We start from the raw sequence: 72089 nt of genomic DNA on the forward strand, positions 1-72089 counted from the left end.
ACTCCGACGCCGTCCATAGCTTCGCCGTCATCCGAACCAGCACCATCCACGTCGCGCCCGTGTTGGGCACCGGCCGGTGACCGTCCAGCGTCGACGACTTCCCGGACATCGACTACCTCTATTCCCCCTCAGGGCTGAGGGGATCGTAGAGAGAAACATCTACATTGGCACCGAAAGCCTCGGACCATTGACAAAGGCAATTCATTGACCTCGCCATCGTCCGAGCCACCATCGAAGAAACCCCGTCCAGAAAAGGCATCAACCCTTTCTGAGACTGGGTCACCGAGGCAACCCTCACCCGGACAGGTAATGGGAGCTGCGACTCCGCCTTTAACGGTGGTCCCTCCGGTTACGCCTCTGCCTCCTTCTCCCCTTCCGGAACCGGGGCTGATTGCTCCAGGTCTCTGTGAAGAGCTGGACCGGATGGTCCAGGAGGCCATCAACAAGGCGAGGCAAAGATTCCAGGTTCCTCCGATGACGAACCCGGTGCCGATTGCGGAACCGACCACCGATCCCATTCCGGCAGCACTGGCACTGCGCTCTCGAGAATTGAAATGCTTATAGCCGCTTTTCTGCCAATGGATCCGGGATCGCCAATGGTTCCGGCGCCCTCTCCACTTCCTTTGTCATCGGGAGGAGAAACACCGTTCTGTCTTCCTCCATCGGGAGTCTTACCGATGCCTCAACCATCGACGTCATCGATACCATTGCTGTCATCGGTGCCGCCAATCCGTCCATCGATGCCCTCGATGCCCTCATCGGTGCCTGTGGTAACTCCCTCGATGCCTTCGGAGCCTAGACTGGGACCTTCGGGAATACCTTCGTCCTGTCCCTCTCAGGTTCCTAGAAGGACCGGTGCTGATCCTTATGACACCTGGACTGACGATTCGTCCCCAGACACCGATGATTTACCATCACCAACCTCTCCTACTGAAAGCAGGAAGCATTCTCCTCCAGAGGACTTGTCCTTCATCAATTTTGTGAAGGAAATGTCTGAGTTTGTTCCCTTCCAACTACAGACTGAGCAAGACGATAGACATCAGATGATGGAGCTGTTAAAATTTCTGGATGCTCCCAAAGAAATCACCTCCATCCCTATCCATCAAGTTCTTTTGGATCTTCTCAAAAAGAATTGGGAACACCCTGGTTCGGTAGCACCAGTCAACCAGAAAGCAGATACCACATACTTGGTCCAGTCAGCTCCAGGGTTCCAAAAACCTCAATTGGATCACCAGTCCGAAGTTGTTGAATCTGCCCAAAAGAAAGCACGACGTTCAAAGCCCCATTCTTCCTTCCCTCCAGGCAAGGAGCAGAAATTTGTGGATGCCATTGGTCGGCGTGTCTTCCAGGGATCAGTGCTTATCTCTCGGACTGCCTCTTACCAACTTTATATGACCCAGTACAATAGGGTCCTATTCAAGCAAATACAGGACTTTGCAGAGTCCCTGCCTCAGCAATTCCAGGAACAGCTACAAACCCTGGTTCACAAAGGTTTTGAAGTGGGGAAACATGAAATAAGGTCTTCTTATGACATCTTTGACACCACTTCCAGGGTTTCAGCAGCCGCTACTTCTGCAAGAAGATGGGCCTGGCTTAAGTCTTCGGACATACGTCCTGAAGTCCAGGACAGATTGTCCGATCTGCCTTGCATTAGGGACAATCTGTTTGGCGAACAGATCCAGCAAACAGTGGCGCAGCTCAAGGATCATCATGAGACTCTTCGCCAACTCTCTCTGATGCCTTCTGAATATCCAGCCAAACAACCATTCAGGAAGGACTCCAAAAAGTCCTTCTACAGTCAAAGAAGTCCTATCCATCACCGTCTAGAGGTTGCTCCACGAAGCCATTCCAAAAGGCCCAGTCCCGACAACCTCGTAAGCAAAAACCACAAGCAGCTCCTCAACCGGGCCCTGCTTCCGGTTTTTGACTCCTGCATAGAGAGCAGCAGCCAGCTTCCACTGCCACATGTACCAGTGGGAGGTCGATTGTGTCATTTCAACAACATATGGCACACAATCACCTCGGACCAGTGGGTCCTTGCCATAATCTCTCAAGGTTATCACCTTAACTTTGTCTCCATCCCACCGGATTCCCCACCTCAGCTGAAGTGGGAAACATCAGACCATTCACTACTCCTGGACCAGGAAGTTTCCCTCCTTCTTCAATCCAGAGCAATCGAACCAGTGCCCTACTCCCAGCACGGCCTCGGATTCTATTCCCGGTACTTTCTAATCCCCCAAAAGTCAGGCGGCGTTCGTCCAATTCTAGACCTGCGTGCCCTCAACAAGTACCTCCAGCGAGAAAAGTTCAAGATGGTAACCTTGGGCTCCCTCCTTCCTCTTCTGCAAAGAGGAGACTGGCTTTGCTCTCTAGACCTCCAGGACACTTAACCCACATAGCTATCACTCTCTCATCGCAGATTTCTGAGATTCCTGGTAGGCCCAAAGCTCTATCAGTACCGAGTGCTCCCATTCGGCCTGGCGTCTGCAACACGAGTCTTTACCAAATGCCTTGTAGTAGTGGCAGCATACCTCAGGACCCAAGGTGTTCACGTCTACCCCTATCTCGACGATTGGTTGATCAGGGCTTCCACTCAGCAAGCTGCTCTGTCGTCCCTACATCTTACCTTACACACTCTGTTCTCACAGGACAAGCACTTACTATAGCTTTTAAACAAGACTGAAGGGGAACCCCTGCTGGTTGCAGGGTTAGTGCCATCCTGGGCATGCCCAGTAGGTGCCAGTCAAAGTTCTAGAAACTTTGACAAAAGTGTTCTGTGATTGGGCTCCATCTTGTGATGTCACCCATATGTGAGGACTAACATCCTGCTGTCCTGTGAGAACACCTGTTACAGGTAAGCAACATTTGCTTTCAAGTCCCTTAAATTTACTTGGTGTATTTTTGCCTATTGTGTTTGCCAGTGACCTGTAATTGACCGATTTCTTTAAATCATAGTCAGAATTAATTTGCACTTATTTGTCTGAAGCCACTAAATTGACTCCTATTGTGCACAATCATTCCCAACCCTCTAATTAGAGTTTACATATTTGCAGTTGAGGTGTGGGAGTAGGATAAACAAATGCAACCCTGCAAAGAAAGTTTGTACTTTAAAGCCTTAAATACTTATAACCCAGCAAATAAACCACCTTTGAATAAAGTGTTAATTTAGCATGACATAAAAATGATGCATTGGCTGAGCATTTTTCTAGAAAATTTTAGGATTTACACTTTTTGAGTCTGTATCTTTTTTCACTTTTTCTTAGGGAGCTAGTAAACTTTTAAGAGGAACAAGTAGTATTTTAGTACTTTGTTTACCAAAGCTTATAGTAGTTTTCAGTGACAGAGCAAAATCATTTTGTAATATAAATGTATCTGATCTTTATCCTGTTCTGAGAGACAACTGTTTGAACTGAACCCCAATTAAAGCAATCTTCTGTAAGACACCAATACAATTAAATGCCGTTTTAATAATCAGATTTTTCAGTTGTCACTATAGTCTAGGCATATCAACTGACTGATTTAAATTAGTAACTTTTAAGAATCAAGTTTAATATTTTTCAGTTCAAGAACTTTACCAAACTGGCATTTAATTTCAAAGACTTTTGCTTTTCAGGCACTAGTAAAGTATCTCGTTTGTGGTCACATGCTATTCTTATGTAAACTTGCATATTTTAACTCATTCATTACTTTTGTCCACATTTTCTATGGTTTTTCTTAGATTTTTAAAATTTGTTTCCATTTATTTTCTGCTATTTAGAGTATATTTCTTTAAAAAGAATAGCGTCTCTGAGTATTTTCATAGTAGCAGGTAAATCTTAAAGTAGCAAACTAACTTGGCATAGACTAAATACTTTTATATACAATATATACCACTTTAACAATATATTCTCATAAAATGTAAAAACACATTTTAATTCTGAAGGTATTTTTCTGACATACTTTATGAGAAAGGCCAAAATCTTGAAGTTTTCTCCCCAGTCCATTGTGGGATCCATACTGTGTGAAATTGTCTGGGGCCCATTAGGCAATTGTCCTTGATATAGAATTTATCCCTAATTTACAGATGAGCAGAAATAGTTCTGATCTTTAGAAAAAGTACCATATGGATTTCTGTGGCTATGTCTATGTAGGTGACGTTTGGGTCAGTTCTCTTGGAGTACTGCTTTAAAGGCAAATATAACTGAAAGTTAAAATATGAGTTGTAACTCATCTGTGAATCCTCTGCCAGTCCTAGATGATGCTGATGTTAGAGTGACTGTGCATGTTGAAAAGAGATAATACATCTCATATTGTAATGAAGCTGATAATATATTACATGCCAGAGAGTAGGAAAAGGCCTATATGCTGGAATTTAACCATGGGCATAGTTGCACTCGTATGATTTAAAATACACCTACCGTGTGAAAGTGTGCTCCTAATTTTAAACAGTTACTTGAGCAAACGTATTTCACATATCTTCCTTAGGACTTTGTCATCTTTAATGCGCTCAAGCAAGCGGATTTTTAAACATGCTTGCATGAAGGGCATTCCCCAGTTTTACCAATTCACCAGTTTGCCCAGTCTATCTTGTGGGCATCCTGACCCCTTTGGTTATTCAGCCTGCATTGCCCTCCAGTTGACCCACACCCCTCACCCAGTCATTTTAGATCTATACAGAGATTTATGCAGACTTTCACCTGATCAAGAGCAGAGATAAACATACATGGCTAATAGCCAGCCTCACGCTGTGGTCATCGGATTTAAAATTTGGACTTATGGATGTAAATGTTGGCCCCTGACACTGCCCTAATTCTGCCCCTTTTCTTTTTACTCGTGCATGCACATATACGCGTGAACAGCACTTTTAAAATTCACCTTTTAATGCAGAAGCTTTAACGAGACCTTTAGAAGTGTAGAAATGTCATCAACCCACAAACCTTTGCATTTATGCAAACCATGATATATATAGATTTAAAAAAAATCATTCTTTGTTTTTCTTTAAGAATATTTTGAGATTGTTACCTCCTCACATGTCTACTGAATATCAACTTTTATGAAAGTTACTATTCTGCAAAACCAGAATATCTGAAGAAATTTGCACTCTGGAGCCCAAAAAGGCTGGAAGAAAATTGTGTTTTCTGTTTTTCCTGCCCAGTATTAAAAATAGAAAATTTTTCATGGGAGCCAGAATTCATATTTGAAAAACAGTTTATAAAACTGATGATTCAGCTGACAAAACTACTGTGAAAAATAGTTGGAAACATTAATTTAGGTTTTGTTTTGTTTTTTGCCATGTTGAACAGTAAGAAATAAATAAGGTGGATCATTTTGTGGTAGACTAAGATGAACCTAATGTATGCATTTTTTGAGCTAGCGTACACTCTTGTTTGTTGTTTATACGTTACATCCTGTTTTACACATATATATTGAGATATTATGAACTAGTCAATGCTAGGTTGCCTTTTCCCCTCCCATCTTGAAGATGCAACTGGCGCCTACTCAGTGCATGCTTAGACATGAATAGCAATTTTAATTGAGCTATAAAATATTTTGACAGTTTCCAACTGCTATGTGACTTTTTAATTACTCATGTGTTAGCACTGTACGGCAATCTGATTGGTTTTGTATATGGACATGCTTATATATGAATTTTTCAAATCAACATGTCATATAAAACTTTAATGGGAAATACCTTACAGTAACTGGCATCTTTTCAATGAATTTACACAGAATCTGGCCTGTTAATTTTGTTGAGAAATATTTTTTTCAAAGATCCTTGTTCTGACTTTTCACTCACAAGTTTCTACGTGTCCAGTGTTAGTCCCAACATCCCCAAATTTAATTTGTAGCGTAGTGCTGGTGTTTTAATTGTCTGTCATCCAAAAAAAGTTAAAAGGAAGCAGATTTGTAATATATTTATTTTTATTTAAAAAATATTTTAAAGATTTTTTTCTACATTGGACTTATACAAGGAACAACAGAAATGCCCAGTGCCTGAAAACATTTTAGCAAACCTTTAAAACCAGTTTGTGCAGATGATAATTATGACTATAGTAATATTTTTGTATCAAATATGCGGTTTGTATTGTATATGAATGTTTAATATTAAGTTAGAATCCAATTAACAGCATCAGATAAGTAGTATTGTTTCAGCTGAAAGGTAAACTAAGGGCCTGATTTATCAAGCTTTTTCCCCCCATAGATACAGAATGGGGGAAAAGTCTTAGAAAATCCAGTCCTAAGTAGTTTAAAAACATGCTTCTTTTGACATTGTAGAAACAAAATGCTAAGCCACAAGAGCTCTCTTAAGCTCAAATCATGTGTGTAACCTTCCCTACTTTAAGGCAGGATTGATCTGAAATACAAGTTGTTCAGCCCAGTTCCAAATACAACAGATAGCTTATAGAGAAGAAGGAGGAAGGCAACTTTCATAGAGAAAAAATAGGTACTTTGTAATAGTAAAAGTAACTCTCTGCTTCTGAAATAATGTCTTTACTGCTTTTAAAAAGCAGAAAATCACTTTATTACTCAAGTTACATAATCACTGCTAATTGCACAATGGTATACACCCTGCACAGCCATGCAGGAAACCTCTGTTCAGCTCCCTGTACATGCTGGTGCTAGGAATATTGAGGGGAAGCCGAGATAAATCCAGTTCTTTGGGAAACACCTAGTAGTTGATTAAAAAAAAAATTGATGTTGGAAATACTGGTAAGTTATATACCACTAGGAGATTTGTTTGCTCACAAAATGTCTTAGTAATCCTTGAATTTTTTATATGAAGGAATCTGAAGAAAAAATGGGCAAATATTGGTATCTGGACAAGATAGCTGTCTGAGTGAAATGGGACACAATAAGGAGAAAGATGAAGAAGAGGTGGAGAAGCATTAAGCAGGAAAATGAGGCCTGTATCTATTTAAAAGTTTTATATACTGCACCCTTCAAGAAATATTGATTGGAGCGGTTTACAGAATCATATACACAGTATAACAGCATAAAATCAATTTAAATATTGATAACATGCAAAAAAAGAAAAAATAATAGAGTTCAACAATGATACTTCTGCCTAGTTAGGTGTAAGGAATGGTTCAGTTCTATTGATAGCATAAAAATAAAATGTACTAGCCTGTTTTGTCAAAAGCTTTTTTAAGGAGGTAAGTTTTTAAATTTTTCTTAAACTTTTTAGTTTTGGGTGTTAAGCGGAGTGAATCAGGTAGTGCATTCCAGCGTGCAGGACCAGCAATTGAAAAAGCACACTTTCTGGTGAGATCAAGTCTGGCTATTTTATCCAAGAGGTTTTTATTTGCGGAGCAGAGATCGATTCCAGGTTTATAAATACGGAGAATTGTACTTAACCAAATGGAGGATTTGTTATGGAGTAAATTAGGAATCATTGTGTAAATTTTATACTGAATATGAAAAGAAACAGGTAACCATCTTTGAGATGGAAGATGATAGGTTATGTATTGTGCGTAGGCTGGCAACACTAAATAATGGTTCCTTTACTTATCACTCCTCTCAAAACAAAATATATTGTTTTGTTGATGCAGCGCATAACCAGGAGAACAAGAGATGTTTGTTTTTGCAGAAACGTTGCAGTAATCTTGGTATTGCAGCAGAGAGAAGGCTGTGCACTCAGTCCTGTAATAACACAATTAACAATAAAAAAAAATTAAGCTTTGTAAAGTTTAATATTTTATATTTTATTTTGTTTTTGCCATTAAGTTCTCACTTTCTTCTCTACTAATACCAATATTGCTACCAATTTTGTAGCATACCTGCATGCAAGAAGGTGTTCATACTGAAGATGTTAGATTCATTAACATCCATGTTGTGAAAGGTTGTTTTCTACTGCAGCTGGTCTTTCACACTAATTTTTAAAAAGTTTAATTTGATATCAGTTAAACCCAGAAAATCACTCTACACAAAATTGGGGCATCTTTAAATATAAGCTTCATCCTCCTTTAAAATGTTTAGACATTAGATCTAAGATTAAAATCAGTAAAGAGGATGGGAGAACCTGTATAAAAATATGCATTAGTTTATATGCCATTTTGGTAGCATATTTAAATACTGAACCAAACCCAGAATCATAATGATTGTTTATTCTGAATGCTGACTTTCCTGCTAAAACATGCTTAGGGGTAGTACTATTGCCTTAAATTGTACTTAAGTGTAAACTTTCAGGGCAGCGCCATGATGCTTAGAAAGGTGCAGGCTTGGAAACCATCTCAGGTATTCCACACTTTGTGCCAGTGGGGTGTGTTCTCTGGTGATCTGGCTGAGTTCTTAAGGGACTGAGATGGTTGCATGCACATTTGAGTGCCCTTTGGTCAACTAGTAGAACACTAAGTCATTTTTAAAATGTGCGAAAAGCAATAAAGGAAGAAAAGGGGGGGGGGTGTAAAATAATTTTTTCTTAGTTGATTATTTATTTATTTATTTTTCTCACATAGGGGTAGATCTTTAAAAAATATGCGATCGTGTACTTTTGTTCACGCACCAGGTGCGGACAAAAGTACACTGGATTTTATAAGATACACGCGTAGCCGCGCGTATCTTATAAAATCCGGGGTCGGCGCGCACATTTGTGCAACCTGCGCGTGCCGAGCCCAGCGCGCGCTGCCTGTTCCCTCCGAGGCCGCTCCGATTTCGAAGCAGCCTCGGAGGGAACTTTCCTTCGCCCTCCCCCCACTTTCCCCTCCCTAACCCCCCCCCCAAGCCCTATCTAAACCCCCCCTACCTTTGTCGGCAAAGTTACCATAGGGATACAAATACCTGTCTAGGGAGGAGGCATTATAGCAAGTCTCTCTCTCAGACGCGCGTAAGTCCCGGGGCTTTCGAAAAGGGGAGGGAGGGGGCGTGTCCGGGGGCGTTCCTGAAACGACGTGGCGTTTCGGGAGCGGGCCCGGGGGCGTGGCGCCGGCCCGGGGGTGTGGTCGAGGCCTCCGGACCAGCCCCCGGGACCGGAGGATGGAGCGGGGCTGCCGGCCGACGCGCGCAAAGTTAGGGGGGGGGGTTTAGATAGGGCCAGGGGGTGGGTTTAGATAGGGCCGGGGGGTGGGTTAGGTAGGGGAAGGGAGGGGAAGGTGGAGGGAGGGCGAAGAAAAGTTCCCTCCGAGGCCGCTCCGAAATCGGAACGGCCTCGGAGGGAACAGGCAGGCCGCGCTGGGCTCGGCGCGCGCAGGTTGCACAAATGTGCACCCCCTTGCGCGCGCCAACCCCGGATTTTATAAGATACGCGCGGCTACGTGCGTATCTTATAAAATCCAGCGTACTTTTGTTCGCGCCTGGTGCGTGAACAAAAGTACGCGATCGTGTAGTTTTTAAAGATCTACCCCTAAATGTGAAAGGGTTTTCTTTATTAGTATATTATATTTGTATTTGTAACTTTTGAAGAATTTATATTGATTTATAAAGCAAATGCTGAATGCTGACGTCTGTAACAAAAAAATAAATAAATTCAAAATTATTCAGTCATTTAATACATGCTATCCATATTTGAGACACTAACAAATTAACATCTAGGATAATTTAATGCTTTATTTTCTGTAATGTGAAAAGGGACACTGTTAAGATTGACAGAATGGAAAAGATGGAATTTTGAGTGTTCATATTCTAATTTTTTTATATTCTTTATATATACTTTTCATGATAATTTAAATTGATTACATATGTTTTAAAGCATTAGAGCCTTAGCCTGTGTCACACATCAGTGGCTGACGTATAGTGGTATGGCTGACAAGAATTGACTAAATCTATTTCAGTTGTGTCTTTGCTTCTGTACCATGGAATAAAGTAACAAGGACAGAACAGGAAAACAGAGAGGAGAGAGGGGGGTTTTTTTTGTGTGGGGAGAGGAAGCATTAAGTTTTTTAAACCATGTATAATATTATAGTAAATATAAACTGATGTAGCTATACTCAGTGATGTTTTGTGTCACAATGGTAGGCCTGTGATGCCATTTACAGCTTTGTGTGTAGTTGTCTGATTATTGCAAGAAATCATGCTTCCCTCAGTTATTCCAGCATTAAAATGTGGGCTGTCGGTTGCTTAAATCAAAATATGCTGAGAGTTTGAGATGAGGTGTAAAACATGTATGCGTTACTGAATCTTAGCGAAGCAGAAATGAACTAAAATTTAGAATTCTTTTAGCCCTCGACTCTTTTAGCCCTCGATTCTTTTAGCCCTCGACGTCCTCTAGACACAGATCCATTATAGCATACTATGTAAATATTCACTGTAAATGCGTTTTACTATGTAAATATTCCTGTCCCTTTCTCTCTTTTCCTCCTATCCCAGTTGTCAACTTCCTTGTTCATTGTAACTATTATTTTCTGCACCAGTTCAATACCGCTAGTTCTATGTTCAATGCACGACTTGTTAAATGTAAACCGACTTGATGCAACCTCTGGTCGTGAAAGCCGGTATAGAAAATAATAAAATAAATAAATAAATAAATAAATTCTGTATTCTTCAATTTGTAAAATGTAACTGGTGTGATGCTGAATGATATATGACTTAGCATTCTGCCAGGTTCGTGGTTTTGTTTCTATAATAACTCATTAGTCTGACTGTCATTAAATGAAAAATTGCCTTCCTGGTATTTCTTAGTTACAACAAAGTTGCCTTCCCACAAGCAGTAAAAAGATAAATCAGAGTGTCTGACATTGACAGTGAAAACTAGCAGTGGCATGTGTCTGCCAAGTGGGGGCATCAGTAGCTTGTCATAAAAAGGAAGCACAGAATGATTTTCTTGTTGAATTCAAGTGGATTTGCTATACTAAATGACTTGCTCTCTCTTAACCTTAATCTGGAGAAACAGCTGACTGAATGTTAAGTATTGGTATTAATATGCTTTTCTGCTAGATATATTTAAAAACCCTTAAAACTAATATTAAGCATCTTTCTGAATAATTTACCTACATCAGTCTCAAAATAAATTTTGCACCACAGTGTTTTAAAGTCTTTGAAATCCTAAATTGTATAATCTTATTGACTGATTATTGTTTCATGGTATTATATGGCACCCAATGTTCTTTGCAATTTTCATTGAACTGAGTCACCAGTATATTAAATTACAGAAATAAGGTGACCCATTTAGTTATAGTCTAAAATAATCAAATAAAATTAATATTGTCTACTGCTATTTTTTTTATTTATTTACCAATTGAAAATTGGAATTACTATAGTTTGTAATATTAAAGGAAGTTTAATTACATCATTGTGTTAAAAGAAAGAACATAAGAGTTTGTTTAGAATATATACTGGCTAACCTTATTAATTGTTCAGTAATTTCAGATAACTTTGAAAATATTTAAAATGCATTCCCAAATATGTACAAATCAGCAACATTGTCCAGTAAGGGGTATGCATGCAAAACTTTTTGTTGTGGTTTTGTTTACTTTTTATGTCCTGTTTTGTTTTTAGTGTGTTTGTCAATAGCATATGTAAAAAATATTTCATTTTTTATCTGCTTCATTGTGAAACAGCATAGATAATGTTTCAAAAAACTGCGTACCCCTTCATTTTCAGTTTTTATTTTATTTTTCCTGGAAATTTCAATGTTGTAACCAAAACTATTAGTGGAAAAATATCTTTTCCCTTTGGAGTTTCTGCTGCATGTTATAACAAAAATCAGTTTTACACTGATTGCTTTTTGTTATAAATTGAAATTCCCAGGAAAAATAAAATCAAAACTGAAAACGAAGGTCCCTAGACATATAGTATGATAGTATATCCTAGCTTGGTTGGGGTCCTTGGTGTTATGCAATTCCCATCCTTGCAGATATATTAGACAGAATTCAAGGATTTAGAAGAGCCAATGATAAATTCTAAATATGCTTCTAGTGCAAATCATGACTACTTCCTTTGCCTATTTTTTCAAAGTCTGATTTTTCTTCACATTGAAAATGTGTCTGATATTCACCAAAGTAAGTATCTTTACCTTGAGTACAAAACAAGTTATCTAAATATATTTTTCATTCTAGTAGCATAACATGTAATAAGGATTCTAAGTAGACCAGCAGGTATGAATTTTATTTTATTTTATTTAAGAATTTTTATATACTGCTTATACAAACAAAGTATGAACTAAGCAGTTTACAAAAGTATCAAATAAAAGATACAAAGTTCAAATTTTAAAAATAGAATAATAAAAGTAAAGAAGGTAAAATAGGGGGAAGGGTAAGGAAGCTACAGAGGTTAGGACTTTTCAGCTTGGAGAAGAGATGGCTGAGGGGGAATATGATAGAGGTGTTTAAAATCATGAGAGGTCTAGACCAGGTAGATGTGAATCGGTAATTTACTCTTTCGGATAATAGAAAGACTAGGGGGCACTCCATGAAGTTAGCATGTGGCACATTTAAAACTAATTGGAGAAGGTGCTTTTTCACTCAACGCACAATTAAACTCTGGAATTTGTTGCCAGAGGATGTGGTTGGTGCAGTTAGTATAGCTGTGTTTAAAAAAGGATTGGATACGTTCTTGGAGGAGAAGTCCATTACCTGCTATTAATTGAGTTGACTTAGAAAATAGCCACTGCTAGCAACGGTAACATGGAATGGACTTAGTTTTTGGGTACTTGCCAGGTTCTTATGGCCTGGATTGGCCACTGTTGGAAACAGGATGCTGGGCTTGATGGACCCTTGGACTGACCCAGTATGGCATGTTCTTATGTTCTTAGGGGGTTACAAAGGTTTAGTGTTGTTAAAAGCGGTTGAACATAAATGTTTTAAGAGCTTTTTAAAATTCTTTTGTGGTAGGGATGAGTCTAATGTGTTCAGGTAATGCATTCCACAAAATAGGTCTGGCTACTGAGAAGGCTCGTCTATGGGTTAGGTCGACTCTTGCTGTTTTGATGGTAGGTATTTCTAATAGGCATTTGTCTTGTGATCATAACTAGCCATAGCACATGGGTAACATCATCCAAAAGCACAGACACAGGTATTACAGCTCTGTAAAACTTTACTGAGCATGCACAAGAGTTTCCGCACATGCAGGCTGCCAAATGAGTCTTTCTTCATCTGAGCTACCACACAGATGAGTCTCAGCCTCTCATATTATTTCAGCTTATGACCGTGTGTCTAGTTATTGCTTCATTGCTTCCTGTTTTCTTGCTACTGTTATAGCAGCCTCTCAAACAGAACTTTTTGGTTCTAAATTTAAAAAATGTTAAAATGAGTATGCAGGAGTTGAAAGCCAAGAAACTTGATTCAGCAGCTTCGAGGCCTATGTCTGTGGGTGTGAAATGTCCATTACAGATAAGCATGCCATCTGTTATCACTGTCTGGGCCTAGACCATGACTCTTCCAACTGCTACAGCTATAGCTGATGTTCCCCAGAGCAACAAAATCGCGAACTAACTTACCAATGGGTAAGACCCCCAAGCCTTGGTGGGGGGGCTGAACAAGGGATTAAATCCTCTTCTTGGAGCAAGTCATTGTCAAGTCTTCAGTGCATTTGGGGCAAAATTCTTCCCCTTCTCATGTGCAAAGGAAGGCTCCCCCACACCCCTTGTGGTGCAAGCTCCCAGATCTGCCTTAGATCAGGGGGGATGAGCATGACTCAGAAGTCTGTAGAAAAGGCATCTAGAAAAGTGCCCAGGCAATGTGAGGGACACCCTTCAGGACTGTCCCCCTCGGAGCTGAAGAGAAAGTTATTGTCCTTGCCAGGGGGTTATGCTAGAGATAGCGTCATTGGCACAGGTCCCTTAATTCTTCATGGTGCAGATGTTTCTCATGGTGCTGAGTCATTTATTTTACCTGGACATGGGCTGACCAGGGCATCACTGTGTCCTTGGAGTGGAGCTTACTGTCTAAGGCTCAGTCATCCCGCTCAGCACAGCATGCCAAAGTGTTGTAATTTGTATTTGGTCTAAGTACTTTGACACGTAAGTACAGGAGTCCAACGGCTGAGGTTAGGGTGTAGCAGGAGGTGCAGCCAGTACCATCCATGGACCAGGGTGCCATTCAAAGGGTTGATGTAACCAGTGCAGGTCACCTCAGAGCTGATGAATGCCATGGTGCAAATTTCTTCCATGGCTATAAAGACTGTCCTTTGTGATAATGAACCAATCTGGCTTCTACTAAGGATGTCTCCTCCAGCTCCAGCAGAGAGGGTCCCCCAGCCTATGGGGACTAGCTGTTGGAGGCATTGAAGAATTTGTCTCCTGAAGCCCTGGAGACTAGAGAGCAAAATTGGAACCTGTCCGAGGAATTTTTCCCACATAGTGAAGTCATCCAAGGTCCTACACCGATGCATAACTCTCCACAAGAACTACTGGAGTAAGTCCTCACTAGGAAGTTGTGGATCTTCCTCATCCAGGGGACTCCTGAGTAAGAAAAGGATGACGTGGACTATGTCCATTATGAATGTTTAAAAGATATTTCCCCCCTCAAAACAATGGAGTTTTCCTTTTTAGTCACTTTCATTCTCCTTGGCATCATGGCTTAGTGTTTCCTCATGGTTGGAAGAAGAAGAAGATTCTACAGGAATTCCTTCTGATCCCTTATCTGACTTTGCCTCAGGATACCTCTCTGGAGGATGTCTGCTACTTTGGTTTGTATTCTGCTTTTCAGGTACATCTAAGTTCTTGGATAAGTTAGCAAAGATGCTGCTCATCACTGTCTGGAAAGAAAAGAACCCGAGAACAGATGTTCTCAAGCTCCTTCAGTTCCTCCAACCTCTAGCAGATTTTATGGCTATCCTGCTTCATAAGCTTCTGCAGGACTTCCAAATGAGGATGTGGCAAACACCAATATAATGCCTGCCTGTGGCCCGTAAATTGGATTAAAAATACAGGGTCCAAGCTTTCCTAGGTTTTGGGGTCATCCAACTTCCCCACCACACTTTAGAGGTGGAACCAGTGCTTAAACATGCTAAGCATACTTGTAATAACTCAAGCAAGCCTCTTAGGAAGGATCCAAAAGTGTTGGACACGTTTGGGAAGAATGTTTTCCAAGCATATATGTTGAGCCCCTGAATTACAATTCACCAGCTCTACATGTTGCAATATCTACATGAATTTGTGCAAAACTTAGTGTCTGATGAATTTGATATACCCAGAGCAAGAGAATTTCTGCAAAGTAGTGGAGAAATGTGAAACTTTTGATACTGTGGCCAGGACTTCGGCTGCTTCTATAGGAGCCCGAAAGCTTACTTGCCTGTGAGTAATTGGCCTCCAAGAGGACATGCATGATCGTCTTGCAGATGGACCTTGTACAGGGAACAATTTATTTGCCAGTTTTTCCTCAACAAGTGTCCATTCTTCCAGAGATGCCTATTCTGCTTTTCAGTGTCTTCAGGCTCACCCACTCTTCAACAGCAGCAGCTGCCTGCCCGAGGTTGACAGAGGGAAAGGCTCAGTAGCAGAATCAGCCAAAACTTGGGACTAGGTTTTGATAAATTTGAGGCCTACCTCATTTGATGGGGTAAGGATCTCTGCATTTCCAAAAATGTTCACAAAATATCTTGCGATAGTAACAATGTAGCTTCATTGGCAAGGTGTCTGCCTGTTGCCATATTAGGACAGTTGTTGATGGTCCATCTTTGTCAAGCGTCCTGGAGTCTCTTGAGAAGACTATACTGCTTCTCCAGTCAATGTTGCGAAGCTAATCCTGGTTCTGTCTCAAATAATTTGTTTCATAGGAGCCTGGATAGACTCGCTTCAGGAGAAAGTCTTTCTCCCTGTCTCAAAAGCCACATTGTGATGTGATGAGTCTCATAAGATGTTTCTTTCAGCAGGACCAAGTATCATATGCAGTGCATGTCGTTCCTCTGTTTCATCTACACATGCAGGGCCTTCAGTGGGGTCTCCAGAGTCAGTGAGATCAATTCTCAGCCATTGTTTCATCATATATATGTGACCACTAGGATGAGAGCTTTCCTGCAGCATTGGATAAGTCAGAAGTGCTAAAATTGGGTCTCTTGCTGCCCATTCCATTGCATCAAGTGACTCTGAATATCGATGCTTTCACAAAGGGATGGGGGACACAAACTTGAAAGGTACATTCCCAAGGATCATGGTCCCCAGTGGAGAGTCATCTACAAATCAACCACCAAGAGCTGCAAGTCATCTGCTTTGTTCTGCTCTAAGGGCTTTTTCGCAACTTCTTTTAGGAAAGAGCAAGAGATTATTGATCTAGATAGACAACCAAATGGCCATGTTCTATATAGGCAAGCAGAGCATTTCAGGCACCTATGCACTTTGCCAGGAGGCCTTCTGAATCTGGTTGTGGGCAGGTTATTACAATGGCCATCTCCAGACAACCTACCTTCCGAGAATTCAGAACATATTGGCAGACTGCCTTAGAAGAGTGTTGCAATCATATGAGTGGTCACTGGATCAAGGGATTATGGATGACTTTTTCAGTTACTTGGGAAAGTTGCTTGCCTCAGAAGGCAACAGAAAGGTGCATGCATCCGAGCAGCTACAAGTCAACTCCTGATGTTTTTGGTCTAGACTGAAGTATATCTCCAATCTCCCGTCATGCCCAGGACCATCCAAAAGGCAAGGATAATCCTTGTAGCACCAGCTTGGCCATGGTAAGTATAATATGCATATCTCATATGGCTGTCAATTTAGTCTTCAGTTCCATTGGGAATGTCTCTGATTCTCATCACTCAGGAAGAAGGCAGACTCTTCCATCCAAACCTGTCAGCGCTGATGCTCACAGTGTGGATGTTGAATGCACAGCTGTCTCTTTTCCCTTCCCAAAGAGGTGAGGGTTGTTTTGATTTCCATCAGAAAACCTTCAACCAGAAGATATTATGGATTTAAATAGAAGAGGTTTTGAACTTGGCATAGGGCCAACCAGCTGCACCCCTTTTCATATGAAATGAGGAACTTGCTTGGGTATCTAATCTTCCTCTTGTCCTTAGGCCTTAGTACATTTTTAGTCAAAGTTCATCTCCGTGTCATTGCATCATATCAACAGGTAGAAGGGGCTGTAATCTCTCTCCAACCCTTGGTATCAGGGTTCATGAAAGGACTGTGGCATTCCAAGCCTTCAATCAGAAAACCTCCAGCAGTTCGAGACCTCAAAGTGGTCCTAGCTTAAATCTTGAAACCTTCTTTCTAACCTCTCAACTTGGAGGACTTGAAGTTGTTCACCTGGAAAGTATTGTGAACTACAGGCTCTGGTTTTCACATTTACCATACCTGCAATTTATTTTGTTATAGGGTGGTTCTACAAATTCAGTTTTATTTATTTAAAAACATGTATTTACCACCTATAGCAGACCAGTCTGAGCTAAGCAGTCTACAAAAGAGTTACTTCTAAAAAATGGTATCTGTGTTTCATATCAAGCCATTGTACTACCTATTTCCAAGACCACATGCACATAAAGAATAGGCTTTTAACTCCTTGGACTCTTAAGAGAGCCTTGGCATATTACCTAAAGAGGACTCAACCTCACTGTCAAGCTTCTCAACAGTTTGTTTCCTTTGATCCCAAGATTGGGAAAGGCAGTTGCCAAATAAATTTTGTCCAGTTGGCTAGCAGACTGTATAGCACAGGGTGGGCCCCTCTAGAGGGATCTTGAACAATCTTGAAGGGGGCCCCACTGGCTGTCCAAGGAAAGAAGAAAGAAATTGCTACGCTGTCGAGTCTCAGTGATGTAGAGGCACTGAAAACTCAGGAGGCAGGGAACTGCCAGATCATCATGATTTCATTGTAGGCATTCCATGAGCTGCTTCTGCCGTGGCGGGCAGGGAGGGGAGCTGCTTGCTTTGTTATATAATTGGACATAGGAGCAGCCATTGCAGTATTCCACAACCCAGGAAGCTCTGCCACAATAAAACCTCAGCCTGGGAGAAGATCCTGCTGCGGTTGGATCCCTAACCAGGGAGGGAGGTCACAGCTGTTTGCTCGCTGAGGGAAAAGAAGTGGTTGAGCTAGAGGAGGGAAATATGCAGAGAGATCAGAAAGAATGGGGAGATGGGAAGGGGAAAATAAAGGCAAAAAATGTTGAAAAAAAAGTTTTAAAAAAGCAAATTAAAACATGATATAATTAAAAAAGAATGAGTAAACAAAGAATAATTAGTGAAAACTAAAAAAAAAAAAAAAAGTTGGTCAGGGTAGGATGGATTTTTTTTTTTTCAGCTCTTAAGAAATTTTTGGTGGCACTTAAGTTTTTTTGAAGAATTTTCCAGCCCTTACCTTTGTATATGTGGCCTGTGTGTCTGGGTTGTAAGGTGGAACATGTGTTTTTCTGTTGTCTGGTTGACTTTGGTATGTGTGTGTATGATGTGATCTGCCTGCCTGTTCCCTCGCTATCTGGGTGGGGTGTGCCTGCCTGTGTTTGTCTGCCTGGATATGTTGTGACTATACCTCTCTCTGTGTTTGTGTATCTGTCTTCTCTCTGGGGGTGGTATGTTTGTGTCTGTATTCCTGTCCGGTATGGAGGGTTTTGTCCCTCTGTGGATGACTCTTTCTAGGTTTGGGGTATCTTTCATTGTTTCTGTCTGGGTGTGGGGTAACTGACTATGTTTGGATGTCTATTTCACTTTCTCAGGGCCGATGCAATATCGTCGAGCGGAAAACAGTTGCTCATGATTGAGCTCCCTCTCTCCTAACATGCACCAATCAACCTCTCCAAGGCGCCTAATTTAATTTTTAAATCGGCTGCCACGGGAAAGAGGAGGCACTAGGTTAAATTGTGTTCTCCTTGCACCGCCTAGGTAGAGTGGGTATCCAGGAGAGGTGGCTGTCAGCGGGGTAGGAAAACGAATGCTCAATTTTTATGAGCATCCATTTTTCCTAACTTGTGTTGGCACCTTTTTTTTTTTTAATGTATTTTTTTGGACATTTCTAATTTTTCAGTGACTCCAACTTAATATTGCCACAATATTAAGTTGGAGGAAATACAGAAAAGCAGAAAATACTACTTTTCTGTTCACTTTTTGGGCTCCTCAGAAATTAACGCCTGCTCCGGGACAGGCGTTAATTTTGGAGAGTAAACATGTTTGCATTGGGCGCACATTTTTTTTTTTTTTTGCATGGGGGGGTATAGTTAATTGCCTCATCAGCATGAATTTACATGTGCTGAGAGCTATTAGTCTCTCAAGAGGTAGAACACGTGTTTTGACGCACTAATCCCCTTATATCATAAGGGGTTGTGCACGCTCATCCAATCACAGGTTTAATCAGTGCACTCGGCTGAGCACACTGTATTGCATTGGCCCGTCTGTCTTCGTGGGTGTGAGGTGTCTGTGTCTATCTTTGCATGAGGTATTTTTTTCTCTCTTTGTCTATCTGCATATGTGGTATCTGCCTGTCTGTGCCCATGTGTGTGAGCTTACTCCTTTCAGAAACTTGAAAAGAAACAAAATAAGGGTTTTGAGCCTCAAGTTAATAGTGTGGCTGCCTGGTAAATACACTTCATGTCTGTGTTTGTATGTGTGTATATACAGCATATATATATATCTAGTAACCATCTTGAGATGCTTTAATCAATTGCATGAATGGAAGGGGACCGTGGCTGAAAAGGTTTGCTCACTCCTGTTATAGCGCATTGTTAAGTGCTGGCTGACTTATAGATTACAGAGTCTGTCAAGGCTCATCAAGTGAGACCCATGGCTGCTTCAATGGCTCATTTCAGGGCCATTTCCATTGAAGACATCAGCAAAACTGCTGCTTGGCTGTCTGTTCACAACTTCATGTCCCATTACTATCTGGACAGCATGTCCCAGGTGACAGTAACTTTGGACAAGCAGTTCTACACAGCCTGTTCTCCCTTATTGGGGGGGCTGGGTTGTCTTTAAGTAAGTGCTTCTACTTTGCAGCCCTTAGCTTGAGACTCCCCATGCGTTCTGGATAATTAATTTTACAGAGCTCTTGAGAGCTGGGTCCGTATTGGAACCATAGAATGATGTCATCCATACATTATGGCTAATTCATCCTGCTGTCTACAGAGAACCCTGCTTGCACATAAGCACACTTACTGACTGCTATCATAATCTGTATATGCATACATATCTCCTGTACATTTATTTTTGTAAGATTTTTTATAATCCTTCAAACTTTTGAGAGCCAACTTTTGAAGATTGTTTTAGAAAACATTAGAAAAGGCATTTCAAAAACACATCTAAAAGAGACAGAGTAGAAAAAAGTGAGAAGGAAGAATGCAAGTTTCTTCAGTGTTCCAGATGATAAAGGAGCCTAATGTAACAAGAAGCAGTAATGGAAAGATATTGTTAAGGAAATGGAGTTTAGGAAAATGTCCTTTCTCTGTGCATATTACTTAACATTTGGGGCCTGATCCTTCATAGTCTTTTCTTTTTCTATTTGTATTTAAATCTTCTATTTATATGCTGCCCATTCATAAGGACGCCTTGCTGGTTTACAAACAGGCCGATACAGTAAAGCGCGGCCGCGGTTACCCTGCTTCTAACCCGCTTCTAACTCACAATTTGGCCGCGTAAGTCCAACTCGCGATTCACTATCCCTTTTAACTCATCCTTGCCGCTTCTTTAAATCAATCCTTTCCGTCCGCAGCATGTATATGAGATGTAAACGCTCTGATTAGCTATTCCGTCCCATACAGTAATGTGCGCCCCGATTATCTCCTTTTTAACCTGTAGTTTTGCCGCGCATTTAACCTGCTAACTTACCGCCTACCCTTACCCCTGCGTTAGTGTGGAGCGTCAGGTCAGAGAGACGAAATTTAATGGGCAAACGACCCCCTCACCCCCCGGGACCCTTACCCTGGCGTTAGTGTGGTGTGACAGCAATAGGCAGGCTCCGGTCAAAATCCTCCCCCTCCCGAAGCAAGGCGAAAATCGGCTCGACATATCATTAAAACAAAAGTAAATAAAGTGTAATAAAAGTAAACTTACTGCATGTGAATTTTCTTTGAACAGTCCTCTCTCCCCTCCTCCCGAGGCGCGCACCATGGCTCCCCTGCCTCCCGGGGGCAGCTGGCGGCGAAAGCAGCTTCCAGCAGCCCCTGCCAGCGAAGGTGGATGAATGGATGCCCGTACGCCTGGATGAATGCACGCCCGCCAGCGAAGGTGAGTGAATGAATGCACACCCGTACGCGCCAGCGGGCGTGCATTGATCCAGGTGGGAGCCGGCGGGCGTGCATTCATTCACTCACCTTTGCCGGCGGGCGTGCATTCATCCAGGCGGAGGGAGCTGGCAGCGAAAGCGGCTTCCAGCAGCTCCCGCCGGCGGTGAATGAATGCACGCCTGTGTACGCCTGTGCAATTTGGGCGCTCAAGGCGTGACGTCATGACGTTTGACGTCACGGCGTGTGACGTCAGCTTCGCTAATGCACTGCCTTGAGCGCCCAAATTGCAAGCACAGGCGTACACAGGCGTGCATTCATTCACCTTCGCCGGCGGGGGCAGGGGAGCCAAAGCGGCTTCCAGCAGCCCCTGCCGGCGAAGGTGAATGAATGCAATTTGGGCGCTCAAGGAAGTGCATTAGTGAACGCTGACGTCACACGCCGTGACGTCAAACGTCATGACGTCACGCCTTGAGCGACCAAATTGCACGCACAGGCACACATTCATTCACCTTCGCCGGCGGGGGCTGCTGGAAGCCGCTTTCGCTGCCGGCTGCCCCCAGGAGGCAGGGGAGCCGCGGTGCGTGCCTCGGGAGGAGGAGAGAGAGAGAGGACTGTTCAAAGAAAATTCACATGCAGTAAGTTTACTTTTATTACACTTTATTCACTTTTGTTTTAATTTTTGCCCTGCGCCTTGCTTCGGGAGGGGGGGGAGAGAGGACTCGCAATCCTCCCTGGTACCTGTCATTTCAAACGACAGGTACCAGCGCACCCAGGATACTGTATAGGTGCTGTATAGTGCTCTATACAGTAAAATGGATTGCGCGGGCCTAACGCTTCACGGACGCTTCTTGGACGTGGCTTGCATTTGCATGCTATTTAAATACAGTATAGAGTGGTAGGTGATCCAAACTGTGCGTGTGGCAAACGCGGGTGCGGCCGGCACTAACGCACCTCTTCCTACCGCTCCTTACTGTACCGGCTTGTAAAAGAGTAAACATACAACATAAAATACAATAAACAAAACCATAAACCAAAAAAAATGTAAAAACAATAAAACATAAAATTCCTTATACAGGTTTAAGTTTATTTTAAGATTTATTTTTACAAGATTTTTTTCAATGGACATTTGCTGTTAAAGTATCTTTTTTTTAAATTAGTGTAGTTTTACAACCTTTTAGAAATTAGTACTGGGAAGATGGATACTGCCCAGTAACAATTTCAAATTTCAGCTAAAACTGGATTTATGTTAAAGGTGACAACCAGTAGCCAAAAGCTCCATGATGCCTGGATGTAGTTGGTCTCTGCTTCCTACAGAAATATCCAGCGCCAGAAAGAAAAGGAAACTGATGCATATCACCATCAGCTAGGACCAACTGTGACTCTGCTAGTCTCAAGGGAGCTTTTAATTGCCATGCATTAGCTTTCTTAGGGGGTCATTCACTAAAGCTTTATCGCATGCATTAGGGCCCTTTTTGCATACGATATAATGCTAATTAGGTGGAGAGGAGGAGTCGGGGCGGGGGGAGGGAGGAGTCGGCGGTGTCTTTGCTGCTGGCAATAACGTTACCAACGTTATTGTTGGCAGTAGCAAGCCGAATAGCACCACCTTTCACAGTGGCGCTATTCAGTGCGAAAGCTGGCAGTGAAGAAACCACGGTGGTGCGAAGGCTGTGGGCTTTTGCAGGCCCGCCCCCCCCTTTTCTCCCTCACCCCTGTTTTCGCTGGATTCATCATTCTGCGATGAATGATGTATCCAGGCCTTAGGGACCAGTTTCTTTGATTTTATATATATATATATATATATATATATATATATATATATATATATATATATATATATATATATATACTGCTAAGAAGAAAACATTTTGTCTGCCTGTTTTATTCAATTTCTATATATGTTCCCTTTTTTTTCACAGGAAGTAGACTTATATAAATCTGTAATTTTCTTAAACTTTTTGTCAACCAAATGGAGTTGTAATTTTATTTTTATTTATTCTCCCATATGTCTTATTCCTTTTATTATTAGAAAACATGCTACATTATAGCTGCTGTTTCTGTATGTTTGTATTATGTTTTTATATTTATTTTCTGTATTCTGCTTAGTGTGTGTTATTGTTTTAACAAATTAATCTGGTTATTTGTATTAACAAAAAAATGTTGAGCAATAAAATCAAATCTCTCTCAATTCTTTAGTTAAGGTGTAAAACCTATTTTTGGATCCTCACGCATAGTGTGCAACGTAACTTTAATCTATGTTGCTATGTTGTGTAATAGGAGAGTAAAACTTCTAGTAAACTTTGACCCTGATGTGGCTTCTTTTTGATCCAGTCAAAAGATCTTCTTCATGAAAAGTGAAAGGGATATTTTTACATGACTACATTTTGGAAAAGCTTTCTAAGGGTGTGCACAGACTGGGGGATAGAATATCTGAAGTATTTAAGTGCTTTAACCTAATGCTTCCTTCAGTACAGTTCTCAGCCTGTTCTTAGTTGCAAGTTTAGAATCCTGCATAGCCACATACTTCAGAGGCAGATGCCAAAGGCTAAAGCTGAAGATAATAACTTGAAATGTGTGTCTCTTGTAGGTTATAGTCATTGTAAATTGACAGCTTTGAAGGACCTTAAATGACATCAAAGGAGGCAGATCAGCTAGTTAGGTTAATTAATGTTAATTTTCATCATTGAAAAAAATGTTATTTTTTTTTTTCAGCCAAGCCCAATACCAAGTCCTATTTTGGGGAGAAAGCCAAATGCTAGCCAGTCACTACTTGTGTGGTGCAAAGAAGTTACAAAAAACTACAGAGGAGTAAAAATCACTAATTTCACCACATCATGGAGAAACGGTTTAGCCTTTTGTGCAATATTACATCATTTTAGACCCGACCTAATGTAAGTAGCAGTCTTTCAGACTTTCCATTCAGGCCTTATATACAAACCTGAAAAGTAATTAGTGTGTATGCTGAAATATTTCATGAGCTGTTGTGGGGGTCTCTTAAGGACATCACGCTCCTTCAGTAAAGAAATTTACAAATGCCAAAGTTCAATGATCAGTCTAGTTATTTTCTCTCAATCATTCTTCTTTCCCATTATCCTTAAACTGATTTGCTTTTTCTCTTAATCTTATAAAAAAAAACTTTGATTATGAAAATTGTATTGGTGTTAAAATAAGATGAATCAAATGTGCCCGTAGCTCTTTCTATGTTGACAAGAAGGGATTATCACACAATAAATTTGGTTGTCAGAGCTGGTCTCTGGTTTTTGCCTTAACTTTTTTTTTTTTTTTAAGATGAAAAGCTTCAGGCTACAAAATAAATAATCTCTGATATATATTCGTTTATTTATTCTTTAATTTTCCAGACTATTTGTCTTGCTGATTGAATTGCTATGAAATTACAAATTACTGTATTATATATGTCAATGTTTTAGATTTAGCTTGTTTTAAAACTACTGTTTTTATAAAATGTATGATGTACCATTTTCTCCATCAGCGACTACAAGTTCCTGAATCCGCAAGATATTAAGGAGAACAACAAAAAGGTAAGAACTGCCAGTGAGGGAAAAAAATCATAGTCTGAATTTTGGCCTTACTATAGGTTTTTATTCATTTTTTGAAAGTAAAGTCATAACTACTATTCAGCCTTCTGCTGTTTAAATTGAATACCTTATTGACTCCAATTTGTCATGGCCTTTAAAAATCATAAAATGTGCTGGTTTGGCATTAGTTTAATATTTTTATTTTCTGCATTCACAGTAATTCATTTATTCTGTAACTCATGTACATATATGTATATGTGAACAGTAAATACAGAATGCCATTAAAGCACAGAGTGAGAAAATATTTGTACCTAGTGAAGCAGTAGTGACCATAGAATATAGTATTTTCCAAAAAGCAAAAATTAGTATATCCACTGGAGGTCACTATTCCCTTAAGAGGGACCACACATTTTCTGTCTATAAAATGATAGTTATGACTTGTTTGCTTTACAAAATTATACTGAAGAAAATGGGAAAATAAAATATCATGTCATCACATTATCTTTTGCCTGCTGTATGAACTTTTTCCCCAGAGGGAATTTAACTTTGTTCACTGTCATTTTATTTTCTTTGAGCAAGAGTAGCCCTGCTGCCAATCAAGGGCTTCATAAGGTTGAAGTGCTGCTTTAAATAACTTCTAGGAAACATTATATGAAGTTACTTGTGTTTTTAGAATTCTGAGGCCTCCCCATGGAACCTAGGATGCAGTATTCCAATATTTGGCTAAGCCTTCCTTGATGATGTTACTTGGTTGATGACATTGCAAGTTTGTCAAATAGCAGCCTGAAACATTGAGATAATTAAAGTAAAAAGCCAAAAAAAATGGAAAGTTATGGCAGATAATGGCTTTGTACTGTATAATGAAATGTTAAAGCAAAGCTGAGACTTTTATTGACAAAGCAGGGGACCTTCCTGCCATGATCTGCTTTTCTATTTGTATTATTTCTTTTTTTAACTGAAGATTATAAGCACTTAGAAACCAGTAAGTGAGTCACTGCTATTCTGAAACTTTGATACGCTGAAATATGCTTCTGCATCACAATGGCAGTTCCTTCATTATGTTATTAAAAAAGCTACAGCTACCAACCTTTTACATAATCTCATATATTTTAGATTGAAAATTTTTTTTATAAGTATATGTTTATGTAAGAGGGAAGAGTATATTCTGATTGTCATTTATTTATTTATTTATTTAGAATTTTTATATAACCGACATTCCTGTAAAGAATACATATCACACCGGTTTACATTGAAACAGAACTTTCGCTGGGGGGCGATACATTAAACAATGAACATTAGCATATTATAACATTCAAACATTTGGAAACAAGGAACAATTACAACCGCAAGCAGCTTCAACGCAGAATTAATATAAAAATAACATGAAATAAGAATAAAATAAATATAAATGCATTATATTTAATAACATGTTTCATTATACAGTTGGAATTCAGCAGCTCTCAGGTTGACAAATAATGCCCATACTATATTGTTAATTGTTTCTTTTGATAAGTAGAGTTCAATCTCACAAATTGATCAACAACACATTTACAGGGTCATTCATCAAACCGCGATGTGGCCTTATCGCGTGCAATAGGGCCTTATCACGTGCGATACCGCCCTACTACACGTGATACCGGCCACATCATGTTGGTACAATTCAAATTAGGGGAAAGAGAGGAGTGTGGGCGGGGTTATGTCCTGGCAGGATTGCGGGTGATAATGTTTCACACATTATCGCTGGTAGAACCGCGGGAAATAACTATACCTTTTCCTGTGGCGCTATGGGGCGAAAGTGCAGCCCAGCCACTACAGCGGCAGGTGAAAACGCAGTGCCATTATGCGGCTGGCTGCACAATTTCACTCCCCCGCCCCTTTTTCTTTAGCATGGCTCATCATTCTGCTATAATGAATCTAGGCCTTAATTTGGTATTCAACATATTTTTAAACAAGATGCCATTCATATGTAGTTTTAAAATGATAGTTTAAAGAGTGCATGAGACAGTGAAAGATGGAAGAACTCTAACAGAAGACCTGGTCACAAGGAAAATGAAATTTGCTGATCATGTACTTGGATATTCTGGTGTCAAATTAGCTAATTTAGTCCTAGAAGAAATGATAGAGGCAAAACAGAGAGCAGTCTGGAATAATGACACTGAAAAATAATCAAGATTTGGAAACATGGATAAATTAAAGCAAAAAGATAATGTAAAGGGAAAAATAATGGTTACCTGTTAGTTGACAGTTTAGTCACATTACTTATTTGGTAGGGAAAGGAGAATGGTATTCAGAGAAGAGAGGGGGGCACAGGAGAATGGCAGTGAGGCATAAAGGTTTTAGCATGGTGTTTAAAACTAAGCAACTTTTTTTCATATTTATCTCATTTTTTTAAACAATTATTTCTACCTTCTAGGTTACCCAATCTTCCTGAGGCTAGAGTATCTATGGTGCAAATCATGGCCAAAAACAAGATTAATTGAATTCCCCCACCATGTTCTGTTCCCTGAATTCATTTCTGAATTCATTTCTGAATTTTGCTACTAGATGCCTCTATAAAAGTGGAATTCACAGTATGTTGACTTGCAAGCACCTTGATTGTTACACCAGGCCTACCACTCTATAGAAAAGAGCATGGTCTGAGGAGCAGCTATCTTACATGATGGCACACAGTATACTAAACTAGGCTTCCCTATTAGGAATTATATAAAATAAATTCCAACTATATGAATATAATGTGGAAACTGAATTTGTTTTCTTCAGAGTTTTACATCTACCCTGTTAATTTAAGCTATTAAGACTCATCATGCTAATTGTATTGGCACCACTATGAAAGTCAGTTTTCACTGAAGTTTCCAATGAAATGTTAATAAAATTTTGAAGAGCACAAAAAGTCTTTGCATTTAAGATGACATAAGCTAAAAGAAACCCACTTATTATAAGTTAGAATATTGATGAAATTGTTGTAATAGATATGTATATTTAATAAAAGCTGGTATGTGTGTGTGATGCTCTCATAAAAGGAGTCTGGTTTAAGAAATTCTCTTTGATCCCTATCAATTTTTGAACTAGTTGCCAAGCAAACAGATAACCATACTGCCAGATAGCAGCTCAAAGCCCCGGTTTCCTTTCTCTTCAAGTTGTTGAAAAGAGCTCTCCACAAGCAATCCTACCTGCACAGGGGAATTAAGGCTGGTGGGAAGGGGCTGGTGACCCATTCTGGTGATGTAAGGAAATGAGCTGCTGATGAGAGGACATTGAGACAGATTTGGGGGGGGGGGGGGGGAACAAAATTAATACTTAGGTGGGGAGGAGCTAGGACCAAATAACAGGTCGGGGAATTGGGGTGGGGGGAGGCAGTGAGGAGGATGATTGGGGCATGGTGGGGTGACACTAAGGGAGAGTGGATTGAGAAGGGGAGAAGTAACTGAGAATTGAGCCAGTGGAATGGGAAAGCAATGGAGATTGAGCAGAGATACACAAAATTTAAAGAATTGTATGTACAACATGGCACCACATGTTTCCAGTCTTTAGATGGATGGACTACATGTGTACTACATAGTAAAATTTTCAAAACTCTCAAATATTTTCTTTTATGATGGGCATTCCTCTAGTATGTGTTAATTTGTGTGTGCATCTACATACATTTTATAGGTAGATGTATACACATGTAGACATACTACCATTACTACTTATTTTTAAAGTGCTACTAGATATATGCTGTTGCTTCTCCAGTACATATAATTAACAGTCCCTACTGCATGAATCTTACAGTCTAGTCAAGACACATATGACAAAGAAGAGTCTGTGGGAAGTGTATTTATAGTTGAGAACTGGTTAGGATTTAAAAGCAGTCTCAAAAAGATAAGCAGATATTGACAGACATACACACACACATAGATAGATATAGATATATAGATATATATGAACTATGGAGCATTACAATTATGGGATTGTATAAAGACCAGTAAAGTTTAAGTAAATACACACACACTTATATAGACTGCATGTGTACAACTATGTGTGTGTATATATATTTAAACTTTACTGGTCTTTATACAGTACTATAGTGGCATTGTCCCATAGTTCAGATGATTATAGGAATGAATGGCATTTGCTCAGAGAGGTAACAGCAATACTTACCAGCTACTCAGTTGGTGCCATTGTAGTGAACTGTGGCAGGATCGTAGGTCCATCAGCATGATACTCAGGCAGATGCACACTGTACCAGGCAAACTGTGGAAAAAAGACCTGGGGGCCTGAGCTTTGCTTTCCTCTGTCACTAAGGCACTGAGCTCTGCTAGGACTGATTTGCAGTTGGAAATTAGAGTTGGCTAACTAGCCAAAACCTGTAGTCTTGAATCTGCACTACAGAATTTTCATCTTTCCTCTCCTCTCCTCTCCTCTGCTAAGTGCTCCAGAGAAAGGCAACCAAAATAGTGTGGAATCTGCACTAAAAGACAGACAAGATGAGATGTGAGGACTTAAATATGCCTACCCGAGAGGAGAGGAAAGACAGGAGTATATGATACAGACTTTTAAGTACCTGAAAATAATTCATAATGCAGAAGAATCAAACGTTTTCAAATGGAAAGAAAGCTGTAAGAACCAGGGGTCTTGATAGGAAGCTCCAAGGGAGCAGTCTAAGGAACAATTATCAGGAAATACTTTTTCATAGACAAGGCGGTGCATGCCTGGAATACCCTCCTGGAAAAGGTGGTGAGAGCAAGAATGGTAATGGAATTCAAAAGGTCCTGGGATAAACACAGGTGATACCAAGTGGCGAGAGGAAGAAAATAAAGAACTGAAGTAACCAATGATAATTTTAATGTAACATTTCTGCATGGGGTAACTTACAGGGAGTAGCAGTTCCAACCTACACCTTGTTGGGGAGACTGGATGGACCTTTTTGGTATCTATCCGCTATCATTTACTTTGTTACTATGCATACAGCTTTCTAGGGCAGTACTGTACTAATTTGATTACTCATTTAATGCAAATCATATTCCAGAAATTATTAATCACCTCGAACATTATGATTGATGGAAAATAATGTCAGTATTTCTGCTAAGGAATTATTTGTGTGCTGTTATGTTTGACAATTCCAGCAATTTTTGATGAAGCGTATTTTTCCTATTCAACATTTCTAATTAATAAAGCTATGCTGCTATCTTGAACAACTGTTGTGCAGTCAGTAACATTTTTGTTTGAATATATAAAAAATTCTAGAAATATGCCATGGTATCATCAGCAGTGCAACTGTTTGTTCCCTTATGATTGCATGATTTGAGATTACTTTCTCAATTGTACAGAGAAACTGTATGACATTTAATATCACATTACATAGTGCTTTTGTTGCACTGTTTTAGCTTCAAATTTAGCTTCAAAGGACAGCTCAAAAGCTTAAAAGAGTGCTACCACAGATTTTTAAAGAATAATAGAGTAAGTGAACACTAATCACCATAACAGGTTATAATTGTGGAGACTTATGTGATTTAAAAATCAGTCCCTTTTTAAAGTGTTTTATATATGATGCTGCAGTAGGTGAGAGCCTGGCATCTGGTATTACTGCATGAATCTAGTTCCTACATTTTTCTTCTCATATCCTTCCACCACACTGATGTAGCCTGATCTGTAGCCCTAGAGAGGAGCTGCATTTCTGGACTGTAATAAGCATTGGCAAGTAAAACTTATAAGAAAACAAGATAGATTTTTTATATAGATGTTTCCAAAATTATCACCTTTCAATTCAGCTGATTAGTGTTTGTTTACAGTAATTTCATCTAAAATATGTAATCAGTCTTCTTTCAGGCATAGCTGAAGGATATTAAAACTAATAAATTAGCAACTAGAGAGATAGGTGAATTGTAAAACCATTGCGATGGCTTAAGAGTTTAAAGATCCGGTGATGTAGTGATGACATTTTTTGGAAGGCTTGCTTTGTGTGTTTTTTGGGGTATTTATTTTTACTATAGTTTCTCTTGTTGATAGTAGTTAATTTAACTTGTCTCATTAATGCCTACTATTAAGAAAATGTATTATTTTGGTTGTGCTGTTTTTTCTTTCATCACTTTGCAACCTCTTGCCTGACAGCTACATTGAGTATCTCAGTTACTTCCTGCAGATTTATTTCATGGCTTCACACAATTCTGTCTGATAACCTCATGTGCCCTTGGTTGGAATGAATGCAGTCCTGGGAACAATGCTTGTTTACATATTCTATGCAGATGCATAACGCATTTGACAATTGCTCTTCCTAACCAATTAAAATAACATTCCTTATGAATACATAAACTAGTTTTATGTAAGTAGTTTTCTCTCTCTTTTTTTTTTTTTTAACTGACTCATATTTCTGTGTGACCACACTATAAGAATAAAGGCCAGTTTGTATAGATGCCATTTAAGTGCCTGACCCTCCTTGTTAAAAGTGAAAAAAAAATTAGTGCAATTATGAGCATAATTGCATCTTGAAATGACCTTTTATACATAGAAAAACATTACCTGACGCTATCACTCTTCTCCCCCAAACTAATCACTGTCCAGATCAGTGAGTGTTGCCGAATAAATAGGTATTTCCCAGTGACATCCGATCTTGACCAATATGTCAGTGTGTTGTATAATTGGGAAATGTTTAGAATACTGCCTGTGGTGCTTTTGTTGATAGACTGCAATTGATGTCCGTCAATCAACTTGTCAAATTATATGAGGGGAAAAAAAAGACTTTAATTTCTCTAAATTAAAACAAGCAAAACAACAAACAAGCTTAAACTAGCACAAACTATTCTACAACAGATTTTTTTTCTGCTTTGGACCTATGGCAGAAGTTCTTAGTGAACTGAACCCTAAATATTTGTTTGTTTTTTTAATTAATAACAAAAGATTAACCTTATATAATATAGAAAGAAAAAAAATGGTAAAAGCCACATACCTAACTATACCTGTAAAGCACACAGCTGGGCCTTTTAAGGGTTTGTTTCAACACAATACAGTTTTAAAAGGTCACTTCAGGATACTAATAATTAATTGTAAATTGAGAAACTGCTTTGGTTCATCAGAACCAGAAAAACTTGATGAACTGGAATTATTTAAATGGCCAATACAAATAAAAGAATAAAACCTTTGCACACTTTACTGTGCTGTGCATAATACTTTGCTTTTATATGTATGACTGAAGAAAAAGTATTAAAAAAATTTCTAACAAAATATCTACTTAAGAAGAAATAATGTGCTTATATAAGAAATATTTATATTTGCTGTAAGGTAATCTTAAGTGTGGCTTTTTGATTATCTTGGCTGTAAATTTTTCATTTGCACAAATCTCTGCAATTACATGGGTAGTGGAAAAGAGAAGATTCATTGAGAATGATGAAGCCCAGAATGGATTGGTGTAGTATTTCCTTATATCTTAGGTCCTTATCTTAAAACCCATCCTTTTTTTAAAATACTTTATGTACTTGCGTTGCTTTACTCATATCTTATTTTTTTAGGTAGAATCGTTTAATTTATAAATAGATTTGTTTAAAAAAAACTTGAAACTTCTTTTCAGGTCTTTCTTTATAGGTTTATCTTTATTCTTGCAGTTGATTGCATTGTAATTGTTTGCTTTGTTACAACATGTTTGCATTGCAAGGTTTCAAGATTTCTTAAGACTGGAGGAGAGTGTGTTTACATGTATTTGTGAGCTCTTGAGATACTTGATAAGAATAGGTAATACTTGTATTCATTACTATGTGTCTAAGGCACAGAGCTACTGCTGGTACATTCTTATAAAGTAAACTAAAACCCCTCACCCACTGGTGAAATGAAGCTTCAGAGCCTCATGGCCTTCTTATGAGTAACCACACAGACATGGTTCATTGGTTCTTCTTTTTTATTTCCTATACAGGTTCATTTTTTTGCAAACCAGCTTTCATGCATTGCTTTCTACCAACTTATTTTCAAAACTGTGTTATGAACTTAATGCAGGTTTATTTTCCATTTAAAGTGATAATCAGTATTTACAGCCAGCTATTTAAACTGCCATTATTTTGTACAACAGTGAGTACTTACAAATCCATGTCAGTGGTTACTGTCATGCAATTAAAATGAATAGAAATATGCTGATAAAAATCCATACCTTTTAATTTCTATACATTGTCAATAAAAATGTTCTTATAACACTTGGGATTTTAGTTGTGTGTATGTGTGTATGAACATATGGCATTAAAATGTTCTAGATCTGATTTATGACACACAACATTTCTGTGTACTAATACTTCCTTTTTTTTTTTTTTTTTTAAGGCTTATGATGGGTTTGCCAATATAGGAATTTCACGATTGCTGGAACCTTCTGATATGGTTTTGTTAGCAATTCCTGACAAATTGACAGTAATGACTTATCTTTATCAAATTAGGGCACATTTCAGTGGCCAGGAACTGAATGTGGTTCAGATTGAAGCAAATAGCAGTAAAAGCACATATAAAGTGGGAAACTTTGAGACTGACACAAATAGTTCCATTGATCAGGATAAGTTCTATGCAGAGCTTAATGAACTGAACCGGGAGCCAGAAATGCAGCAAGCTAATAGTGGTTTGGCAGACTTTGTTTCTCAGGATGACTCTTTATTTATAAATGACAGTGGTATGGGAGAATCAGAAAGTGAGCATCAGACTCCTGATGATCATCTAAGCCCAAGCACAGCTTCTCCCTCTCGCAGAACTAAAAGTGACATTCACCCACAAAAATCTCATCAAAGCTCCTGCAGAAATTTTGGATCTGAAGATGCTAGGAAGAGCAACATCACAGACAAGGCACAAGCATCACCATTGTTGGGGAAAAAGAAACTGTTGAAAGCAGACACTTTAGACTTAAGTGATTTGTCTCATGTCAGTGATGAAAGAGAAGATGCATCTCCAACAGTTCCACGTGAAGACACTGACAGTCAGAGTCACAAGAGTTTAAATAGTACTATTAATTACTTGGAGCAAGAAAAACGGGCGCATTCACAAGTCACAGAGAGCAGAAGTCCAGATACCAGTTCACCTGTCAAAAAGCCAAATATGTCTCCCACTTATAACCTTGGACCCTCTTATAGCAGGGATGCAGATCTTGCAATGAAAAAACACATTTCTCTGCAGCAGACAGACACTAACGTTGACTCTGACTCTAGGTCTGCATTAAATCACACAGATCAGCTGGCAAAAACTTCACAGGTAAGAAACTTGAGTGCTCTTTGATGAAGTTGAGATAGTATTGAAGCTAGATTCCATGTTCTACCTGATCAAATCATAGTATGTCATAACTATAACAATGCACGCAAGCAAAAAATAAGTATCAAGAAAAATTGTTATAAATGACCATCATAACACGTTAAGGGACTGCATTAAATGCCCTTAATGACACTCTCGACCAGCGGGTGGGGTGTAATCATCAGTCATTAATAATGAAGAGTTTCTGTAAGCATAAGTCTTTATAATATAGATAATGCCACAATAATGTTTTTTTTTTTTTTAAGTTTTTGAAATGTACATAAAATAGTGTGAAACATTTATCTATGAAAGCTGTGTTGGTGGTAAACTGTCAAACTGCTAATAAAATACATTGTATGGTTGCCTGATGACCTTTAACAGATGTAGAGAAACCAGTCCAATAGTTGTCGCCTGGGTTTAAAGCCCCGATACCGAACTGAAGCCTTATTGAGGTAAAAATCTAAAGTCCAATGCATCGAGCTTTGGATTTTTACCATAGTATGGCTTCAGTTCGATATCCGAACTATAATCACAGATGACAACTATTGGACTGGTTTCTCTACACATGTTAAAGGTCATCAGGCAATATTACAATTTATTTTTATAGCAGTTTGGCAGTTTCCCACCAGAGCAGCTTTCATAGATAAGTCTTTCATACTACTTTTATAAGCATCTCAAATGTATTTGGAGGGATTTCATGTTAACTATAGAACTTAAGTGAATGATATTTAAGATTTTAAGTTAATTTCATGAAGAAAGTATTATAGCAGCAGTGCCAATTAATATACTCAAATGTGAATGAATTCAAGTGAGGCTTAATGTGATCTCTTCTCACTCATCTATAAGGTTTTCATTTCGTTATCCTAAAGTTAGTAGAAAAATACTTTCAATAATAATACTTTCAATAATAATAATACTTTCAATAAAAATACTTTCAATAATAATAATAATAAGGGATCCAGTTTGTAGCTCTTTTTTAATGCTTGTGTTCTAGAATATAAGTTGCCTGTAGATATTTTATATGTTCTAGACAAATACAGATAGTGGCATTTTAGCCCCAGAACAAATGGGACTTATCAGGAATTAAAATACGCTCTAAAAAAGAAATAAAAAGCCAGTTCCAGAAAATAGAGAACATTTTTCATGACTAAGTAAAGAGATTTTCCTTACTTTTTGGATATTTCTGATGTAGCTGCTTTAATTTATTGACCTGTGCAAGACCTTCTTTTTGTCAATACTTTAGAATCTATTGTGTGTAATGTTAGTAGGTGCAGTGAAAAATGTCTTTTATAGAAATACTGTTCTGTGCAATTCTAGTGAACATTCAAAATTAGAGGATTCTGATAATTCATGTTGTAGGACAAATATGCACAACCCTGTCCTTGAGAGCCACAAACGGGCCTGATTTTTAAGATATTTGCATTTCTCACAGGACAAGCAGGATGGTAGTCCTCACATATGGGTGACATCACAGAATGGAGCCCAATCACGGAACACTTTTGTCAAAGTTTCTAGAACTTTGACTGGCCCCTACTGGGCATGCCCAGCATGGCACCAACCCTGCAGCCAGCAGGGGTCCCTCTTCAGTCTTCTTTTTTCCGTGCAGCAGTAGCCACGTGGTTAAGGAGCTCTGCAAGGATTCCTGACAGGAATTTTCCTCATGGAATTATTAAAAGTTAAATTGCCCCACAGGGGTCCCTCCATAAACTTTTTCAGTCTGCGGTACTCCGGTAAGTTTTTACCCGTTTTCCGTCGATTACAGTCGAGTTTGGCCCTCGCGGCCTACTGGCCGTCGACTGTACCGTGGCTCGATTTTTTTCTATGGCCATGGCGTCGGGGTTCCTTCAGTGCCCGGACTGTACTCGAACCATGTCCATTACAGACCCTCATAAAGTCTGTGTAATGTGTCTTGGACGAGAGCACGATGTCTTGACCTGCACCAAATGTGTCCTAATGACACCAAAAGGTCGCAAGGCCAGAATGGAGAAGATGGGACTTCTCTTCCGTGCTCAAACCCCAACACCGTCCAATGCATCGACGTCATCTAAACTGGCAACGTCAATGTCGCGCCAGCATCAACCACTGATCAGTGACCATCCAGCATCGACAACTTCTCGGCCTTCGACACCTTCTTCTCCCCCTTGGGACCGAGGGGATCGTAAAGAGAAACATCGCCACCGGCATCGAAAGTCTCGGACCATCAAGGGAGCGAAACCATCGACCTCGCCATCATCCGAGCTGCCGTTGAAGAAACCCCATCCAGTAAAGGCACCGACCTTTTCGGTGACCGGTCACTGAGGCACTCCTTGCCCGACAGGGCATCGGGAGCCGCAACTCCGCCTTTAACGGTGGTCCCTTCGGCTATGCCTCTGCCTCCTTCTGTTCCGGAGCTGGGGCTGCTTGCTCCAAGTCTCCGAGAGGAACTGGACCGGATGGTTCAGGAGGCCATCGACAAGGTGATGCACCGACTCTAGGTTCCCCCGGCACAGACATCAGTACCAATAGTGGAACCGGATACTGACCCGATTCCAGCAGCCTTGGCACCGCTGCTATTGAGAATGGAAGTGCTTATAGCCGCTTTTCCACCAATGGACCCCAGGTCACCGATGGCTCCGGTGCCCTCCCCGCTTACTTTATCATCGGGAGGAGAAACACTGTTCCGCATTCCTCCATCAGGAGTTCTGCCTCAGCCATCGAGATCGGTGCCGATACCTCCATCGGCGCTATCGAGTCATCCACTGATGCCCTCGATGCCTGCACCAGGGCCTTCATTGCTTTCATCGGTGCCCCCGGTTATTCCTTCGATGCCTTCGGAGCCTAAACCGGGACCTTCAGGTATCCAACTCCCCCATCCCTCTCCAGTTCCTAGAGGGACAGGTGCTGACCCTTATGATACCTTATAATACGCATTCGACACAGTTAACCACAACTGTCTCATTGACAGATTAACCGACATCGGCATCAAAAACATAGCCTTAAACTGGTTTAAATCCTTCCTCCAGAACAGATATTACAGTCAAGATCAACAGCAAAGAATCTTTTCCATTCAGTTCCACCCTCGGAGTCCCTCAAGGCTCGTCATTATCACCAACATTATTTAACATCTATCTACTCCCGCTTTGTAAACTCCTCTCCGAGCTCAAATTAAAACATTACGTGAATGCAGACGATGTCCAAATCCTCCTACTGATAATAGATTCTCTGGACAGTACTTTACGTCGTTGGAACACCTATCTATGCTCCATTAATAACCTCCTTTCAAATCTTAACCTGATTCTCAACACAAACAAGACCGAACTCCTCTTAATCACACAGGATGGTAACTTTTCTCTAAACAACCTACCCCCTACAACGCTCCCAACCATCTCTCCCAAAGTCAGAAACCCAGGGGTAGTCATGGACACTCAATTGAGCTTCACAGGCTTCATTAACAACACAATAAAGGAGTGCTACTTCAAACTTCAAGTATTAAAAAGACTAAGATCCCTCCTTCATTTTCAAGATTTCAGGTCTGTCTTACAAGCGATCATTTTTTCAAAAATCGATTACTGCAATGCACTTCTTCAAGGCCTTCCAGACAACTCCATTAAACCTCTCCAGTTGCTTCAGAATGCAACTGCAAGGATACTCACAAAGTCTAACAAAAGGGACCACATAACACCGATCCTTAAGAAGCTCCATTGGCTCCCAGTCAAATTCAGAATCCTCTACAAGCTTTTAGTAATCACCCACAAAGCCATTCTTAACATCTCTCCGCTGGACCTATCGACCCCCCTGCAACTTCATACTTCAACCCGTCCTCTGAGATTAGCGCAAAGAGGGACTCTTAGAACACCTACATTCAAAACCTCCTTTAGTAAAAGAGCCTTTTCCACCGCAGGCCCCAAACAGTGGAACCTGCTCCCACCGGACCTTAGGCTGGAACAATGCCCAATTACATTCAAGAAGAGACTTAAGACGCTACTAATCAGACAAGCCTTCCCATAACACTCGTCCTTGCCTCATCCTCCACGGACCTTCTCTTCCTTAGCTCAGATGCCTAAGCACTTTTTCTTCCGCTACCTAAGCTATTTAATATATGTATATTTAGTTTCATTAAATCTATGGTAACCCTCCGCTACCCTCCCCCCCCCACCCCACCTTCCAACCCCCCTTCCAACCCCCTTCCAATCCCTCCCTCGGAATACCTTGTTACCCCAAAAAGCCAACTCTTATCAGTTCTTACCAGTTACTCCCCATGCTTAAGCTGTATCCAAGTTTTTCTCTCCCCCTGTTCTATGTAAGACAACTTTGTCACTGTTTTTATGGTTGCAATGTAAACCGGAGTGATAATTAACTCTGTTATTTGAACTTCGGTATAGAAAAGTTATAAATAAATAAATACCTGGACTTGATGATTCCTCACCAGACACCGATGACTTGCCATCACCTCCTTTACCCACTGAGAGTAGAAAGCGTTCTCCTCCAGAGGACCTTTCTTTCATAAATTTTGTGAAGGAAATGTCTGAATTGGTCCCCTTCCAATTATTAACGGAACAGGATGACAGACATCAAATGATGGAGTTGCTTCAATTCCTGGATGCACCCAAGGAAATCACCTCCATCCCTATCCACCAAGTTCTTCTAGATCTCCTCAAGAAGAACTGGGAACATCCTGGCTCCATTGCACCAGTCCACAGTAAAATTGACTCTACCTATTTGGTACAGTCAGCTCCAGGCTTTCAGAAGCCTCAGTTGGATCACCAATCTGTGGTGGTTGAATCTGCGCAAAAGAGAGCAAAAAGGTTGAAACCTCACACTTCCTTTCCCCCTGGCAAGGAACAGAAGTTTTTAGATACCATTGGTCGCCGAGTCTTTCAAGGATCAATGTTGATCCTCCGAATTTCCGCTTACCAACTCTATATAACCCAATATAACAGGATCATTTTTAAGAAGATGCAGGAGTTGACAACCTCCATGCCTTAGTCACTTCCAGAACAACTCCACACCTAATTAACAAGGGTTTGGAGGCAGGAAAACATGAGATCAGATCATGTTATGATATCTTTGACACTGCAACCAGAGTATCTGCAGCAGCTATTTCAGCGAGACTATGGGCTTGGCTCAAGTCTTCAGACCTTCGACCGGAAGTCCAAGATAGGTTGTCTGACCTTCCCTGTATAAGAGACAATCTCTTTGGCGAGCAGATTCAAAAGACAGTGGCTGAATTAAAGGACCATCATGAGGCTCTCAAACAGCTCTCTCTGATACCTTCGGATTATTCTTCCAAACAGCCTTTCCGGAAGGACTCTAAAAAAGTCTTTCTACAGACCAAAGAAGTCCTACCCACCAGCAGCCAGATGTCGTTCTGCGAGACCATTCCTCAAATCACAGTTTCGCAGGACCCGAAAACAAAAGCCACAGACAGCCCCCCAGCCGGGCCCTGCTTCTGGCTTTTGACTCTCGCGTGGAGAGCAGCAGCCAGATTCCATTACCACACATACCAGTGGGAGGACGGTTATGCCATTTCAACAACATATGGCAATCAATCACCTCGGACCACTGGGTCCTAGCAATAATTGCTCAGGGCGATCATCTCAATTTTCTCTCCATCCCACTGGATTCCCCGGCTCTAATAGCATGGAAAACATCCGACCATTCATTGCTCCTGGAGCAGGAGGTCTCCCTTCTACTCTAGTCCAGAGCAATAGAACCAGTACCATTCCCTCAGCAAGGTCTCGAGATCTATTCCCGGTACTTTCTAATACCCAAAAGATCGGGAGGCATTCGTCCAATTCTGGATCTTCGAGCCCTCAACAAGTACCTCCAGAGAGAAAAGTTCAAGATGGTAACCTTGGGCTCCCTTCTTCCTCTTCTACAAAGAGGAGACTGGCTCTGCTCTCTCGACCTTCAGGACGCATACACTCATATTGTGATAACTCCATCTCATCGCAAATACCTGAGGTTTCTCGTAGGCCCCAAGCACTATCAGTATCACGTGCTTCCATTCGGCCTAGCGTCTGCACCACAAGTCTTTACAAAATGTCTCGTCGTGGTTGCCGCTTTCTTCAGGACTCAAGGTGTTTACGTCTACCCCTATCTAGACGATTGGTTAATCAGGGCTCCGACTCAGCAAACCGCTTTGTCATCCCTACATCTCACCTTAACCACTCTAAATTTCACTCGGATTTCTAGTCAATTACGATAAATCCTATTTAGTCCCATCTCAAACCTTATTGTTCATTGGGGCACACTTGGACACCTTGCAAGCAAAGGCTTTCCTGCCTTGACAACGCGCCCTCACTCTTGTGTCTCTGGCACATCAGCTGCAGTCTCAACGCTCGACGACTGCTCATCGTTTTCTCATTCTCCTAGGACACATGGCGTCCTTAGTTCAGGTCACCCCAATGGCTCGCCTGGCCATGAGAGTCATGCAGTGGACCCTAAGGTCGCAATGGACTCAATCCCTTCAGCCCCTGTCGACCATTGTCCACTTCACCGACTCACTCCGTCTGTCTCTCGCCTGGTGGATGAATCAAATCAGTCTTCTACAGGGCTCGCCTTTTCAGGCGCCAAACCCTCACATAACTCTAACCACCGATGCTTCCAACTTCGGGTGGGGAGCCCATGTGGCCGATCTCCAGACACAAGGTTCCTGGTCTCCAGAGGAAGCCAAACACCAGATAAATTTCATGGAACTACGAGCAATTCGATATGCTCTCAGAGTATTTCAGGATCGCCTATCCAATCAAGTCATCCTGATCCAGACAGACAACCAGGTAGCCATGTGGTACATCAACAAATAGGGAGGCACAGGATCCTACCTTCTGTGTCAGGAAGCTGCACAGATTTGGGCGGAGGCCCTCTCCTACTCGATGTACCTCAGGGCCACCTACTTGCTGGGAGTGGACAACGTGTTGGCAGACAAGTTGAGTCGCACCTTCCAACCCCACAAGTGGTCTCTAAACCCCTCAGTAGCAAACTCCATCTTCCAAAAATGGGGTTATCCTCAAATAGACCTCTTTACGTCACCCCAGAATCGCAAAGTAGGCAATTTCTGCTCTCTCACTCGCAGCCAACATTATCCACCAAGAGACGCGTTCTCCCTCTCATGGGTAACCGGTCTCCTATATGCATTCCCTCCACTTCTCTCGAAGACTCTTGTGAAGTTACATCAGGACAAGGGAACCATGATCCTGATAGCACCTCACTGGCCCCGCCAAGTGTGGTTTCCATTACTTCAGGATCTCTCCATTCACAGGCACATTCCTCTGGGAACAGACCCGCTTCTAATCACTCAAAACGACGGGTGCCTCCACCACCCCAATTTGCAAGCCCTGTCCCTGACGGCATGGATGTTGAAAGATTAATCCTTCAGCCGCTTAACCTTTCTGATCCAGTCTCCTGTGTCTTGATTGCTTCACAGAAGCCTTCCATGAGAAAATCGAAATGGAACAGTTTCACGTCATGGTGCTCTTCTCAGGCCCTTGATCCCTTTACCTGTCCAATCCCGAAGTTTCTAGACTACCTCTGGCACTTGTCAGAGTCAGGTCTTAAAACTTCCTCCATCAGAATGCATGTCAGTGCAGTAGCCGCCTTCCATAAAGGTATCGGGGGTGTCCCTATCTCAGTACATCCCCTTGTAACACGCTTCTTGAAGGGCTTGCTTCACCTCAAGCCTCCACTGCGTCCTCCGGCCCCTTCTTGGGATCTTAACCTGGTTTTGGGTCGGCTCATGAAACCACCATATGAGCCTCTCCAATCCTGTGAACTTCGCTATCTCACATGGAAGGTGATTTTCCTTTTGGCAATCACTTCAGCTCGCAGAGTTAGTGAGTTACAGGCCCTAGTTACCTACACTAAACTCATGCAGGACTGGGTGGTTCTTCGCACTCACCCTAAGTTCTTGCCTAAGATAGTATCAGAGTTTCATCTCAATCAATCTATTATACTACTACGTACCTTTTTTCCCAGGCCTCATTCCAATCCAGGAGAGCAGGCTCTGCATACCCTTGACTGCAAAAAGACTCTAGCGTTTTATCTAGACCGTACAGCTGCCCACAGAAAGAGCACTCAATTATTTATCTCTTTCCATCCTAACAAATTGGGGCAGCCAGTAGGTAAGCAGACTCTCTCCTCCTGGCTAGCGGATTGCATTTCCTTTTGCTATCAGCAAGCAGGCATTCCACTTCAAGACCATGTTAAAGCACACTCTGTGAGGGCCATGGCGACTTCAGTAGCACACCTACGCTCGGTGCCGCTTCCTGACATTTGCAGGGCTGCTACCTGGAGTTCTCTTCATACTTTTACATACTTTGCCTAGACAAAGCCGGAAGACAAGATTCCATCTTCGGCCAGTCTGTGTTGCGTAACTTATTTACGACGTGACGTACCAACACCCTTCCGCCTGCCCGGTGGGGTTCAGGATGCCCTTCCCCAAATTCTACCCCAATTGTTGTGCCTGTTGCACGTCTTGGGTACATTTGGTGCATGTCCGGACATCCTCAGCTCGGTACTCACCCATATGTGAGGACTAACATCCTGCTGTCCTGTGAGAACACCTGTTACAGGTAAGCAACATTTGCTATATTTGATCTGAGAATCAGATTAATATGCATAACATGGTTATATTGAAAACCAGACTTGTTTGGAGCCTTCCTAGGTCAGAGTTATACATCCTGTAGTCCATATCACCAGTCATGTTGTATGAAAATCCCTGCAGAGCTTCCATTTGGTTTGACATTATTTCACTGGAGAGTTGTATTAGTCAAGAAATTAATTCATAGAACTCGCTAAGGGGTATGAGGTCTATAGTAAGACAAAACTTCATACATAGGTTCATGATGGTCACACTGGGATGCACAGTAAGTGACATAAATGTATTTAATTTATTTATTTTAGCTTAATTTCTCACACCCATCATTAAAGCCTGGAGCAAACCACTTCTTCCCCCTTGAAGGATAGCCCTAAACTGCTTGAGCTATAATTAATGTTTTACTCCCTCTCAGTTTAAATTTAAGTGTTTAGTTCAGTTCCAGTTTAGGTTGAAGTGTGATTTCTTAGCGTCCAGTCAGATGAATCCAGAACAAGTGGGTTATACACCTCTACCAGCATATGGAGACAGAGCAAACTGACATTACAGTATATATATACCCCTGTAGTGACATCAACCTGCCAGTATTCTCCGTCTCCAGGAGATGGTGGACGTGCATCTCCCCACTGGAGATTGCTTTGATTTGAAAAGGAGAAATATGGAAAATTAATTTGCCCCGCTCTCCTGCAGTGATACCAAATGGTCTCTTCCCCAGTTGAGAATTCCTGAGGTGATTTCCATGGTCTGGTAGGTAATTTTGTGTAACACAATAAGCACAAGTTAAGATATATACATTGCCATTTTTTTGGATATAGATATATATATATATATATATATATATATATATATATATATAATAAAAATGCAGAGACCGAAGGAGGTTTTTTTATGTAGGGCTTTCTCCTCCTCCAGTCTCCGTGCTCGGCACACTTTTCCGACATTCGTCCCGCTCCATGGGAGATTGAGAGACATGGGCAGCCTGGTGGGTTGAGCAGCCTCTGTAGGCTAGGCCCCATGCTGAGGGTTTTTCGCTGCGTGATGCATGGTAGAACTCCATGGTGTTTTGCGCGCTTTCTTTAGGCTGCCCTCTCAAGAACATGCCTTACTGGCTCAGACCAAGGTCCATTTTCAACAGTGGCCAATACAGGCTTCAAGTAGTCGGCAAGTACCCAAAAGCTAAGTATATCCCGTGCTACTGATGCTACTAATAACAGTGGCTATTTTCTAAGACAACTTGATTAATAGGTAATGGACGTCTCCTCCAAGAACTTATCGAAACCTTTTTTAAACCCAGCTACACTAAATGCACTAACCATATCCCCTGGCAGCAAATTCCAGAGTTTAATTGTGCATTGAGTGAAAAAGAACTTTCTCCGATTAGTTTTAAATGTGCTACATGCTAACTTCATGGAGTGCCCTCTAGTCCTTCTATTATCCAAAAGAGTAAATAACCGATTCACATTTACCCGTTCTAGCCCTCTCATGATTTTAAACACCTCTATCATATCCCCCTTCAGCCTTCTCTTCTCCAAGCTGAACAGTCCTAATCTCTTTAGTCTTTCCTCATAGAGGAGACGTTCCATCCCATTTTTCATTTTGGTCACCCTTCTCTATAACTTCTAAATCACAACTACATCTTTTTTGAGATACAGTGACCAGAACTGTACACAGTATTCAAGGTGCGGTCTCACCATGGAGCGATACAGAGGCAATATGACATTTTCAGTTTTATTCACCATTCCCTTCCCAATAATTCCTAACATACTCTTGCTTTTTTGACTGCTGCAGCACACCGAGCCGACAATTTCAATGTATTATCCACTATGACGCCTAGATCTCTTTCCTGGGTGGTAGCTCCTAATATGGAGCCTAACATTGTATAACTATAGAATGGCTTATTTTTCCCTATATGCATCACCTTGCACTTATCCATATTAAATTTCATCTGCCATTTGGATGCCCAATTTTCCAGTCTCACAAGGTCCTCCTGCAATTTATCACAATCTGCCTGTGATTTAACTACTCTGAATAATTTTTTATCATCTGCAAATTTGATTACCTCACTCGTCGTATTCCTTTCCAGATCATTAAAAGCATGGGTTCCTGATCATTAAAAGCATGGGTTCCAGTACAGATCCCTGAGGCACTCCACTGCCCACCCCTCTCCACTGAGAAAATTGTCCATTTAATCCTACTCTGTTTCCAGTCTTTTAACCAGTTTGTAATCCACGAAAGGACATCACCACCTATCCCATAACTTTTTACTTTTTCTAGAAGCTTCTCATGAGGAACTTTGTAAAATGCCTTCTGAAAATCCAAATACACTGCATCTACCAGTTCAACTTTATCTACATGTTTATTAACCACTTCAAAAAAGTGAAACAGATTTGTGAGGCAAGACTTGCCTTGGGTAAAGCCATGCTGAATTTGTGTTGCAGTCTGGGAAGCTGCAGTCCTGGTGTGGACCCTTGAGCCGAACCACCCTGGGTAGAGTAGCTCGGGAGGCGGAGTCTCAGGCACAGATCTTCACCCGGGAACCAGGAACCCCCCAGGAGGAGCCCGTAGGGTCCTAGATCCTTGGGACTTAAGAGACACAGGTATAGGTCTGGAACCGGGAACCCCCCAGAAGGAGCCCGTAGGGTCCCAGAACCTTGGGACTTAAGAGACACAGGTACAGGTCTTCAACCGGGAACCCCCCAGGAGGAGCCCGTAGGGTCCCAGAACCTTGGGACTCAGGAGTAAGGTCTCAGTCTCTAGGAAAGGCCTGGGAAAAGGTTAAGTCACAGAGTCCAGTGGCAGGGAGCAGGTAGGCCCAGCGAGAGCAGGACAGACAGGTAACTGGAATGGTGTCTGTGTAACCTCGTGGAGTATGACCGGCACAAGGCAGGACCGGAGCCAGCAGCGTGTAGAGACTCAGACTTGGCAGAGAGTAGCCGGAGAAGAAACCCAAGTCAAACTGGCAGCCAATGGAAACAGTCCTGGAAACCGACCGGGGTCGAGGCTGGCGGCAAACAGGAGCAGAGTCGGGCACAAGCTGAAGTCGGTGGCTGGCTGCAGGCAGAAGCGAAGTCAGGAGCGAGCAGAGGTCAGTGGCAGGCGGCAGGCAAAAGCAGAGTCAGGAACGAGCAGAGGTCAATGGCGGACGGCAGGCAGAAGCAGAGTCAGGAACGAGCAGAGGTCAATGGCAAGCGGCAGGCAGAAGCGGAGTCAGGAACAAGCAGAGGTCAATGGCAGGCGGCAGGCAGAAGCGGAGTCAGGAACGAGCAGTGGTCAATGGCAGGAAGCAGTACAGCAGAGATGCAACTAAGAACTACAAGCAGTAGCGACCCTTGTTGCAAGGCAATGAGAAACCCGATGAACGCCGGTTAAATCAGGCTTGGGGCGTGGCATGGTTAACTCAGGCGGGGCCAGACTTCCGGTGAGCGTGCGTCCATAACGCGCGTCCTTGCGTGCACGCGGGGCCGCAGAGAGATGGCCCAGCAATGGCGGATGCCCCATAGACCCAGCAGAGCCGCGGGAGCGGCGTTCCCGGCATAGAAGGTGAGCCCTGAATACAGCAATTAGGGGGGAAGCGGTGGAGACTGCAACAATTTGTTCCGTTAAACCATGTCTTTCTATATGTTCTGTGATTTTGATCTTTAGAACACTTTCCACTATTTTTCCTGGCACTGAAGTCAGGCTAACTGGTCTGTAGTTTCCTAGATCACCCCTGGAGCCCTTTTTAAATGTTGGGGTTACATTAGCCACCCTCCAGTCTTCAGGTACAATGGATGATTTTAATAATAGGTTAAAAATTTTTACCAATAGATTTGAAATTTCATTTTTTAGTTCCTTCAGGACCCTGGGGTGTATACCATCCAGTCCAGGTGATTTATTACTCTTCTGTTTGTTAATCAGGTCTATCACATCTTCTAGGTTCACTGTAACTTGGTTCAATCCATCTGAATCATTACACTTGAAAATCTTCTCAGGAATGGGTATCTTCCCAATAAACACAGAAGCAAAGAAATCATTTAATCTTTCCATGATGGCCTTATCTTCTCTAAGTGCCCTTTTAACCCCTCGACCATCTAAGGGTCCAACAGACTCCCTCACAGGCTTTCTGCTTCAGATATATTTTTAAAAGTTTTTACTGTGAGTTTTTTGCTTCTGCGGCCAACTTCTTTTCAAATTCTCTCTTAGCCTGTCTTATCAATGAATTACATTTAACTTGCCAATGTTTATGCTTTATGCTATTTTCTTCTGTTGGATCCTTCTTCCAATTTTTGAATGAAGATCTTTTGGCTAAAATAGCCTCTTTCACCTTACGTTTTAACCATGCCGATAATCGTTTTGCCTTCCTTCCACCTTGCTTAGTGTGGAATAAATCTGGACTAGGATGGCATTTTTTAACAATGTCTACATCTCTTGCACACTTTTTACCTTTGCAGCTGCTCCTTTTATTTTTTTCTATTTTTCTCATTTTATCAAAGTTTCCCTTTTGAAAGTTTAGCACTAGAGCCATGGATTTACTTACTGTCCCCCTTCCAGTCATTAATTCAAATTCTATCATATTATGATCACTATTGCCAGGTGGCCCCACCACTATTACCTCTCTCACCAAATCCTGTGCTCCACTGAGAATTAGATCTAAAATTGCTCCCTCTCTCGTCAACAATTATACGATGGCCCTCGGGCGTGCATAAAAGTCAATGGGGGGTATTCCTCCTATTTTCCAGTTAGGCGAGGTACCAGACAGGGATGTCCCCTATCCCTGCTGCTGTTTGCTATTTTTATAGAATTTGAAAAGCTACAGAGAAAGGCAACCAAAATGATAAAGGGGATGGAACAATTCCCCTGTGAAGATAGGCTAAATAGGTTAGGACTCTTCAGCTTGGAGAAGAAATGGCTGAGGGGATATATGATAGAGGTCTATAAAATGAGTGGAATGGAGCAAGTAAACATTTCCTGTCGTGTAGCCAGATGGACTCAGAACGAATGGGTATAGTATGCTCGTGCTAGCAGATGGAGACGGATCTGACGTCAGCACGGGTGTATATATACTCCCACAGGAAGCGTAGCAACTTAGTAATTTCCGTCTCCAAAGCAGTTTGGAGAGCCTGCACGCTCGCTGAGCGTGTTTTCCAAATCTACTTTCTATTTTTCTACTTTCTACTTTCTTTTCGCTAAAACTTCTACAGCACCATCGAGCCCCACACTCCTGCGGTGATACCCTAAGGTCCCTCCCCCAGTAGAGTTTCCCGGGGTGATTTCCGTGATCCCCCGGAGGTTTAAGTCCTCGGTCCGGTGGCCAAATCGCAGCAGGGACGTAGCCCCCAGGCGAGGTTCGGGTGAGGCATATGAGGCGCCTCGGTCCCGGCGTGGACGAGGCAGCGGGTGCATATCCTCAAACGCGGCGGTGAAGGTACTTGCCCTCTCCCCCCGCAGCCGGAGACCGCCCGGGTTCCAGCCGGGAAGTGCCGAGGATCAGGTAAGGCGTACTTCTTTTACTTCTGGTCTCCGAGGAACCGAGGACCGGCGGCGTGGCACGCCGTGGAGGGCACCATTTTGTGGCCTTGTTCAGGTATTGAGTGCCCGTAATAGGCGCAGGTCTATGACTAAGCGCATATTATATTCCTCATTGTGTGTATATTGCTAACCGCTTATTACTGAGAGCATATTGAATACCATTGAGCGTGTATTGCTAACCGCTTATTGCTGAGAGCATTTTGAATACCATTGAGCGTGTATTGCTAACCGCTTATTGCTGAGAGCATATTGCATATCATTGAGCGTATATTGTTAGCCGCATATGGCTGAGCGCTTGTTGTCTTAAGCGTATATAGCTGCCGCATATTATTATTAAGCGCCTGTTGTATTAAGCGTATATAGCTGCCGCTTATTATTATTCAGCGCCTGTTGTACTAAGCGCATATTGCTGCCGCATATTATTATTAAGCGCCTGTTGTATGAAGCTCATATTGCTGCCGCATTATTATTAAGCGCCTGTTGTATGAAGCGCATATTGCTGCCGCATATTATTATTAAGCGCCTGTTGTACTAAGCACATATTGCTGCCGCATATTATTATTGTACGCCTCTTGTATTAAGCGCATATTGCTGCTGCATATTATTATTGTGCGCCTGTTGTATTAAGCGCATATTGCTGCCGCATGTTGTTATTGTGCGCCTGTTCATTAAGCGCATACTTTTCAATGGAACAGAACGCCTCAGCGTCTTCAGCGGGGGTGCCGCCTGCCTCCGGCATTAAAGCCCTCGGCCTCTGCTCCGCATGCCAGCTTAGAGCCACGCACAGTGAAGAGCCAGACTCCCTATGTGCCCAATGTGAGGAGGCCGTGGGACCCTCGGGCCAGGACCAGTCTCAGCCACGATTTGCTGACAGTTCCCCAGGGGCTACCCCGGATTTAGCGGTCAGTTTCGACCAATCGGGAATCCCGGGGGATCTTGTACCCCGGCGATTAGAGGCTGCTTCAATTTCCTGGGTGGATCTCTTTAAGGGGATTCATGCCTTTGTACAGATGCAAACGGCTTCCCGTCCAGGCCCTGCGGTTCCTGCTGTTCCTGTTGTTCCTGCTGTTTCGGCGGTTCCTGCGGTGGCTGCGACTGCGGCAGCTGCTGCGGCTGCCGCTGCGGTGGCGGCTCCTGGAGATCCTGTTCCTGGACCCTCACGCCCTTATCGTGAGCGGGACCTCCCGTTGCTGGACAGTCCAGATCAGTCAGACCAGGAGGTTTCACCGGACGAGTCCGAACTCCCGGACGAGGGGGAACTTCCCCCAGGGATTGAGCCATATAGAACCATGAGGCGGTTCTTCCCTAAGGAGGATCTCTTCGACCTGGTGTCTCAGTGTCTGGCGGAGTTGGATATTACAGGTCCCAGCGCTACGGTACCCTCTGCGCAGAACCCCCTGCTGGAAGGCCTTCATCCTACAGCCCGCCATTTTCCATTCCTGCAAGCAGCACAGCAACTGATAGATTTAGAATGGGCTGCACCAGCGGCCTCATTCAAAGGGGGTCGGGCCCTGACAGGCATGTATCCCCTGGCACCGGCTATCCAGGAGCTGCTGGCGTGCCCTCAGGTGGACGCCTTGATTAGCGCTGTGGTCAAGCGCACTACCATTCCAGTTGAAGGGGGGACGGCCCTCAAGGAGCCTCATGACCGGCGACTGGACGCCATTCTGAAACAGACTTTTGAGGTGGCAGCTCTATCTTTGCGGATCGCAACCTGCTGCACAGTGGTGACGCGTTCCTGTTTGTCACAGGTCAGGAACAATGCTCCAGCAGCAGACATGGAGTCAGCTCTCTCGTTCCTCACGGATGCTGCATCAGACCTAGTCCGAACAACAGCCAAGGGGATCTCATCCTCCGTAGCTGCCAGAAGGCAGCTCTGGATCCGGAAATGGTCAGCCGATGCGCCTTCAAAGACACGCCTCACCAGATTGCCCTTTAAGGGCTCTTTCCTCTTTGGCAGCGACCTTGATAAACTGGCCAGCACATGGGGCGCTTCTCCAGTACCTCGACTACCGGAAGATCGGTTCAGGAGGAACCAGCGCGCCTTTCCAAGGCCCTCCAGGGGTAGAAGCTCCCAGCGCTTCGTTCCCTACAGGAGTCGCTACCAGGCACCTCGTCCTCAGGCCCGGAATCAGTCCTTTCGGACCAAGCAGCGCAAGAGGGGAGCAGGCCCGGGCTCAGGTCCCGGCCGCGCCTCACAATGAGAATCCGCCGATTCATCTGGGGGACGGAGCCATAGGGGGCAGGTTAACCCTCTTCTACCCCAGATGGGTCGAGATTACGTCGGACCAGTGGGTCCTCGCCATTATCCGAGAGGGATATTATCTGGACTTTCATCATCTCCCTCCGGACAAGTTTGTGGAATCTTCATGTCCCATACACAAGAAGGCAGCATTGGAAGCTACCCTGGCGAGGCTCCTGTCCTTGAAAGCCATCATCCCAGTACCTGCCTGGGAAGTGAATTCTGGACACTATTCCATTTATTTCATGGTACCCAAGAAAGGGGGCACCTTTCGGCCCGTACTGGACCTCAAGTCAGTCAATCAATACTTAAGGGTCCCGAGGTTTCGCATGGAAACTCTGTGCTCCGTCAAGACCGCAGTACAGCCAGGAGAATTCCTCACGGCCTTAGACTTGTCGGAAGCCTACCTGCATATCCCGATCCATCCGGATCATCAGCGCTACCTACGCTTCAAGGTTCTAGGCCACCACTTCCAATTCCGGGCTCTGCCCTTCGGGTTGGCCACGTCACCACGGACCTTCACCAAGGTGGTCGTAGTGGTAGCGGCGGCACTCAGACGGGAAGGAATCCTGGTCCATCCCTACCTAGACGACTGGCTGATCAGGGTGAAATCGCGAGAGGAGAGCCATTGGACAACCGACAGAGTGATCGCCCTTCTGGAAAGCTTGGGCTGGGTAATCAACCTCAGCAAGAGTTGCCTACAGCCTTCCCAGTCTCTGGAATACCTGGGAGTACAGTTCGACACCCAGGCAGACACAGTCAGTCTCACTACCAAGAGAAGGTTAAAACTCCAGACGCGTATCCAGTACTTGATGGGAGCCAGTCGGCCCATAGCTTGGGATTATCTGCAGGTTCTCGGTCTCATGGCATCCACCCTGGAAGTGGTACCTTGGGCAAGGGCCCATATGAGACCTCTACAACACTCCCTGCTCTCTCGCTGGAGCCCCTGTCTACGAAACTATTCCACGCACCTACCTCTGCCTGCCAGAGTACGGACCCAGTTGCGGTGGTGGTTGCAGTCCAACCACATGAGCAGGAGGTCGAAGATGTCCTCCCCCACGTGGACTCTGCTCACCACAGATGCCAGCCAGAGCGGCTGGGGTGCACACCGCGAAGGACTTACCGCACAAGGGCGGTGGAACAGAGAGGAGTCAGCGTGGAACATCAACCGTCTAGAGGCTCAGGCAGTCCGATTGGCATGCCTTCGATTTGCTCACAGACTGAAGAACAGAGCAGTCAGAGTGATGTCCGACAACGCCACCACAGTGGCATACATCAACCGTCAGGGCAGAACCAGAAGCCGACAGGTATCTCTGGAGATCGCCCCACTGATGGCTTGGGCAGAGGCGAATCTTCAGGACATCTCCGCCGTCCACATTGCCGGGAAGGACAACACCACGGCAGACTTCCTCAGCAGAGAAAGCCTAAATCCGGGAGAGTGGCAGCTGTCACCCACAGCCTTCCAGATGATTGTGGATCACTGGGAGATTCCAGACATGGATTTACTGGCGGACAAGTCCAATGCTCAAGTACCCAGATACATCAGCCGCAAGCGCGACCCATTCTCACACGGAATCGATGCCCTGGTTCAGCCATGGCCTCCAGGGACTCTGCTGTACGCCTTTCCTCCGTGGCCTCTGCTGGGCGCCATCATCCACAAGATTCAGAAACACCGGGGCCTAGTTCTTCTAGTGGCACCAGACTGGCCAAGAAGACCCTGGTACGCGGACATGAGAAGACTACTGGCAGGGGAGCCCCTTCCCCTGCCTCCTCTCTGGGACCTTCTACGTCAAGGTCCCATCCTCCACGAGGATCCAGCTCAATTCTCTCTTACGGTCTGACCATTGAGAGGGCTAGACTGAAGAAAAGAGGTTACTCGGAGCCCGTGATAGACACACTCCTCCGAGCACGCAAGTTTTCCACTTCCCTCACCTACGTAAGGATCTGGAGAATATTTGAAGCATGGTGCGACACTCATGGCACCAATCCACATGCGACCACGATCCCTATTGTTCTGGATTTCCTGCAAGATGGGCTTCAGAAGGGTCTCTCCCTCAGCTCCATCAAAGTTCAGGTGGCTGCACTGTCTTGCTATGGTCCCAGGAGGGATGGCAAGACCATTGCCACGCATCCAGATGTGTCTCGCTTCTAGAAAGGAGTCAAGCACATTCGTCCGCCACTGAAGTGGCCAGTGCCTTTGTGGAACCTTAACCTTGTTTTGGATTTCCTCGCGGGATCCACCTTCAGACCCCTTCGGGGCCTGTCTCTCCGTTCTTTAACCTTGAAGATGGTGTTCTTATTGGCGGTCTATTCAGCACGCCGCGTCTCAGAGCTACAAGCACTGTCCTGCCGTGATCCCTTTCTGAGAATCACTCCAGAGGCTATCCATCTTCGCACGGTTCCCTCCTTTCTACCTAAAGTGGTCTCACAGTTTCACCTTAACCAAACTATATCCTTGCCTACCACGGTGGGTTTGAAGAAATCTGAAGAAGGGCGTTTGCTACGCCATCTCGACATAGGCAGACTGCTGCCCAGATATCTGGAAATGACACAAGAAGTACGAAGGACGGACCATCTGTTCGTCCTGCACAGCGGGAAACGACAAGGGGAAGCGGCCTCTCGGCCCACCATCGCCCGCTGGATTAAAAAAGTTATCAGAGCAGCTTACGTGGAGGCTGGGAAGTCTCCGCCTCTACAAGTCAAGGCAGAATCCAGGATGCTGTCGCCTGCGGAAATCTGTAAATCGGCGATGTGGTCCTCCCTCCATACCTTCTCCAGGTTCTACCGTCTGGATGTCCAGGCCAGGGAGGACACAGCATTTGCAAGGGCGGTCCTACATGGTCCTCAGGCAGCCTCCCGCCCAGGCTGGGAGTAAAGCTTTTGTACATCCCATTCGTTCTGAGTCCATCTGGCTACACGACAGGAAATGTTGAGATTACTTACCTGATAATCTCGTTTTCCTTAATGTAGACAGATGGACTCAGCATCCCGCCCAGCTGCCTGTGTACATGGGTTTCACCGATTCAAGGTAAGCCATGTCATCTGTTTCCATAAGAGCGTACACTCTACCAGGTGTCAACGCCTTCCGGTTGGGAATGCTGGCGGTCTCCAGCTGCTATCAATCGGTCAGGGGAATCCTGTTTCACTTTACACTGAGCGTCAGTACACACATCCATAACAGCTTTTGCAAGGAAGATTACTAAGTTGCTACGCTTCCTGTGGGGGTATATATACACCCGTGCTGACGTCAGATCCGTCTCCAACTGCTAGCACGAGCACACTATACTATTCGTTCTGAGTCCATCTGTCTACACTAAGGAAAACGAGATTATCAGGTAAGTAATCTCAACATTAATCAGTTGTTTACTCTTTCAAAAAAGTAAAGACCAGGGGACACACAATGAAGTTGCTAAGAGATGCATTTAAAATTAATAAGAGAGAAGATTTTTTTTTACTCAATGCATAATTAAGCTCTGGAATTCATTGCCAGAGGATGTGGTGAAAGCTATTAGTGTAGCTACATTTAAAAAAGATTTGAAGAAGTTCCTGGAGGAAAATTCCATTAACCATTATTAAGATAGAGTTGCAGAAATACACTGCTTATTCTTGGGATAAGCAGCTTGGAATCTGCTTACCCCTTGGGATCCTGCCAGGTACTTTTGTCCTGGATTGACCACTGTTAGATCAGGATACTGGGTTTTATGGTCCTTTGGTCTTATCCAGTATAGCAAGTCTTAGGACTTACCATTTAACATTAATATATGCCAGTGTGAACCCAGGATCCTTGCAGCTGGCTTCTAGTTTCCCCTTTCCAGGAATACTGCATGGCTTCCCATATTGAGGCTGTAGGTCCACTATTGGTCAGCCTGGGGAGCTCATGGGTACATCGAGTGGGAGGGGTCCTCTCTCTACATCTGTAGGCTGTATTGTTTAAACAGTTCAATTTTAGTAGTTTATACAGTTAACTTTTTAAACAATGCTTACATTTTTATTAAAATTAACACTTTCTTAGTCATTTTTTTCTCTTCCTAATCCTTAAATGAATCTTCAGTTAATTGTATTAATCCTCCTGTTTGTATATGATGCTGTTCTTTGCTTTAACACTGCTAAAGATGATTTTAGGGATGTAATTAGAAATGCATATGTAATGATGTGAAGAGGAAATATATCGATGGAATAATTAATTTATTTTTCACCCCTCTGTAAATCAAAGTAAAGATGTAATTTATCACAACTAAAATAAGTTGTATAGTTTCAGTTGTGGCCATAAAAAAGAAACCAACCTCATAATTCTTCACTGTTGTCATTCCTTTCTTGGGATGATCCCACCTTGAGTTATTATAGGTTTGTAAAGGAGGGAAGCATGTGGAAACTTGAATAGAATCATCCCATCACCACTTGAAATATCCATATCCCATGGTCATATATCCCAAAATTCCAAGGAAAGTCAAAATAAATGTTTGTTTGTACCTATTAATATATATGTGCATGTATATGTATGTGTATGTACATATGAATCTTACATGTGGGCGTGAATCTTACATGAGGGCGTGAATAAAGAGGAGGCAGCAAAACACTGCACGGAGCGGCAGTAGCCACAGAGGCATTCAAACACTGCACGGAGCAGCAGTAGCCATAGAGGCATTCAAACACTGCACGGAGCGGCAGTAGCCACAGAGGCATTCACGGAGCGGGATGCCAGTGGCCAGTAGTTGGTGCTCCACCTTCACGGAGCGGAAGGATGGAGGGCTGCTATCTCAAAAAAAAATAAAAATAAAAACAGGGGTGGGTAAGAGTATGGGGTAAGGGTGTGGCCTGCTTGTTACAGCGGTTGCTACTCCTAATTGAGCTGGACGTTCACTTGGATGCAGATACGGCGCTGCTCTCTAAATTGGTGGTGGGGTGGAGGGGAATTAGGGCTGGAGGGTACTGGAAGCCAATAGTAACAGGTGGAAGAGAAAAAAAGGGGGAAAAAAATGGATAAAGTGCGTAGCTTGCTGGGCAGACTAGATGGGCCGTTTGGTCTTCTTCTGCCGTCATTTCTATGTTTCTATGTGGAAAGGGAAAAAAGAAATATAATATAGAACAAATAGTGTAGTATTTTGATTTCTCTTTACTAGGTCATGCTTGATAAATATAATTTCAGAAGTATTATATTTGTATATCCTTGTCGCTTACTTGAATATTTATTTTTAAGCAGCGAATGTTATCAAGGCAGGAGGAACTTAAAGAACGTGCAAGAGTTCTTCTTGAACAAGCAAGAAGAGATGCAGCACTGAAGGCTGGAAATAAACAGACGACATCTGCGGTAACACCAACCCGCAACAAACAGCTGACTGATGTAAGGACTGACCAATATAGCTTTATAAGAAAATGCATACAGTCAAAGTTCACGTATTATTTTTTTACTAAAATGACTCCATAAAATGTCCTTCCCCCACAAATGATCTCCCTTTTGCTTTTTAAAGAAAGTGTCAAATCAGTTGGCTCCGAAGCATTGTGAAGTGCCTTCTTTATTTATTTTTATTTATTTAAAGATTTGTAATCCACACACTTCAAAATTTGTTGCAGAAAACGATATAGACAGTCATAAAATCTGAACATACAGACACATACATAAAACTTCCCCTTTACAAGGAAGATCACCCCAAAATGCTCATTATGGATCTCAGTAGTCTGTAAACAGTATTGACCAAATCAGAACCCCGGTGGATAGTGAATAAACTTTCCTGGATTTCTTTTTCTTTTTCTTTTTGTCTTTCAAAGGCAAAAGGTGGGCATTTGAAGAGAAAAAAAAATTTAAAATCCTTGCTAATTATATATGTTCCAAATTAGGAAAAAAATAAAAATTATCTTAATGATATTCAGTTTTGCCAATTACAGGTATTTGTTACATTTCTTTAAACAAAACTGTTTTATAAAGAGTTAGCTTTATATCATTTCCTAGTCACCTCAGCTCAAAAAAGATATAGCAAAACTAGAAAAGGTATAGAGAAGGGCAACCAAAATGATAAGAGGAGATGAAATAGCTGCTCTATGAGGAAAGGCTAAACAGTTTAGAGGTCTTCAGCCTGGAGAAGAGATGGCTGAGAGGAGATATAATAGAAGTCTATAAAATAATTGTTAAGATCCTGCCTGCTGTACAGCCTCCCTGCAACTAGAGGTCCCCATGGAGCTACACCTGCACTCACTCCAACCATAGTCTCCATGGGCCCATGAGTCAGCATGGTTTGGTCTATTTAATCTTGCCTCCTATAATACCTGATGCCTTGTCATCAAGTCTGTTTGGCTCTGTTCTGTCTTGTTTAGCTCTGTAGCCTTCTCATCCCTTCTGCCTAGCCTTGTGGCATTCTCATCCCTTCTGCCTAGCCTTGTGGCCTTCTCAGCCCTTCTGCCTAGCCTTTGTGGCCTTCTCAGCCCTTCTGCCTAGCTCTGTTGCCTTCTCAGGTCTTCTGCCTATCCTGCCTAGCTCTGTGGCTTTCTCAGGTCTTCTGTCTAGCCCTGTGGCTTTCTCAGGCCTTCTACCTAGCCTGCAGCCTCTGGGCTTCCTAGTATCTCCTTGTCTGGCTTGTGGGCCTTATGTGTAGGGGCCTATAGGCCTTCCAAGCCTCTGCCTTTAGGCCTCTGTAATTCTTCTTCTCTGTTCTGTCTTGTCTAATCTTGTCATTGTCTGGCCTAGTCCTGTCCCTTGTATCCAGCCCGTGCCTCAAACTCCAGTCCTGTCTTGCCTCAATTTCCTGCACTGATTCAGTCTCCAGACCTGCACTGCCTTGCCTTTGTATCCACTCCTTGCCTCCAGCCTGCACCTTGACTCCAACCACAGCCTAAATCCTGCCGGCTGCCAGAATACAAGGGTTCAGCTTGCAAGGAAGATCCTTTCTGCTCTGCCCTGAAGTCCTGGGCTGCCCCATAGAGTTCCCCCAGCTCTAGCCAGACCCTCAGTTGTGACAGAATGACAAGGCCATATTGTCTGCATAGGAGTGGGTTCAGGACTCCTTGCCTGCCTGGTAAACCCATGAAAAGTCTTTTAATCCTTTTGGGCCCTCAGCTTTATATTGGCTTTGCTTTCGATGCCCGGGTCATAGCCCCCATGATTCACAATTTGTGTCATGTGTAAATTCCCCAGTCCTGTCTTATAGGAATGCAAGAGATGCAAATGTGTGAATTCCATGTTTCTAGAAGATTGCATTTATTGTAAGGTCTCTAAATTAATTTCTGACCAAATACCTATTGCTCCAAAAGCTCCAGTTACTAGAGCACTGCCTTATATCCCTTGTTTCTGGGTATACAGGGGTTGCCAATACATGAGTCCACCATTTGAACTGGTATGTTGTCACTGCTGTCTTCCTAATCCTGCAACCTTCTTTAGAAGATGTGAAAAATTCTATGTAGAAAACAACTGCTTTCCTAGCGTGTAGCCAGATGGACTCAGGACCAATGCGTATAGGGGTAGATTTTAAGAGGCGCGCGAACAGCCTACTTTTGCTTGCGCATCAGACTCAAGCAAAAGTACGCTGGATTTTAGTAGATACGCGCGGAGCCGCGCGTATCCACTAAAATCCTGGATCGGCGCGCGCAAGGCTATCGATTTTGTATAGCCTGCGCGCGCCGAGCCGCGCTGCCTCCCCCCGTTCCCTCCAAGGCCGCTCCGAAATCGGAGCGGCCTCGGAGGGAACTTTCCTTTGCCCTCCCCTCACCTTACCCTCCCTTCCCCTACCTAACCCACCCACCCGGCCCTGTCTACACCCCCCCTTACCTTTGTCGGGGGATTTACGCCTCCCGGAGGGAGACGTAAATCCCCGCGCGCCAGCGGGCCTGCTGCGCGCCGGGCCGCGACCTGGGGGCGGGTACGGAGGGCGCGGCCACGCCCCCGGGCCGTAGCCACGCCCCGTACCCGCCCCCAAAACGCGGCCGACACGCCCCCGAAACGCCGCGTCGACCGGGCCCGCCCCCCGACACGCCCCCGACATGCCCCCCTCCGAAAACCCCGGGACGTACGCGAGTCCCGGGGTCTGCGCGCGCCGGTAGGCCTATGTAAAATAGGCTTACCGGCGCGCAGGGCCCTGCTCGCCTAAATCCGCCCGGTTTTGGGCGGATTTAGGCGAGCAGGGCGCTGAAAATCCGCCCCATAGTGTACTTCTGATAGCAGATGGGAGATGGAGTCAGATTTCAAAGCTGACGTCAGCCTACATATACCCATGCAGGAAGCTCAGCTCTTCAGTATTTCTCGTCTCCTAACAGATAGCGCCACTATTTATTTATTTAGTTATTTATTTATTTATGGACTTTTTTATACCGACATTAGTGGGAGACATCATATCTGTTTACAATAAACTAAAGGTAGAAAATACATGGAACAGGAAGGGGGGATTGGACAAAAAGGAATAGAAAAATATACAGAAAACAAGGAGTTTGAACTAGATAAGGAAAGTAGAGAGAGGAACAAAAAAAGTGTAAACTATAACAATGCAATTACAGGGAGGAGTAATAACATGGTAACAACGACAAATATGACAATATAAAAGTATTGCTTGCGTGAAGAGTTAACATGATAGTAATAAATAAATTAGGGTGGGAGATTCTAAGAGGGTGGTATCATGGGCAAGTGTGGGATCATGGGATAAGGCCCTAGTCTGGGTAAGCCTGCTTGAAGAGCCAGGTCTTTAACTTTTTCTTGAAGTTGATCGAGCAAGGTTCGAGGCGTAGGTTCGTGGGTAGTGAATTCCAACAGGTGGGGCCTGCAATGGATAGGGCTCGATCCCTTGTAGAAGTGAGGTGAGCTCTCTTAAGGGATGGGATGTGGAGAGAGCCTTGACTGATTGCTCTGGAGGGGCGGGTGGAGGGTTTGCAGTGGAAGGGCTCATCAAGCCAGTTGCAGTTGTGTTTGTAGATGGATTTATGTAGAATGTTGAGGGTTCTGAAAAGGATGTGTGATTGGATCGGGAGCCAGTGAAGGTCCTTAAGGATAGGGGTTATGTGATCAAATTTACGGGCATTTGTGATGGTTCTTGCAACTGCATTCTGCAGCATTTGGTGTGGTTTCATCGTAGAGTAGGGAAGGCCTAGGAAGAGGGAGTTGCAGTAGTCCAACTTGGATGATAGGGTCGCTTGTATGACGGTGCGGAGATCATGTGTATGGAGTAAGGGTTAAAAGTTTTTTCATGATGTTAAGCTTGTAAAAGCCTTCCTTTAGGACATTGTTGATATGTTTTTTTTAATTTAATTGCTGGTCAATTAAGACTCCAAGGTCACGTACGAAGGACTGGGAGGAAATTGAGCTGAAAGCTGTGTCACTAGTGAGTGAGGGCTTGGGACTTTGGTGGTTGGATATGAAGAGCAGTTCAGTCTTAGTGGTGGTGAGGGCGAAGTGGAGATTTGTGAGTAGGGAATTAATGGAGGCGAGACATTTCTCCCAGAATTTTAGTGTTTCGGAGATAGATTCTTGTATCGGTATGATGATTTGTACATCGTCAGCGTAGATGTAGAATTTGAGGCCGAGGTAGGACAGGAGTTGGCAGAGAGGTAATAGGTAGATGTCGAAGAGGGTGGAGGAGAGAGAGGAGCCTTGGGGAACTCCTTATGTGAGGCAAAAATGTGTGGATTCGGAGTTGCCTATTTTGACTGAGAATTGTCTGTTGGCAAGGTAGGATTTAAACCAAAGGAGGACTACACCAGTAATGCCAATTTCAGACAGGCGGGAGAGTAGAAGATTGTGGCTTATTGTGTCGAATGCTGCGGAGATGTCTAGGAGGGCAAGGAGGTAGCAGTAACCTTGGTCTAGGCCTATGAGGATGGCGTCTGTGAGGGTAAGTAGGAGGGTTTCTGTATTAAAGTGTTTGCAGAGGAGACGAGGAGAGTTTTGCCTGTGACTGGAGTGGAAAGTTTTTCCTGGAGATATATTTCCTGTGGCTGTCGCTACTTGCCTGATATTTCTGGAATTCTCTGGTCCTGATTGCCGCGAGGGTGAGATTGGACTCCCGGGGGTAGACTAAGCCTGCCCTGCTGGTATTGAGAACCAATTAACAGCTTCCACGTCATTAGGGAGGGCCGGAAGGGAGCTTAAACAGCCTCCTTATGGTGCACAGCTGCCGAGGCGTGCCGCCGAAGGCGCGCGGCTCTGACCGGCTCTGATTGGATCCGCCTGGAACATCTGGAACAACTGAGAAATGTGAAGTTTTGCAGAAAAGGAATGGATTTTTTCTAAGCCTTTCTCACAAAGCACTCACCACCGGGGCTCCAGCAGCGGCCACGCGGCTCACCCGATCGTCCCTCCGCTCCGCCCACTGAAAAACAAAACTACCTACCAGGGACAGGATCGCAGGACACGTCAGCAGCAGAGGTAAGCGGGGGATTTAAATCCCGGCCGCTCCTCCCGGCGTCCTCTTCCTCCGCGACCGCCGAGATCGTTCCACCGCCACGATCGACTGCAGCTCCAGGACAGGCCTGCGCAGCCGGCGCTGAAGCCCGTCGGGGCAAGGCCTAGAGTAACAAAGCACTCACCACCGGGGCTCCAGCAGCGGCCACGCGGCTCACCCGATCGTCCCTCCGCTCCGCCCACTGAAAAACAAAACTACCTACCAGGGACAGGATCGCAGGACACGTCAGCAGCAGAGGTAAGCGGGGGATTTAAATCCCGGCTGCTCATCCCGGCGTTGCGCGCCGAAGGAGCGCGACAAAGGGGCCAGCCCTTTTGTGCGCCCCTTCGTGCGCACCAGAACCGCACCAGAACCACGAATCTTGAAGTTGCAGCCATTATACTCTCCACCTGCGCCGCCATCCCACGATTCTCCCTCAGCCCAGGTCGGCCTCCCCACGCAGTCGGCGTCAGCCCCTGGAATCTCGCTACTAAGGGGCCATAGAAGCAACTAAGGGGCCATAGAAGCAACTGAGGGGCCATAGAAGCAACCTTCGCTACTTTCCTTCAGCTACCCCACCCTCTCCTTATAAGCGCCAACCCATCCAGCTTCTATCTTTCACCCAGCCACTCCAGCACCCAGCATTCATCCAGTCACTCCAGCATCCAGCATTCATCCAGTTACTCCAGCATCCAGCCACTCCAGCATCCAGCATTCATCCAGCCACCCCATACAACGCATCATTTAGCTATTATAACAGCTGTCATCTGACCAACTTCAACTTTCATCCAAAAAAGACATACGCTCAAAGAGATCTCTGATTCCAATCATGATCTCCCCACTAACACAATTCCTAAGTCTATCCTTAATCACCTTAAGCCTTCTAAACTCGCAATCGCTCTCAAAAAAATACCACTTGCTCAACGACCACCTCCTAGACTCTCAACCGGACATATGTGCCATTACCGAAACATGGCTGAAAAACACAGATACGGCCATAATTAACCAACTGCCAATAGAACAATACGACATATTCTCTATCCCCAGACCTAAAAAAAGAGGGGGTGGAATAATGTTAATCGCAAAAAAAGAATTAAGACTAACTCAGCAAGCCTTCAAATCTACGACTAAACTAGAAATCGGATTATTCAAATCCTCCCAACTTCAAATTTGCCTTATTTACGCCCCCCCAGGGCTCCTAGAAGCCGACCCCTCTCCCCTCATCGAAACTATAGCCAAACATATCAACTCCATCTCACCTGCTATCATCTTAGGAGACTTCAACATCCATGTTGACTCTCCCTCCCCATCATCCAACTGCGAAGCCCTCCTTTCCTCCTTCCAGGCTATGGGATTCAATCAAATCATAAATAATCCCACCCACAAGGCAGGCCACACGCTTGACCTGATATTCACAAATGAAACCATCTCGCCCATCTCCCCACCTTCCTGCTCCCCCATCCCCTGGTCAGACCATTCGATGATAGTTACAAAACTAGCCATCAAACAAAAACAGACCCCTATTGCTACCAAATCCTCCATCCAATTCAGGAAACCTTGTTCCATGGACACTCTCAACAACAGCCTTGCCAAAGACCTATCCAAACTGGACCTCACAGATGCTGATACCGCAATTAACTCCTGGCAAACAATCACACACGCAGTAGCAGACACAATTTGCCCATTATCCTCAAAAATTATCAACCCAGCACGCTCGAACAAAAAACCCTGGTTCTCTACGGAATTAAGAAAACTCAAACAAGACCTACAACACAAGGAACAACGCTGGAGGAAAGATCCCTCCCCCACCTCATTGGCTTCTTACAAAACAGCAATGAGCTTCTACAGAACATCGATCTCCCGCACCAAACGAGATTTTTATGCCAAAATAATACACGGTTTCTTATACGACCCTAAAACGCTCTTCTCATATGTGGCAGCCCTCACCACTCCCACTTCCCCTACCTTCTCAGAAGAAGAAGCCCAAAACAAATCTACAGAGTTGGCGATTTTCTTTGACAACAAAATCAAAAACCTACTTGGCCCCCTGGCAACATCCAACACCTCAGCAACAGCCTTACAACCTCCTAGCCAAACTCCTAGCCAAAATCCATCACCAACTATCCTTAAACAGACGCTAGAATCTCTTGAACCTACATCATCCATGGAAATAGAATCGATTATCAAAAAAATGAAACCCTCTTCTCACCCTTTGGACCAAATACCGACCAAACTCCTCCTCACCATTCCCAACACCATTGCCAAATCTCTGGCAGACATCATAAATTGCTCCCTCAATCAAGGATCTGTCCCTGACTCTTTAAAAATTGCTTCACTGAAACCCTTACTAAAAAAACCCAACCTGGACCCAGCCAACCCTATAAATTTCCGTCCCATCGCTAACCTACCTTTTATAGCTAAACTAATGGAAAAACTTGTCAACTTCCGTCTCACCGACTACTTGGACTCTCACAATATCTTATACCCTTCTCAATTCGGATTCAGAAAATGCCTAAACACAGAATCCCTCCTTCTTTCTTTAACGGACACCATCCTGATGGGCCTGGACAAGGGACATTCATACCTTCTAGCCCTACTCGATATTTCTGCGGCGTTTGACACGGTAAATCATGACATCCTCATCAACCGTCTAATGGAAATAGGCATCTCTGGCTCCGCACTGCTCTGGTTTAAATCCTTTCTGAACAACAGGCACTACAAAGTTAAAATAAACGACAAAGAATCCCACCCCATCTCGTCAAAACAAGGTGTACCACAAGGTTCTTCTCTTTCCCCCACCCTGTTCAATATATATCTACTTCCTTTATGCCAGCTACTCAATAGCCTCAACCTCACCCATTTTATATACGCGGACGATGTGCAAATCATAATCCCCATCTCGGACCCAATCTCAACTCTAAATTTCTGGAACGACTGCCTACATGCCATCAACCGGCTTCTCTCGAGTCTCAACCTGGTCCTAAATACGTCCAAAACGGAACTCCTGGTTATCTCCCCTAGCGATAACCACCCCTTCACCAATAACACAATAACCCCACTAGCAAGCCATGTCAGAGACCTTGGGGCCACCCTTGACTCTAGAATGAATTTCAAAAAATTCATTAACGCTACAACCAAAGAATGCTTCTTCAAGCTACAGGTCCTGAAGCATCTAAGACCGCTCTTACACTTCCAGGATTTCCGTTCTGTGCTTCAAGCAATACTGTTTTCAAAGATCGACTATTGCAACGCTCTTCTACTCGGTCTCCCCGCTTCTTCGACCAAACCTCTACAGATGCTGCAAAACGCAGCGGCCAGGATCCTTACAAACACACGGCGCAAGGACCACATCACACCAATCCTAAAAATCTTACATTGGCTTCCCATTCAATATAGAATACTGTTCAAAGCTCTCACTATCATCCACAAAACTGTCTACCAACAATCCACTCTCCAACTCACCTTCCCTCTGGAACTACATACATCCACAAGGCCAATAAGAACTGCCTACAAAAGTACGCTCAAGGCCCCTCCCAACAAATCATCAGTCCACAACTCTATTCACAAGCGAGCACTTTCGACAGCAGGTCCACTATATTGGAATTCGCTTCCTCAAGACTTACGCCAGGAACAATGCCATCTAACCTTCAGAAAAAAAACTTAAAACCTGGCTGTTTACACAAGCCTACCGTTGAAGGAACCCACCTTAACCAACTCTGTCTCTCACCCCACAACCCACCCTTTTCCCTCCCCCCCCTCACCTCCCCGCCACTCCTCCCACCGGACATACCATGTAAATATCCACTGATTATAATCCATGTTTCTGTATTACTAATTTATTGTTTTTGTTAATTTATTGTTTTTGTTGATTATATCTATCACTCATTAATGTTATAGTTTAATTCTGCCCTATCTTCCGACATCCATGTTTTACGCTCCCTGTTTTAATGTAACTTGTCATTTCTACTTAGACGTTAATTGGTTTCCCCATGTTCGAATGTAAACCGGTACGATAAGACCTGGTCTTGAGTATCGGTATAGTAAAAGAAGTTAAATAAAATAAATAAATAAATGCCTATTAAGTCTATGTCATCATTCACTGCTATACATTCTAATTCTCCCATCTTACTTCTTAGACTTCTGGCATTAGCATACAGACATTTCAAAGTTTGTTTTTTGTTTGTATTTTCATTCTGCTTTTTAATTGATAGGGATAAGTTAGAATTTTTTAGCTCAGGTGAGTTTTTAGTTACAGGCACTTGGACTATTCTTCTAATTATTGGAACCTCACTGTTGGGATGCCCTAATTCTAATGCATCATTAGTATCCTTTGAAGATACCTCTCTCCGAACCATGCGCTGCTGAGCGACTGTCGGCTTTCCCCTTTGTTCTAGTTTAAAAGCTGCTCTATCTCAACCTATATCAACCACCAGGGAGGAACCAGAAGCCAACAGGTGTCCCTGGAGATAGACCCCCTCATGGCGTGGGCGGAAACAAACCTGCAAGGGATCTCAACTTCCCACATCACGGGAAAAGACAATGTCTTTGCGGACTACCTCAGCAGAGAAAGCCTAGACCCAGGGAAATTGACGCTGTCGACCACAGCCTTCCAGTTGATAGTAAACCTGCTGGTGAACCCCAGCCATGGATCTACTGGCAACCCGGTCCAACGCCAAGTTCTTCAGCCTCAGACGAGAACCACAATCCTGGGGAATCTATGCCCTCGTCCAGACCTGGCCACAGGAAGACCTGCTATACGCTTTTCCCCCATGGCCACTACTGGGCAGAAGCATCCGCAAGATAGAACACCACAGGGGACTAGTACTTCTAGTGGCCCCGGACTGGCCAAGAAGGCCATGGTACGCAGACATGTGAAGACTCCTTGCGGGGAACCCTCTGTGCCTACCTCCACACAGGGACCTTCTCCGGCAAAGACCGATCCTCCACGAGGACCCGACTCTATTCTCTCTTACTGTGTGGCCCTTGAGAGGACTCGCCTGAAGAAAAGCGGATACTCTAAGGCAGTGATTGACACCTTACTTTGAGCACGCAAGTTCTCCACATCACTAGCTTACATACGAATATGGAGAGTATTCAAAGCCTGGTGTGAGGACCGCGAGATCCTTCCGCGGACAGTCAAAATTCCCTTGATCCTGGAATTTCTGCAGGACAGCTTGAAGAAGGGGTTGTCTCTCAACTCCCTCAAGGTTCAGGTTGCCGCACTGGCCTGCTTCAGAGCCAAAGTGGACGGCATCAGTCTATCAACCCATCCAGATGTTTCCCGCTTCCTGAGAGGGGTCAAACAAATCCAACCACCATTAAAGTGGCCGGTGCCCCTATGGAATTTCAATCTAGTACTAGACTACCTAGCAGGAACTTCCTTCAGACCAACACGTGGCCTGTCACTACGGCTCCTGACCTTGAAGACTGCATTCCTAGTGGCAATATGTTCAGCCCGTCGCATCTCCGAGCTTCAAGCGCTATCCTGTTGGGAACCGTTCCTCAGGTTCACACCAGGAACCATACAGCTACGCACTGTCCCCTCCTGTCTCCCGAAAGTGGTTTCTCAATTTCATCTAAACCAAACCATCTCGCTGCCATCTCCAGACGAACATAAGGACTCGGAAGACTCACACCTTCTTCACCATCTAAACATCGGCAGACTCCTAGTCCAATACCTGGAAAGATCGGAATCTGTGCAAAAAACGGACCACCTATTCGTCCTTCACAGCAGGAAGAAACAGGGGAGAGCGGCCTCACGGGCAAACATAGCCCTCTGGATCAAAGAAGTAATCAAGGCGGCCTATGTAGAGGCAGGGAAGCCCCCACCTCTGCAAGTCCAGGCCCATTCTACAAGGGCCCAGGCAGTGTCCTGGGCGGAAACCAAGATGCTGTCGCTGCCGAGATATGTCGGGTGGCAATGTGGTCCTCCATACACACCTTCTCCAGGTTCTACCGCCTGGATGCCCAGGCCCGGGAAGACACAACCTTTGCAAGGGCAGTATTAAGTGGGCCACAGGTAGCCTCCCGCCCTGTTCGGAAGTAGCTTTTGTACATCCCATTGGTCCTGAGTCCATCTGGCTACATGCTAGGAAATGGAGAAATTACTTACCTGATAATTTCGTTTTCCTTAGTGTAGACAGATGGACTCAGCACCCTGCCCATGGCTGCCCCGGAATCTGGGAACCTTGGGTGACACCCCCCGAGAACAAGACAAGCACGGGTAAGCCAGGTATTACCCCTAGTTCAAGACACCCATAGTTGCCGGGTGTCGGTGTTATCCGGTTGACTGCACTGGTGGTCTCCAATTTGGAAATCAGTTGAACCAGTCCTAGTTAATCAAGTTAACCAAGTTAATCAAGTTATTAAAGCACACAAATATCCACAATTGCTATTCAAGGAGAATACTGAAGAGCTGAGCTTCCTGCACAGGTATATGTAGGCTGACGTCAGCTTTGAAATCTGACTCTGTCTCCTATCTGCTATCAGGAGTACACTATACCCATTGGTCCTGAGTCCATCTGCGCTTCATGGACGCACGTTGGACGCGGCTTGCATTTGCATGCCATTTAAATAGAGTATCGAGCGGTATGTGATCCGAACTGTGCGTGCGGCAAACGAGGGTGCGCCCGGCACTGCCGTACTCTTTCTAACGCGTCCTTACTGTATCGGCCTGTCAGTGTTCCTCTTAAAGGGTAACGTCTTTCCTCAGAAGGCAGTGAAAGAGAAATGCTACAAAGTGTAAAGGTACCTGCTGTGTCAGAGGACTTCTGTTTGTCTGTTGCAATTAGAAACAGGGAAAAAGCCTTGCAAATAAAACCTATCCCCCAACTTGGTTTTACTTAACATGCACCCATAAAGATCTCTAGATCACCCTGTAGTTAATCTGCAGCACCAAAGACTGAAAAAAGAAAAACAGCATGTCTTAATTCCTTCTGAAGGTAATATCTATCAGCAAAAGGCAGGGAGAGAGGAACATTGCAATCAAGTTAAAAAATGTATATTTTGTTTCAAAGGACCCCCAGTATTCTTGTTGACAATAGAAATAAGAGGGAAGCCTTGCAGCTTAAACCTGGCTCCACCTTGGTTTCAGTTAACACACATTTACAGAACCCTCCAATGCTGCACAGAAGTTAATCCACAGTACCAGACACTGAAAAAGGAAAAGCAGTTTTACTCTGCTCCTAAAAAAACTGTTCTGACTTTTTCTGAAGGCAATATCTCTTTGCGAAATCAGTGGAGGAGAAACAAGGCAATCAAAAGAGAAAAGTATTATTATTCAGTTCCAAAGGTACATGTTTATTTCTGCTTCTTCTAACACCAACATAACTCTTGATTCTACCAGATTGATAGTTACACCTGTCTGTATTTCATCACCAGCTAACTTACCTTTAAAACCAGCATCTGAACAAGAGGGTTTGATAAGGTCCAACTTAACTTCCTCTGGGTTTTCCACTCCATTAACAAATACTGAAATCTATGTCCTGAGACCTGAAACTCCAACTGTAGCTAATCAAAAGTTAATTAGAGCTCGAGCCCCACCGAAAGCATTAGAACACCATTAAACTGGGTCATCTTGCTCTAAGTTTAACTATGTGGATGATGTCTTAAAGATTACTTCAGTAGTGAAGGTTACTCTTAGTTCTGATGCTGTAGCTGTGTCTCAGTCAGCCAGGATAATTACCTGCCCAGAGCATAGTTTTAAAACAGACTTCATCCTAAAACAGAATCCAGTGATACACTCCACCCCAGATCTTCCATCTCACTCTCCTGCAAAGAAACCTTTACCTGGGAAGGATCTGGTATTCAGTATCCAGAGTCTGCCTTTATTCCCTGGAGAGAAGTGTAGCCATGTTCTAGTCTCTAATTTTGTTCCAGATCCTAACAGTCCAGTTCAGGAGGTGAGTGCTACCATTGACTCCAGCCATGCGGCTCCAGGAGGAGCCTGGTCTGGCCATGCCGCCCCATGAGGGGGCCTAGTCCGGCTATGTTGCTCCAGGAGGAGCCCAAGTCAGCCATGCTGCTCCGGGAGGAGCCCCAGCCGGTCATGCCAGCCTTGCCACTCTGGGAGGAGCCCCAGCCAGTCACAGCAGCTATGCCATTCCGGGATGAGCCCCAACCAGTCAAGCCAGCTATGCTGCTTTAGGAGGAGCCCCAACCAGTCAGGCCAGCCATGCTGCTCCAGGAGGAGCCCCAGTACCCAAATTGAAAAGATGGTCAGAATGTCCAAGGTGCTGTAAACACTCCACTTCCTCGAAGTTGGGCAAAAAGAGAAATTTTCCACTGGCTGTGCCAAGATTGTCTTCCGTTTACCATAGCAAACCTTCTACGGCTCAGAAGAGTTCAATGCCATCATCCTCCAGCACCATTGTTTTGGTGCCATTGATGTCAAGCACCTTGGTGCCAAAAGCTTCAGTAAGACATTGATGCCAAATCTTTGTTAATACACCAAAGGGCTTCACGAGCAGTATTGGTCACTGAATTGAACAACTCATCTTTTACTCAACTTCCTTCAATAGAATGTCATACTTTCATTATAAAACTTTGGTTAGATTTTGTCCACAATTTTTTTTAAACTATTACACCGATTCCACCCCTTTGATAGCATCAGACTTAAAGAAGTTTACTATCCAGATGGAATTTTTTGCCCATTTCTCTATATCAGCAAGTAAAAGGTCTTTGAAAAGGAAAGTCATAAACTCCTGTGTCTTCAGAACATCTGTTATTAATTTTAGACTCTGAGGATGATTCCAGTCTATCCAGTGGATCTTACTCTTATAAATCATTGGGTGACTGCAGATCTTCCATCACATCCATCTCTAGGACCAGAGAGGAATACATCACCTGTTGAAAACCTCACTTTATTTATTTATTTATTACCCAGCATTTCTACAATAGATGTCACAATCAGTCCTTTCAAGTTGCAGGAGTAACTAGAAGCAAAAGACTTACCAGGAGACCTAAAGTTTACATAAGTGTCAAAGCAACCTTTGAACCATTCCGCAAATCTTCAAAACCTTCAAATAAAAATGTGGCAAACACCAATAGCAACTCTACTGGGTGCAAGAAAGATTGATTTAAAATAGAAAGTTCACCACTGCTCAGGCCCATGATAAAATCAAGTTTTCTGATGAATCAGTAGTTGTAGAATCTTAAAAGATATCAAAGATTTTTGCCAGAGAAAAAGTCCTAAATTACTGGATTTGACTGGTAAAAAATTTTAACAATCTAGTTCAAAAAGCAAGATTAGAGACTACTCTCGTCTGCAGACTTCCTAGAAAGAATCACTTCTCCTCTCACTGATACAGAAGAATGAATGTAATAAATATTTGGTAGTCTGCTTATGATGTTTTTGATACTGCCTCAATATCTTCAGCATAAGAACACAAGAATTGCCATACTGGCGCAGACCAAGGGTCCATCAAGTACAGTTTCCTGTTTCTAATAGTGTTCAATCCAAGTTGCTGGCAGGATCCCCAATAATAGATAGATCCCATGTTGCTAACATCCAGGGATAAATAATAGTTTTCCTAAAGTCTACCTGGTTTATAATGGGTTATGGTCTTTTTCCTTCAGTCATTTGTCCAAACTTTTTTAAACCCAATTGTGCCAACTGCCATAACTACATCCTCTAACATTGAATTCCATAACTTACTTGTGAGTTGAGGAAAAAATATTTTCTACAATTTGTCTTAAATATACTACTTACTAACTTAATGGAGTTTCCTCTAGTCTTTGTATATCTTGGAAGAGCAAACAACTGATTCACATGTACCTTTTCCACTCCATTCCACTCCATTCATGATTTTATAATCCTTTATCATATCTCCCCTCAGCCATCTCCAGCACTGCTTATTATTCCTTGGCCTGATGTCACCCCTTGTGTATTCACAAAGGGGTAGATTTTAAGACATGCGTGCGCGCTACCTGGCGTGCACACATGGACACATGATTTTATAACATGCACCCGCAGGCATGCACATGTTATAAAATCGGGGGTCGGCGCCGCAAGGGGGTGCACAATTGTGCTCTAAGATGTCAACTTAAGTGGGTTATGTTCCAGCAGGAGAGGCTTTGTGTGTACTTCACTGTTCAGATAAGTCCAGCTTGAAATTCTTTCTGAAACTGGGGAAGAATTATGGAGCCACACAGAGTTCTGCTTGTGGTCAGGCCCTACTCAAGCAGACCTTTGCTTAGGCACTTTAGTACTTCTCTCTATTGGCTACTAGGTGTCACTGTAAGTGTACTGCTTGACTGTTCTTCATACATGGTTTGAGTATGCTATTTTGTCAGCTTTTTCATCCTTGGTCAATGTTAAGTGTGGAAATCTCAGCTGAAAATCCATCACAGAATTAGAACCACTGAGCTGTTGAGTTGAGCTATACAAGATTAATAATTTCGCTCCAGTACTAACAATGTAAGGCATATGGTACTTTTTAATAAATCTGTTATAGTTTTTAAATTTGTCATATGCAGCTGGACATAGGAGTTTCTTTACAAATATTGAGTACTGTTGATGGGGAAGCTTGCTCTTATACCAATATACATCTTCAGTTGATAAATGAAGGTCTTCAGATTTCTTTTATATTTAAGAGCAGTATTTTTTCACATGGAAATGTGTTCTCTCCTATTGGCATTGTTAGCAGGAAACTGTATGATATTACTGTTATAGATAATAAAGAAAACTAGCTTGTGGATAAGAGAATTTGCACACTGTTTTTGAAAAATAACAGCTTAAGAAACATCACTTGCCTGAAAGCATATGCAAAATATTTTAGATCATAAATATGAGCAATACACGAGTTAAAGGTACACATTTCTACTCAGGTATTGCTTTTTATTGTGGTTTATATTTAAGAACTTGTTGCAAGCATATCTATTTCAAATTTAATAACCTGTTTCTACTTCAGGGATTAATGTTGTGCAAATTACTTGAAATTTTCCTTAATATAGTTGAATGGAGCACAGGAAATGGAAATAACTTAAAAAAAAAACAAACCTGGATGTACATATTTGCAAGAGTTTATATACCAAAAAGTGCAATTACAAGCTATATGCTTCCAGTTATTGATCGTTTTCTCTGTTCAAAACAGCATTATCATATTAATGATATATATTTATTTTGAGCAATGAAGTATCTGGAACAACACTGATAAAATTAAAAATGAATTTTCTCTGAGGAAATTAAATAAAATCATTGCTCAAAATCAATGTATGTTCCTCTCTGTTTTTGGACTAGAACATAAATTGACATTTAGATATTTTAATATAAATATACTATTTGGGTAACATACAGAAGAAAATACCACAGCATTTAGCATCTTTATACTGCCAAATTTAGGAGGTAATTTTCAAAGGAGTTGCATGTGTAAATGTAACATACTATTGTATCAATTTTCCAAATCCCATTTATGAGCTTAAAGTGCATTTAACACGGTAAAACCTATTGACCATTCAATGGCATGTGTTGGCAGGGGTGAGCAAGCTTTTTAAGCAGCGGCCCCCGCTTCCTTTCCTGCAGTTGATTAGAATCTCCAAGATGGGTTACTACATAGTCAGAGAACAGACTCCAGGCTATACTCTGGAAAAAATCTTTATATACTTCTTTATTGGTGAAAAGAAACAAACCAAACATTTTTGCGGTTTCATGCAGATCACCA

The 72089-nt window shown here is 43.1% G+C and overlaps 1 protein-coding gene across 1 annotated transcript; it reads left to right on the forward strand.

The window, feature by feature from the left end:
- Nucleotides 1-23799: 23799 nt before the first annotated feature.
- LOC115082602 (EH domain-binding protein 1-like) lies at nt 23800-55546 on the forward strand. Its single transcript, XM_029586816.1, has 4 exons — nt 23800-23882; nt 24482-24530; nt 32805-33716; nt 55275-55546. The coding sequence occupies exons 3-4, from the start codon at nt 32859-32861 to the stop codon at nt 55497-55499; spliced, it is 1083 nt and encodes a 360-aa protein (XP_029442676.1). The 5' UTR covers nt 23800-23882; nt 24482-24530; nt 32805-32858; the 3' UTR covers nt 55500-55546.
- The last annotated feature ends 16543 nt before the right edge of the window (nt 55547-72089 follow it).

This window comes from Rhinatrema bivittatum, unplaced genomic scaffold (assembly GCF_901001135.1).
Source record: "Rhinatrema bivittatum unplaced genomic scaffold, aRhiBiv1.1, whole genome shotgun sequence".
NCBI classification, from domain to species: domain Eukaryota; kingdom Metazoa; phylum Chordata; class Amphibia; order Gymnophiona; family Rhinatrematidae; genus Rhinatrema; species Rhinatrema bivittatum.

Excerpts from the sequence above, each read along its gene's own strand:
- LOC115082602 (XM_029586816.1), top strand. The coding sequence starts at position 32,859 with ATGGTTTTGTTAGCAATTCCTGACAAATTGACAGTAATGACTTATCTT. Across the intron at positions 33,717-55,274 it reads AGCTGGCAAAAACTTCACAG|CGAATGTTATCAAGGCAGGA; the intron begins GTAAGAAACTTG and ends ATTTTTAAGCAG.